The following is a 71,349-nucleotide window of genomic DNA, read 5'->3' on the forward strand; positions in this document are numbered from 1 at the left end:
TACTGTTTGTCTTATCGCTAGCTTTGTTGTGTTAAACCAGGCATGTCCAAAGTCCGGCCCGTGGGCCAATTGCGGCCCGTGTTCCGGTTTAATATGGCCCCACAGGTAATTTGGCAATATCTATCTTTTATGGCCCCCAACGAATACATATGTATTGAGATGAATACATTGTAAAATCTCAATTAATGTCAGTTGGTCTAAATCAGTTATAAATATATTTGGACACAACATGTATACTTGGTGTTATGTTCCTGTTCATATTTTTTGAACTTAAAAGTTGACAGACAACAACCTTTATTACCAATAATATGTAATGTACTTTACAATGTTCCTGACATATATTTCAGCTTCCTGCATTTTTTTCATCTGGCCTTCAGATATGAAAGGCACAGTGATTTAACACTTGTTTAGATTTGTCATCCGTGTGACGAAATGAAAAGTATGCCATTTGCAATAAACTTTGCATAAAATAGTTAATTTGCATTTAATTTTAATGGTTCAAAGAATGTCAGGCAAAATGGTCGGCCCTCACGCATGTTCACTTCATCAAATCTGGCCCTCTTTGAAAAAAGTTTGGACACCCCTGTGTTAAACCATACTGCATTAAGCAGTAAAGAGATAATAGGAGGTGTGGATTGTACGTACCATATGAGCTACCAGTTGTCACCCTGGGTATGTCTAGATTACAGGGTTTTATAGACAAAAGTGGGCTTTTGCCGACAAAACTATACTTGCATCTAAATTACTGCCGCATTCTGTCGACAGGAAGTTGACAGAACACGGCAGTTTTGTCGACGGCGGTAAACCTCATTCTACAAGGAATAACGCCTTTTGTCGATATTGCATCCACACTGTGCTTTTTCAAAAGGGAGCGTCTACACTCAGTCAAAAGCGGTTTGCTTTGTCGACATAACTGGTTGGAGTCTAGATGCTCTTTGTCAACAGAGGCTGTCGACAAAGCCTCTGTTGACAAAAGCCTGTAGTCTAGACGTAGCCCCTATGAGTGGGACCGGCATGTAAAATCAAGTACCACACTGACAATAATTGTGGGATATTGTCCAGTAACCAGTGGTGGCCTCGCCGGATGGTTCCTGGTTAGCTCTACCAAGACTGGGACCAGAGACTGTTCCAAAGAACAGTCAAAATAAAGAAACCCTAAATTGTTTGACCCAGAGTAAGCCAGCAAAAGTCCTGTTCAATCCATTACTGGTGGAAATGAAAACTGGTAATTGAAAAATAAGCAAAGCTCTTGATCCCACTTGCAAGACGGTCTCATTCGCAAGCAAACGGACACCGATACGGACTTGGCTCAAGTGGGTTTGGGAAACCTAAAAGCAACATGGAACATGTGGCAGTGGTTAAACACCACCACCTGGCCGTTGTATAATTAGGAAACACAACTGCCTTAGCTTTAGGATGCACAGAAATGTCAATCCTTAGCTTGGCATGACTCGAACTTGAAATGTACTGGGTAATATCTGAAAATCTCAGTGTTAACACATCTTTTAAAATAATGGGAAAAGTCATTGTCTAATGGTTATAGTATGAGTGGATCTAATATGTCTCTAGCATGGTTAGGCCTGATTTGTTGTTAGATGAAATCATTTGTTAACATTGCTCACCAACAGTCTGTGGGGACAGAATTATGGAAAGTGAGCCCGCTCCCAAAATTGACCTTGGGATCTTTTTGGCTACCAAGGATTATAGGTAAGTGGGCTGGGAAAGAGCAGAAATTATTGGACACTGGAGGGTGCACAGAATGGAGTCCTCAGAAATGGGTCTTTCTTATCCCTACCTGTCCCCACAGAACCCTGTAGCAGGGATACATCGTTTGGCACACGTGTTTGGGATGAGTGGGAAAACATGACCCACTTTTTTTAATAGTCAATGTGTGTCACACCTGGGGAAAATCCATTTTGGAAAGATGGAACTATTAGCCAGCCACCAATGAATGAAGATGCATTGCTAGCATGTTATATACCAGCAATCACATCTACTATGTACCAACAATAGAGTACAAAGTGCTGTGACTGCCACCTTGGTAAATTTCTCTTGTTCTGGATTGGCACCTACTGACCAACTCGGGTGACTCAGTTTTTTGCAGCAGAGCCAGAAGGATACAGGAAAACCTGTCCTTGAAATACTACACGCAAAGGGAGATACATTAAGAATTGCTAAATCTGAAAAAATGACCTACCACTGGCGTGATGTCTCTGCAGGATGGTCTCTAAAGGCATATTATCTATTGTATTTCACCCACTATTAATTGTATTAATATTGTCCTGTATCTGCCTTGGGGGAATGTGCTGTTAGACAAAGAGAATGTCTGTTAAATGACAGCTACATGCTCCAATTGTTTCATTGCAACATACTGAGAACCAGTTGTATAAAGCGTGACCTGCCTAAGAATTGTTCTTGAGGGGTGAAAAGGGGGACAATTTAGTATAAAATTCCATTTTTAGCGAGGATAATGTTGTAATAGAGTAACATTAGGCAAATTGCTTGTCTTTGTAGCTCATGTTAAGGACCAGGACAGACCCTTATGATTAGTACTTGAACTCGGACCTGAGACAAATATTGTGAAGAAAGCTCAGTGTCTGTTAAAACTGTACCTGGATGTCCTTGCTCAAATGCTGATATTGTTTCTATGTCAATGAAAGCTCCCTGTGGTGTGACTGGAATGTGAGTGTTTAGGAGATAAGCAGGAAGGCCATGGCCAGATGTTCTAGGAAAGGACCAGGATGGACGATAAGGCACCAGGGGGACGATTGCAGAACCTCGTTGAGATGTGGGAAGGGGGCATACTGACGACCCTGAAGGAGGAAGGCAGGCAGTTGTCAACCAAGAGAAGCTAGAAGGACTGAAACCAGCCTGATGGGACAACAGATAAGAGAGAACAACTTGAGGAAACAAGCACTCACCAAGCAGCAGCTGATTACAGCATCGTGATGCAAAGCCTGCTGGTCCCAGTGTAAAGAAACTGCTATGAGAAGAAGCTGCTTTGCCACAGACTTTGGGTTCGTCTGCCACTTCCATGGGGATCTCAACCCGGACTGAAAGGAACCTGGTCCCGATCCTTCTACTTCACTGACTGTGTGTGTGTGTGTGTGTGTGTGTGTGTGTGTGTGTGTGTGTAAATGCTAATTTCCAGTCTGTTGCTCGCCTTCAGCAGTTGGCTAACTGCTTTCTACTATATTTTCAATAAATGCGGCATGTTGCCTTTTCCCCAGAGCAAGATCCCATGGCTTCTAAGTAGTATAACAGAGGGGGGGTCATGGAGGTGGGGCTGGTCCTCGGGCAGTTGCCTAGGGCGCCCGATGACATCACAGCCATGCAGGCAGGGGTGCCGACTGTGCCTTCTGCCTGGGGTGCCAGTTGCTGCAGCCAGCCTCAGGCTGCTCCTGCTGGTCCTGATTGTGGGGCTGCTCAATCGATTAGCTGCCTGGTGGGGCAGAGTCACCCCTTCCTTGGCCAACGGTGTCACTTCCTGTTGCTGACTCGGGTCCTGAGGTGCAGATCAATGATGGAGCAGCCGCTATTGCGGGAGGTAGACTGGTGGAACCTGCATCTCGTGAGTGAAGGGCCCATGGCAACAATTACTATGGAAAGCCATCCGTTGGTTGTGGGCAAACTCTGGATGTGCTTGCTCAGGGTTCCCAGGGTCCAAAGTCTTCAAAGGGAAAGGAGGGTGTTTTGGGGGGGGAGGATCAGGAAGTTGAAGTAGAGAAGCTGCTGCCCCCTCCCCCTTCACGGTGGCATCAGGCACGTGTTCAGGCTGGCTGCAGGAAAGATCTCAGTCCTGTTCTTATCGCCTTCTCTCAGGTTGGGATCATCAGCTACTGGGTCTCTGTGGCGGGAGCTCATCTTGCAGAAGCTCCCAGCTACCTGTCACTTAGCGAGAAGAAGGGAGCAAGGAACAGTCACTCCCTCCCTGCTTTGGGCAGGGGAGGGAAGCAGGGGTTACATCTTCCGACTAAATTGACCTAATTATCTCTGGCCTTCCTCTTGGTTGGTACTCCTTTTCGTGTGCCTGTATATTTATACCTGCCTCTAAAAGTTCCACTACATGCATCTGACAAAGTGGGTCTTTGCCTACAAAAGCTTATGCTCCAATAAATCTGTTAATTTCTAAGGTGCCACAAGACTTCTCATTGATTCAGATTCTCTTAAGTCTTTACCTCTCCCTCCCCCCCCATCAGTCTTTCTTTTCTCCATTCAAGCCCACATTCATTCATGTACTTCCATTTATTTATTTATACCACCATGCATTTATTCATGAGTTCATTTATTCATTCATACATTTACTTAGTTTATTCATTTGTGCATTTCTTTATCCATGCGTGCCTGGCCACAGGAGTAGCGTTTATCCCCTTTAGCATCCCAAGAGACAGGGAGGGAGGAAGGGCAGGGTGTATTTCATTGGAGGATAGATAGGTGCAGGATCTGGGGCTGGAGAAGTTACAGGAGATGGGTTGTAAGATTGATTAGTTATACACATTGGCAGTGTCTAGACTGCCATGATTTTGCGGAAATACTTTTAACGGAAATTTTTCTGTTAAGTATTTCCACAAGGGCGTCTAGATTGGCACGGATGCTTTTGCGCAAAAAGTGCTTTTGCGTAAAAGCATCCGTGGCCAGTCTAGACGCGATTTTGCGCAAGAATGCCCCGATCGCCATTTTAGCTATTGGGGCTTTTTTGCGCAAAACAGTTCTTCCCTGGCCCTCTTGTGCAAGTATTCTTGCACAAGAGGGCTTTTTCCCGAGCGGGAGTGTGAAAATATTTGTGCAAGAAGCACTGATTTTGTACATTACAAAGTCAGTGCGTTTACGCCAATTCAAGCAGCCAGTGTAGACAGCTGGCAAGTTTTTGCGCAAAAGTGACTGCTTTTGCGCAAAATCTTGCCAGTCTAGATGCACCCATCGTGTAGTAGCCCGTGCTGTCTCAGATTGAGAGGGGCAGGTGTTTTAAGAGCTTTGTGCATATGGAGCTTTGGGGATTTGTTCCAAAACAGACTTTCTCCTGTTGGGGCACGGGTTAGGGGAAGAGTGCAGCCGGCAGCGCAATGTGATTCTAAGTCCCTGGCTATCAGCAGGGTAGTGGATATAGTTCTGAGGAGGAAGCCTGTGCTTTCCCCAACTCTGACTCTCGCCAATACTACTCTTGAACTTCACCTGAAGGCTGAGAAGTGGTAACCCCCAGCCACATCTCATTTCCACACAGCGACTGCCCTTCAGCTGGCCACCACCCCTCGCATTACCATGGGCTCCCAGAGGGAGCAACTCCCAGGCACTGGGGGTGCAGTGTGGGCAGGAGGGAAGTTTGGAGAAGGGCAGTTGAGCTGTGAGTAGGCAGCAGAGAGATGGCAGCTGAATTTGTGCTGAGAGCTGAGCTTATGCGGAGTACCGACTGGATACTGACCGTCCCTGTAGTGCTCCTCACCTGCTACCTGCTTGGGTACTTCTGCTCAGATGCTCACTAAACGCTCCTGTTTTATGCTGGGTGGCTACATCTACATTGGCAGCTTCTTGCACAAGAACTCTTTTTGTGGAAGAGTTCTTGTGCACAAGGGCTTCCACAAGAGTGCATCCACACTACTATGTGCTTTTGTGCAAGAGCATCCATGGCAGTGTGGACACTCTCTTGCACAAGAAAGTCCTGATGGCCATTTTAACCATAGGGGCTTCTTGTGCAAGAAATTCATGTTGCCTGTCCACGCTGGCCTCTTCTGCAAGAGTTCTTGTGCAAGAGGGCTTATTCCTTGTGGGAAGAGGAATAACTGTTCCGTAAGAAGTCCTGTTTTACAATGCTGTTCTGTAAACTTACTTGCGCAAGAATACACGTGCAGTGTAGACAGCAGGCAAGTTTTTGCGCAAGAACAGCCATTCTTGCGCAAGAAGCTGCCAGTGTAGACATAGCCGGTGAGAGTCAATCAGGGCTAGAGACCTGGGCTGCATTGTTGCCTCTAGGAATGGGAGACAGGCCCAGCCTTTGGGCAAGGTGAGGGAGGCAGTTGCCTAGGGCCTGGCTCTGCCCACCTGGCAGCTCACTTGCGACCCTGACTGGGAGCCGTATGGCTCGGCCAAACACAGGGTGCTACCTTGGGCCCTGCAAACTCTTTGGCGGGGCCTGATGGGAGGCCCCTGGAGTCCAGAGGGAGTGGACTCCCCAAGAGGACACACAGCAAGAGACAGGCAGGCGGGAGGCTCAGAGAGGTGCGGTCTCAGGAGTGAGAGGGGCAAAAGTGACAGCAAGTTGCATAGGCAGCAGCATATCCACCCGTGTTGAATGCTCCAATGGATTTTGGCTCCACTATGCCTGCCGCAGTGATTTTCAATCGTCCAATGGTATTACATTTTGCTCCTCGCAGCTGGAATTCCAGCCCAGAGGAAGGGAGGAGTTAAAATGCCCCCTTCCCTCTTAGCTGCTCATGAGAGGGGGTAGGTCTAAAGTCTCAAACTTCACTCTCTTTTCTTCCCCTGTGCCAGGATCCCTCAGGCAGAGTCCTGCCTAGCTCTGTGAGCATGGGTGTTGGTGCTGGGAGAAGGTTTTCTCTTCCCCAACCACCGGGCATGGCCATGCCCACACTCTGCCCCCAGAACATCACCTATAGGTACGCTGGGGGCCATGTGTTGCTGCCTCAGCACCCGCCCAGCTGGTGCTTGGAGAGGCTGAGCCAAGCCGCGCAGCCTCCTCCCTCCCCCTGGTGCTCCAGGGCTATGGAGGCCAGTCTTGGCCGCATGCTCTCTCCTCTTCCCCCGCGCTCTGGGGATGGAGGGGCCAGGCCGTGCATGTTAGCAGCAGTGGGCTCAAGGCCCCTATTCTCTAGAGACAGGGGTCTCCTCATTCCTTCTTCTCATGGGCAGAGCCAGGGGGCTAAGTGCCTCCTGTGGCCCCTCCCTCTGCATGCACTGAGAGTTTGCCTGAGACCTCAGGGACTCAGCATGAGGCACCATCCCAGGGGGCTCCCTGAAAGGAGCAAAAGGGGGAGTTGAGAGTGTCTCAGGGGTTGTGTAGTTGTGTTGCCCTGGGTAGGGGTATGGCCAAACCACAGGCCTGGCTGTGAGCAGAATTTAAATTCATGTAGGGCAACCCTATTGGATATCTACTCCAACACCTTAACCACTCAGCCAATCTCCCACTAAAACCTTCCTATAGAGCTGTCAGTAAGAGCTGCCAATTACTCCATGTACCCAGAGGCAGAAAGGTGGGTTGGGGTCTGTGATCCTGCCTTGACTATTCAGCATGGCCCTGCTGCTCCTTCCTTGAAGAGTGCTGGAGACAAGAGGGTCCAAATGCCTGGGCATCAGGTGAAGCAGCATGACACAATCTCAGCCCTCCTCAATCTCTAGCCAGGCTATTAAGTTCTAGGCCAGGGCTATTCAATTTTGGTAATCCCGGGGGCCACAATGATACTCCCAGCACATGCTAACCGCTGCAACTTAGGTGTGTTTATGAATAACTTTCTTCACACTGACAGGCATGAATACAAAAATTAAGGCAAGAACAACACGGGCTACGTCTAGACTACATCCCTTTTTCGTAAAAGGGATGTAAATTAGACGTATCGCAATTGCTAATGAAGCAGGGATTTAAATCTCCCCCACTTCATTAGCATAAAAATGGCTGCTGCTTTTCTTCAGCATGGAGCTTTGCCGGAGAAAAGCGCCAGTCTAGGTACGGATCTTTCGGAAAATAAAGCCTTTTCCGAAAGATCCCTTTTCCTTATTTCATAGACCCACCTCCCTCAGCCTCTCCTCATAGGTCATATGCTCCAGCCCCCTAATCATTTTGGTTGCCCTCCGCTGGACCCTCTCCAATGCATCCACATCCTTTTTGTAGTGGGAGGGGGGGCCCAGAACTGGCCACAATTCTCCAGGGCTACGTCTAGACTGGAATGATTTTCCACAAATGCTTTTAACAGAAAAGTTTTCCGTTAAAAGCATTTGAGGAAAAGAGCGTCTTGATTGGCACGGACGCTTTTCTGCAAAAGTACTTTTTGCGGAAAAGTGTCCATGCCAATCTAGACGCACTTTTGTGCAAAAAAAGCCCTGCTCGGCATTTTCACGATCGGGGCTTTTTTGAGCAAAACAAATCTGAGCTGTCTGCACTGGCCCTTTTGCGCAAAAGCTTTCCCCACTTTTGCCCAAATGGGAGCAGCATAGTATTTCCGCAAGAAGCACTGATTTCTTACAGTAGGAACCCAGAATGCTCCGGGTCAACTTGATTGACACGGCAGGCAGGTTAATGAGAGCCAGGAGTGGGGAAGAGTCCTATTGCACTTGAGCTGCAATTACCCAGGTCGGAGCAGGGACCCAAAGTGATCTGGGGAGCAGAGTGGGGACAGACAGAGAGAGGCAGAAGCAGCCCAGGAAGCTGGAGGCAGAGCAGCATCAGTGCGGCAGCAGCATGGAGCCAGGGCTGGAGCAGATCAGAGCTGGGTGGTGTGAGCAGCTGAAGAGAACGAGGGAGACCCTGGGCTGAGGGCATGGCCCAGGGAATCCCCACCAGTCCAGAGACCGGGCAGGTCACACTTGGGCTGTGTCTAGACTAGCAAGTTTTTCCACAAAATCAGATGATTTTGCGGAAAAACTTGCCACCTGTCTACACTGGCCCCTTGAATTTCCGGAAAAGCACTGACAATCTCATGTAAAATCATCAGTGCTTTTCCGGGAATACTATGCTGCTCCCGTTTGGGCGAAAGTCTTTTTCCGAAAGACTTTTGCACAAAAGGACCAGTGTAGACAGCATAGTACTGTTTTCCGCAAAAAAGCCCCAATCACAAAAATGGCAATCGGGGCTTTTTTGCAGAAAACCGCATCTAGATTGGCCACGGACACTTTTCCGCAAAAAGTGCTTTTGCGGAAAAGCATCCTGCCAATCTAGACGCGATTTTTCCAAAAATGCTTTTAACGGAAAACTTTTCCGTTAAAAGCATTTTCGGAAAATCATGCCAGCGTAGACGTAGCCTTGGGGTACATCTAGACTAGAAGCCTCTTTCAAAAAAGCCTCTTTTGAAAGAGAGCGTCTAGACTGCAACCTCTTCTTTCGAAAAAGTGAGCCGCTTTTTCGAAAAAGCCCTGTTTGCATTCAAAAACGCTTTTTGAAAGAGTATTCGAAAGAGAATCTTACATTAGATCATCAGTGTTCTTGCGCAAATTCTCAAGGCCAGTTTAGACAGCCGGCAAGATGTTGCCAGTCTCGATGCACCCAACGTGTCAAGGCTATTCCCCACTCTGGCACTCGGAAGGCAGAAGATGGTGGCCCGCAAGAGACCTTAAACATACCCTGCCTCGATAGGCTTCTGCTTAAGTGCTCCCAAGTCAGATTCCCAACCTTGCCCTCGCCAAGTGACAACCCCTTTCTTCTTGAACCCAGGAAGAAGCATTTGGAACTTCTTCCAGAGGGGTAGTACTCCAAGCTCTTTTACTACAAGTGAGCTTGAAAAAAAGAGAAAGCCTGTTATCTCTGATAGCTGACCTCTCAGTTTTAAGCATGCATACACAGAGCTCCTATTACCTTCCAGGACACTAGAAACAAATCATCGCCTTAAAAAAAGGTGATTTTATTAACAAAACAAAAAAAGATATTTTTGATAAAGCATACTTGGTTGCAAGGTGGATTAATGCAATTGAGAAAAGAACAAATTAAAAACTGATTGTTTAAGGTTACAATGTAGGGAGGAGTGGAACATGGATTTAACACAGAGGCTACGTCTACACTGCAGGCTTTTTGTGCAAGAAGGCTACGTCTACACTCGCAGCCTCTAGTGCGAGAAATATGCAAATGAGGCTAAGCATGGAATATTGCCAAGCCTCATTTGCATACCTAATGAGCCACCATTTTTGCAGAAGAGGCTCTTGTGCCATAAGGAGGTGCCTATACTGCCCCTTCTTGCGCAAGAAAAGACCTCTTGTGCAATGCCACTATGCTGATTATTTTCAGGAATAACAGCATTGTGCAAGAGGGTTTTTCTTGCACAAGAAGGGGCCAGAAGGAGTTGTCTACACTGCCCAAGAGCCTCTTCTGCAAAAAAAAGGTGGCTCATTAGGTACGTGTAACTGATTAGTCTCTCGTCCCCACCCAAGTCCAGGAGGAGGCAATACTGTTCCCTCGTATCTAGAGACCCCTGGCCAGGCCTTTTGTCGTAGCCGACGGGATCGGCCGCAAGGCGGGTCAGGGGGGACTGGGGAGGGGACTCAGGCCCTCCCTCTCTTCGAGTCCCGGCCCAGGGCCCTAAGGCAGGAAAGGCTCTCCCTGGCCAATGGAGGGGGTCAAGACCCCTTAACCCTCCATTCACGGGGTCCACGGCCCTGCCCTGGGCCTCTTCTCCCCAGTCTGAATTAGTTTACTCCCCACCGTGGGGAAAGACTCACCGCTCATTGCCTTCTTCGAGTGGCAGCAGGAGTCTTTGGCTTCTCTGTGTTCTTCCCCTCTGCTTTCCTCTCTCGGCCCTTTTCAAAGGGCCGCCATTCCACGTCCCCTGCTGGCTCCGCCCCCGCCCGCGTCATCTGGCTCCCCGGGAGTCCCGGGGTGACGTCATGGGGGACGTCATCCAAGAGCGCCGGCCCGGGTCGCAGCCTCACCACCATGGCCACACCCGCCAGGATCGATGCAGCTCCAGGTTCCCCCGCCGCTTCTGACAGTGCGGGGCAGCGTGGCGAGGCTGGCTGCCCCGTCACAATATGCAAATGAGGCTCAGCGATATTCCACTCAGCCTCATTTGCATATTTCTTGTGCAAGAAGCCGCAAGCGTAGACATAGCTGAACTGTTTTGTGCAAGAGTTCTTGTGCAAAAATTCTTGTGCAAGAGCACATCCACACTGCCATGTGCTTTTGCACAAGAGCATCCATGGCAGTGTGGATGCTTTCTTACACAAGAAAGCTCCGATGGCCATTTAAGCCATAGGGCTTTCTTGCACAATAAACTCCTGTTGCCTGTCTACACTACCTTTTTGCGGAAGTGCTCTTGTGCAAGAGGGCTTATTCCTCGTGGGGAGAGGAATAACTCTTGCGCAAGAAACCTTATTTTCTGACACTTTACTGTAAATTTGCTTGCCCAAGAACGCACGTGCAGTGTAGACGCTCTGCAAGTTTTTGCACAAAACGGCTGTTCTTGCGCAAAAACTTCAGGTATCTACACTGCACGCATGTTCTCACGCAAGTAAATTTACAGTACACCGTTGGAAAACAGGGTTTCTTGCACAAGAGTTATTCCTCTCCCCACGAGGAATAAGCCTCTTGTGCAAGAGCTCTTCTGCAAGGAGGCAGTGTAGCCAGGCACTAGGGGTTTTTTGTGCAAGAAAGCCCTATGGCTTAAATGACCATCGGAGTTTTCTTGTATAAGAGAGCATCCACACTGCTATGGATGCTCTTGCGCAAAAGCATATGGCAGTGCAGATGTGCTCTTTTGGAAGACCTTTTACACAAGAACTCTTGTGCAAAACAGTTCTTGTGCAAGAAGCCTGCAGTGTAGCATTGTGTCTATATAGACATTTCCTATCTACTCACATACCCATGCTTCAAGGTCCAGTCCATTTCCATGCCCCATATTCTTTGTAGGCATAGTAGTTCTATCTGGTTCAATTTGTCTTGTTCCCTCAGCTCCTGGTTTAAAACTTACACAAAGAAACACAGGAGACAGGTATCTCTTACAATTCAAATGTCAATTCATTCTTATTGGATCTGCTGGCTTCTTGCCAACACTTTCTAGCTACATAGGTTTAACTGAATACTGGGATGTTCAGAAAAGGCCAGCACTACTCCTATCCATCACACACCTTTCAAATCACAGACAATACTGAACAATGGCTGTCATTCTTTTCTGGAGGTTTAGAAGAAAACATAATACTATACTTGCACACACTAAATTCACTACTAAATATACAAAAAACTAAACAAGATCCCCTGCATGCATGGAATACAATGACTTAGATACAGGGTGAGTTTTAACTGGCTTAATCTGAAAAACTTTCATTGGAGAGTGCATCAGCCACTTTGTTAGAAGTTCCTGAAATGTGTTGGATGTCACACTTCACAGTCTTGGAGAGCCAAAACTCCACCAAAGGAATTTCTTGTTAATCTCTTTGACTGTGTGAAGCCACTTCAGAGCAGAATGGTTGGTCTGCAGATGAAAATGTTGTCCCCAAATGTATGGCCATAGACTCTCTAGAGCATATACAATGATGTAGCATCCGTTCTTGGAGACAGACCAGTGGCTTTCCCTCTCAAAGATTTTTTTCCTGAGGAATGCAACAAGGCAGAATTCTTGATCTGGCCCTGTCTGCATCAAACCTACCCCCACACCACGCCCTGATGCAGCCCTAGTGACAAAGAAAGGTTTGTTGTAGTCTGGGGCCCTTAGAATAGCATCAGACATAAGAGCAGCCTTAAGCTGCTTGAAAGCTTCCTGACACTTCCCACTCCACTTAACTGCATTTAGTTGCTTTTTTTTTGTTCAGGTCCCTCAATGGATCCACTGCTGCTACTGTAGATGCTCGTCTGGGATCTGGTTCTGCCATTTTTGTCTGGGTCTCCAGCCTTGGGATGTCTGAGGATACAAACTGGGTCCCTGTAGATGGCTCAAGAATGGGGCTACGTGTGGAGGCATACTTAGCCCTGCTGCAGGTGACCATTCCCACCTTCTCAGCTTGTCTCAGTCCTCTCCCATCAGTACAGGAAAGGGATAATCATTTTAGATTGCAAAAGTCCAAATTCCTGACCAGCCCTTGTACATAGGAGACAACTTGGCTGTGGATAGGACAAAGGAATCTGCCTTGAAGGGTTGAACAGTTACTTGAGTCTCTGAGTTAGAGTTCAAGGTCCACTAGGGACTGATAGATTGCAGACACCTGTGCTCCAGTCTCTTTCCAGGCAATAACCTTCTTCCCACCCATATTCAGTTTCCCTTTTCTCTGGGGGTATCTGAGAAGCATCTGGGCCTGAGGACTCTTGGTTTGACCAAGAGTGTAATGAATTGCACTCTGCTGGTGCTCCTGGGGCAGTCGGTTTTCATGTGCCCCAGCTCATTACATGCAAAACATCACCCAGCTGGCTTGTCACTGGAGCAAGGTGGATTGCTAGATAATGGGGTTGTGTGATGAGAGGGGCTCTGTGGCTTCCCTTGGGGCGGAAAGGGCTCCTCACTGTGCGGTAGGCCCTTGGATTGTCCCCAGTAGTGGTACTGCCTGGGCACCCCTTCTGGTACTCACTCGAATGCCTATCAGGTTTTTTTTTCATCTCATCTTTGGGTTCTCCAATGTGATAGAACATGTGAACACTTATTAAAGCTTTCCAGCTTGAACTACAGCTGTCACCTTTCACTGGTGACAGATGTTCAATGAGGTATCAGCTCAGATAGAACCTTTGCCCACAATCTGAGCAGTTATAGGGATTCTATCATATATGAACTGTCTGATGTGCAATAGGATCTGAGCTCTTCCTACAACTTTTTCCACAGTCAGAGCAACTAAAGGGTATCTCCCTTGTGTGGGTTCTCTCATGACTAAGAAGACTTGAGCGCCTACCAAGTTTTTCCCACCATCAGAGCAGCTGAAGGGTTCCTCTCTTGTGTGGATTCTCCTGTCTAACAAGGTCTGATCTCCCACAGAAGCTTCTCTCAATCACAGCAATTATACACACTGCTCCACCTATTTTTCTCACAAATGTGAACAAGTTTTGTTAGGGGCCCCAATATGGGGAGAAGTGTGACACATCCCCATATTGGTGCACAGAACAAAATACATGTGGTAGGAGTGGCACTCAGGGGCTTGGATTTTGCGAAGAAGGCTCAGAGCTGGGGCAAAGAGTTGGAGAGCAGGGAGGGCTGGCTCTGGGGTGAAGTCGGGGATGAGGGGCTCAGGGCTGAGACAGAGGTTTGAGCTGTGGAGGAATGATATGTAGGGTGGGCCAAGGATGGAGAGGTTTGAGGGGCAGGCCACCAAAGGGCTACATTTGGGGAGAAAAGACTTCCACCAGCTTTCTCTCCCTCAGCTCATATGCTAGTGTGGGACCGAGGGAGGAGGCACCTCTCCTTGCCATAGCAGCTCTGGGGCTGTGGAATAGCCAACTGTCTGCCGGTCATCGCAGGTCTGGGCAGGGGTTGAGACCCATGAGTAGCAGAGGCATCAATCCCTACCATAGGCCTAAAATGCTTGCTAGGCATTTATTAGGCTGCAGTAAGGCTGTATGACCACACTGCTTACAGGGAACTTAGGTTATGTGGTTTCTTGCCTGTATGGAGTCTCCTATGCCTAACAAGTTCTGAGTGCTGAATGAACTTTTTCCTGCAGAATGAGAAGTTATAGGGTTGCATTAACAGGAACGTTGTGAGCAAGACATGAGAAGTAATTCTTCTATTCTACTCTGATTAGGTTTCAGTTGGACTACGTATCCAGTTCTGGGAACCAGATTTCAAGAAAATGTGGACAAATTAGTGAGGCTCCAGAGAAGAGCAACAAAAATGATTAAAGGTCTAGAAAATAGGACCTACGAGGGAATACTGAAAGAAATGGGTTTGTTTATTTTGGAAAAGAGAAGACTGGGAGAGGACGTGATAGCAACTTTCAGGTACCTAGAAGGATGTTACAAGGAGAAGGGGAAAAAATTGTTCTCCTTGGCCTCTGATGATAGGAGAAGGAGAAAGAGGCTTAAATTGCAGCAAGGGAGGTTTAGGATTCTCCTGTGTGTATTGCATGATGATTGTTAAGATTTGAGCATTGACTCGAGGTTTTCCCACACACAGAGAAATCAAAGGGTTTCTCCCCTGTGTGGGTTCTCCTATGTGTAACAAGACTTGAGCTCCTACTGAAGCTTTTCCCACAGTCAGAGCAGTTAAAGGGTTTCTCTCCTGTGTGGATTCTCTTATGATTAATAAGATGTGAGCTCCAACTGAAGCTTTTCCCACAGTCAGAACAGCAAAAAGGTTTCTCCCCTGTGTGGATTCTCCTATGTTTAACAAGGTGTGAGCGCCCATGAAAGCTTTTCCCACAGTCAGAGCAGCTGAAGGGTTTCTCTCCTGTGTGGATTCTCATATGTGTAACAAGATGTGAAGTACTACTGAAGCTTTTCCCACAGTCAGAGCAGCTAAAGGGTTTCTCCCCAGTGTGGATTATCCTATGTCTAACAAGTTGTAAACTCTCACTGAAGCTCTTCCCACAGTCAGAGCAACTGAAAGGTTTTTCTCTTGGGTGATTTCTCTTATGTCTAATGAGACTTGACTGCTGATTGAAGCTTTTTCCACAGTCAGAGCAGCTGAAGGGTTTCTCCCCTGTGTGTATTCTCCTATGCGTAACAAGATTTGAGCGCTGACTGAAGCTTTTCCCACAGTCTGAGCAGTAAAAGGGTTTCGCCCCTGTGTGGATTCTCCAACGTCTAACAAGGTCTGAGCTCTCACTGCAGCTTTTCCCACTGTCAGAGGAGATGAAACATGGCTCTCCATTGTGGGTTCTCTGATGTCTAAAAAGATTTGAGCTCCTACTGAAGCTTTTCCCACATTCAGAGCAGGAAAAGGGTCTCTCTCCTGTGTGGATTCTCCTATGCTTAACAAGATGTGAGCGCCCATGAAAGCTTTTCCCACAGTCAGAGCAGCTGAAGGGTTTCTCCCCTGTGTGGATTCTCATATGTGTAACAAGATCTGAGCTCCTACCGAAGCTTTTCCCACAGTCAGAGCAGATGAAGCGTTTCTCCCCAGTGTGGACTGTCCTATGTCTAACAAGTTGTGAACTCTCACTGAAGCTTTTCCCACAGTCAGAGCAATTGAAAAGTTTTTCCCTTGTGTGGTTTCTCTTATGTCTAATGAGACTTGAGTGCTGATTGAAGCTTTTCCCACAGTCAGAGCAGCTGAAGGGTTTCTCACCTGTGTGGATTCTCTTGTGTGTAACAAGATTTGAGCGCTGACTGAAGCTTTTCCCACAGTCTGAGCAGTAAAAAGGTTTCTCCCTTGTGTGGATTCTCTGATGTCTAACAAGGTCTGAGCTCTCACTGACGCTTTCCCCACTGTTAAAGGGATTGAAACATAGCTCTCCATTGTGGGTTCTCTGATGTCGAAAAAGATTTGAGCTCCTACTGAAGCTTTTCCCACACTCAGAGCAATAAAAGGGTTTCTCTCCTGTGTGGATTCTGCTATGTCTTTCAAGATCTGACCTCTTACTGAAGTTTTTCCCACAGTCAGAGCAGTTGAAGGATTTCTCTCCTGCGTGCGTTGCTGGATGTTCAATAAGAGTTGCATAGTCACTGTAAGTGTAGGGTGTTTGTTGATGGAGGATTTTCTGTTGAATGGTTTCTGTGTTTCTTCTCACACTGTGCTGTAGCAGGGACTGTATTGCTGCGTTGCTTTGTGTGCTGTGTGTGGTTCCTACTGTCCCAGGACCTGCAACACTGTCTGGAGGGGGATGACTCACTGCAGAAGAGTATTTGGCCCCTGACACCTGAGGGCCAGGCATAGGAGATAACTCCTGCCCAGTAAGGGAGACAAAGGGAGGTGGGGCTGCCAGGTGGGGGACTAGGGCCTGGGGGGATGAGTCACTCTCAGCTGTGTTAGGATGAGAGGAGGGGCTTACAATAGGAACAGGGGGGAGAAGGGCCCAGGACCCCTTCTCCCCGAGAGGAATGATACTGGCTGCTCTGTGTCCCTGTGTTAACATTGATCCTATGCTACACTGTGTCCCTGTGAAGCAATAAACCTCCTGATCTACCTGCTGGTTGAGAGTCATGTCTGGCTGCAAATGGGGGTACAGGTTTTGGGGACTTCCCAAAACTTCACGACACACACTTCTGCTTCTGGGACTGGATTCACCCTGTTCCTTCTCTGGATGGTTTCCCTTCTGCGTTTCTGGGCTATGCTGTCTCTCCAAGGTCTCTCCCTGCTCAGGACTCTGAAAAACATGCCCTTCAAATCTTCCCAATAACATCCCACGTGGAGCCACTTGCTCTGATGCTTCCTGCTGAAGACACTCCTCATTGTTGTCACTCTGCATCCCATCACCTGCTGGGACAGAGAGAGAATCCAGGAGTCATTCTCTCTGCATTGAGCTAAAAGGAAAACTCTGAAAGGGGAATAGAAAAGAGGGAACACACCCAAATAATGGCTGGAAAGGTTCAATAATCATGAGCTAAGTTCATCCTCCTACCCCACAACCCATTCCCAAAGGAGTGAACCCAGCCTTCCCCCACATCCTCGGATTGGAATTGAAAACAGGCTGAAGGGTCAGCTGGACTGATGAAAACGCACAAGTGACACCTACTATGAGGACACAGAAATTGGTTTCTGAGTCAGTTTAGCTGATTGCTCACCTGTGTGGGTGTGGCTGATGATCTCCCCTTCTTCATAGCCCTGGAGATCTGGGATCCATAGTTCCTCCCCTCGCTCCACCCACGAGATCACATGAGCTTTGGAGACTGGAAATCCTGCTCAGGGAGCAATCAGCCAAGTGTTGATCTTGTTCATTAAGGTCTGTGCCAGTACTGCTTCCAGAGCCAGAATCTGAGTCACCCACTCGGGGTACATCTACACTTGCTCCTTAGTTCGAGCTAGGGATGCAAACGTAGCCGTCTGAAATTGCTAGTGAAGCAGGGATTTAAATATCCTGCGCTTCATTAGCATAATCTCGCCTGCACAGTATTCCGTTCAACAGCTGATTCGAACCAGGAAGCACGCTCAGGGACGTGTTAGTTCGAATAAAGCCCCTTGCTTCGAACTAACATTACTCCTCAAAAAATGTTACTCCTCATTTTTTGAGGAATAACGTTAGTTCGAACCAAGGGGTCCGGAATGCGCTTCCTGGTTCAAATCATCTGTTGAGCGGAATAATGAGCGGGCAAGATTATGCTAATCAAGCGCAGGATATTTAAATCCCCGTTTCATTAGCAATTTCGGTCGGCTACATTAGCATCCCTAGCTCGAACTAGGGAGCAAGTGTAGATGTACCCTCAGAGAGGCTCCTTCCCCACCTTGCAGAGACTGGGCTCTGGATGGTACAAAATCCAGAACACAGCCCTCCTCCCCGTATTCCCTGGAAGAACTGAGCTCTCTGCTGCATCCTCAAGGGCAGTGGTTCTCAAAGTGTGGTCCAAGGACCACTAGTGGCCCACTACCATCTTGCAGATGGGCCACAGGCTTGGGACTTGCCTCCTAGCCTTCAGTGTGGAACCAGCGCTGGTGCTATGGCCCGAAACCCCCATTCCAAGGTTGAAGCGCCAGCACCAGCTTCCCATACAGGATGGGGGGTGGGGGAGAGCAAGCCTTGCAGGCTGGGTATGACTTGCTGGAGAAGGAAATGGCTCTGTGTGCACACACCTGAAGGCTTTCCCTGCTGCTCCCATTGGTCAGAATTATGGCCAATGGGAACAGCATGGGGCAGTGCCCGGGAGTGATGGGGGGAATGGAGCCAGGTAACCCCCTCTCCTCCCACTGAGACCCCACACCCCTGTCCCTCTCATGTACTCCCCTCCCAACAAAACCCTGCATGCCCAACCCGCTCCTGCACACATCCTTCTGGCAGAGCCCCTACCCTTCAGCCCATTCCTGCACCTTACACCTTACCCAGATCCCCCACTTGCTGCCCACTCCTACCCTCAACATCCCACCTAGACTGCTCCTGCATCCTAGCTCTCACCCAGACCACGTACCCCCCACGCCCGTCTACATACATTTTGTCATCAAGGTGGTTGGCTTGTGGTCCATGGAAAAGTCTGCATTATGGGCCAAAGAGGTTGAGAACCACTGCTCCAGAGTACAACTAAGTTTCCCTTATGACCCATTTCATCCCTCCACCCACCCCAGGGAAGGACAGGAACATGCTGCTCTGGTGAGGGCTTGCAATTCTGACACTGAGGCCCACAGGCAGGGCTCGGACTGCAGAGGGCACATGGGACACAAGGAGACCCGCCCTTGGGGAATGGGCCACTGGTGGTGTGCACCACTTCACGCTCCAAGGTGCGGGGTGTGCCCTGGTGGCTGCCGCCTGTCTGCGGTTTGACTTGGGTTAGAGGAGACTGTAGTGTCTTTCCCTCACTGCCTCAGCACCTGCGGCCCCCATGTGGCAACAGTGGCTGTGAGTGGCTGGTATGACTCCTCGGTACAAACCTCTTCCCTGGGGATCTCCACTGTGCCGGGTGCTTGGGTCTGTGCCGCTGAGAGGGGCGGGCCACTCTGGGCTGGCAGCCAGGACCATTCCCTGCCTGTGCTCAAGGAGAGAGGCTTTTCACCAGAGGGATTTCCTTTCCTTACGTTAGGCTGGGTGTACTTTGTTACGTCTGGCTGGAGGGCTCGCTGACTGCCAGCCGCCATCCCTAGGGAGTAATGTTCATCTAGGCTAGAAGATGAGTCTTGTTCTTGCCTCTGTACACTTTCACCTCTGAACTTGCTGGATGGGAAATTCTCTGATGGATGCTTACGTATAATATGCAGAATAAAATAATATAGTAACAGCATCATGTGTGTTTGTAGCATGCCAGGCTGTTGTGTTGTAACTCGAGTTGGAGAAAGGAGTTGCTGTGTGTGTGAAATATTTGAAAAGAAAGAGAATTAAGAAAGCGAGCTATTCAATTTTAGACCAACTTGCCAATGACTTTGAAAGTCCAGAAATTTAAACTTCATTAACCCCATTTCCAAAAAGCACAGAAGTAGTATCAAACATGATTTAACCTGAGATAACGAATCATTAGACAGAGAGTTGGCAGAAGACAAGATAATTCATCAAGCAGCCCCGCCGATGTGCTGTGACTGGAGCGGGGGCCACAGTGCTATTTTTAGTACTGCGGCCTCGCATGGCAGGCAGCTACCCTGTGTTCTGGGACTGGAGCCAGGCCACAGCGCAGCTACTTCTGGGGCAGGGGCAGAGTACTAAAAATAGCACCCCCACTCTGCCCTCCATGGTGCTCTGCCCTGGGAGGGTTGACGGGTGCAGATATCAGGAAAGCAGAAGGTGAGGGAAAGGGCAGGGGGAGAACCAAAGGGAAGGGGAGGTGAGGAGAGGAAGGGGCTTGTGCTGACAGGAGAGGAGGGAGCCAGGGCAGGAGAAGAAAGAAGAAGGCACCACGGGAAAGGGTGGAAGAACGACAAACGCCAGGGAGTCGAAGAAAAGACAATGAGGGGAAAGGGCAGATGTCAGTAAGAGTGAGAGATGGAAGGGGACAGGGTGATGCTGGGAGAGGAAAGTGGAGGGGGCAAGAGGGTAGAAGAGAGGTTGAAAAGAGGGGTGGGCATGAGGAAGGCAGGGGATGGAGTAAGTCATGTGCGAGGGCACAGAGGGGCATGAGAATTGGGGCAGAGGGTAGTGAGGGGGTGGGCACCAGGGAGAAAGAGGGCAAGGGCGGCAGGTGTTGGGAGGGCAGGAGCAATGAGGCACCGGGGCAGGGAGGGTAAGGGAAGGTGCAGGTGCCAGGAGAACTGTGGGGGTGAAGCAGAATGGCGGACACGGAAGGGGAGGGACAGGCACCAGAGGGCAGAGGAGAGAGGCAGGGCAGGTGGGTAGAGGGAGGCATTAGGAGAGGGGATGGGGAGGGAGGCTAGTGGATGGGCAGGTACGGGGGGAAAGGAAGGGCAGGTGCAGGGGTCAGAGAGGATGGGGAGGGGGACAGGTCCCAGGAAGGCTGAGGGGAGTGAAAAGGGCAGGAGCCAGGACAGCAGGAGGATGAGGGGCAGCAGCACGCACCCAGGGGGCAGATGGGGCAAGGGAAGGGTGGGAGACATAGCAGCAGAGGGGAAAAGGGAGAGGTTTATAACTTGAGTGCACCAATATTGAGGTCATGTGCACACATCCGAACAAGCGCACACGATCTCAATATCGGTGCACAAGACAAAGCTCACTTCTCTCATGGATGGAAAAATCTTAGAGGGAACAGTGGTGGAAAACACGCCGATCTGTGCACTACCTGCAAACACACACTCCGGAGAGGTGGCAGAGGAACACACTGACCCTTGCACAAATCAGGAGGAATAAGGGGATAATGGATTCGGATGTTTTGTTACAATGAGCAGGTACAAGGATAAGTGGGGGAGGCGGGGGAGTAGAAAGACACAGTGCAACGTGCACCATGTTTGTGTCAAGGTGTATGAAAGGGGAAGTCACAGGAGGAGCCTGTGGGTGCTGGCTGAGGGGCAGCGTTCTGGTTGCTGGCTGAGCTAGTACCATTGTCGGGGTGGGACACGTCTCACTGTACCTGTGCCTGGGGAGCTGGGACACTAGCACCCTGCTCCTTCGACAATAAACCTGGGCAAGCATCTTAGTCCCCAAACGGAGCCTGGGTCTTTCTTTAGCAAAAACCCTGAGCTGTGCTTCATGGGCAAGCTGGACGCTCTGCCAGTGCCGCTGGCATCAGAGCTCCAGAAAGAGCTGCCCTGAGCAGCCGTAACAAAGCTCTGTGGAGCTAGCAGCAATATATGAGGCACTGCAGCCACTATGGGAAGCAAAGATTATCAGTCACAACAGCACTTGGGATCTCCAGTGTCAATCAGGGGTGCTTATATGGAGCTGAGCATCTCTCCTATTTAATGTATGTATCCTTCCCCAGTCCTGTGAACCAGGGACATAATGATATTAACTATTGCAGATGTAGGGGGCTAGACAAAGACAATGTAAATGACTTGACCAAGGTGACAAAGGAAGTCTGTAGAGCAGGGAATTGAACACAGTTTTCCCAACACCAAGGCTACATCTACACTGGTGCGATCTTGCGCCAAAGCAGCCGTTCTTGCGCCAAAACTTGCTGCCTGTCTACACTGGCCGTGAGTTCCTGCGCAAGAACACTGACATTCTAATGTATGAAATCAGGGCTTCTTGCGCAAGAACTCTGACGCTCCCGCTCAGGAATAAGCCCTTTTGCGCAACTGTTCTTGCGCAAGAGGCCAGTGTAGACAGGCAACATGAATTTCTTGCACAAGAAAGCCCGATGGTTAAAACGGCCATCAGAGCTTTCTTGCGCAAGAGAGCGTCTACACTGGCAAGGATGCTCTTGCGCAAAAGCCAGTGTAGACGCTCTCTTGTGGAAGAGTTTTTGCACAAGAACTCTTCTGCAAAAGAGTTTTTGCGTGAGAACAAGCTAGTGTAGATGTAGCCCAAGTGCGGTGCCTGAAATGCAAGAAGGGTTCTCCATGGCTACATCTACACTGGCCCCTTTTCCGGAAGGGGCATGTAAATTTCATGAGTCGTAGTAGGGAAATGCGCGGGGGATTTAAATATCCCCCGCGGCATTTAAATAAAAATGTCCGCCGCTTTTTTCCGGCTTTTAAAAAAGCCGGAAAAGAGCGTCTACACTGGCCCCGATCCTCCGGAAAAAGCGCCCTTTTCCGGAGGCTCTTATTCCTACTTTTCTAAAAGCCGGAAAAAAGCAGCGGACATTTTTATTTAAATGCCGCGGGGGATATTTAAATCCCCCGCGGATTTCCCTATTACGACCTGTGAAATGCCCCTTTCGGAAAAGGGGCCAATGTAGACGTAGCCCCCATGACTCACTCACACTCCCGCAGCCCCACCACCCAGCCCCTCTCACGGGCAGGAACCAGCATGTCACAGAGATCAGCCACACGCAGGGAAGGACCCCAGGAACTGCACCCTCCTTCCAGGGGCTCAGCCCAGTGGCACAACGGTACCCTGTAGGCACTAACAGCAGCCAGACCCAGAACTCTGGTACCTGCTGCTCCTGCCTGGGTCTTTCCACTGACACCTCCAGCCAAGGCACATGGGCAGGATGGTGGGGAAGCACATTGAGATCTTGGCTGTGGGAAAAGCAGCACCATTGCTATGTCCCTCAACCTGTTTCCCCTGGGAGGGGGCATGGAGGGGCAGTCTCTGACACAGGAGCCAGGATTATTGAGGCTGATTCTCCTGACACTAGGGGGATCAGAGAGCAATGAGGGACCCTGAACAAAACCCAACACAGCTACTCCAGAGCCAGCCCAGCTTCTGATACCCGAGAAGACAGGAATCCTTACCCAGCCAGCTCACGGCCTCGTAATTCTCATGCATCACATCCCAGTAGAGGGCTCTCTGACCCGGGTCCAGCAGAGCCCATTCCTCCTCAGAGAAATACACAGCCACCTCCTCGAAGGTCACCGGCTCCGCCACAGCCATTTCCTTTCTCTGGATCTGTGGGCCATGGGCTGAGCTGTAGCAAGACATGGGTGTTCTGCAGCCTGTCAGGTGGAGAAGGACAAATGGAGACATATCAGAAGGGGCTTTAATCCTTTTCACACCCCCAGTTTCCCCAGAGTCTGTCCCTGGTGACACACATGCTAGATGCGGTCATTTTGGGCAAATGATGAGTCTCAATATTCCATAAACAGCACACAAAAGTAAGATCCCAAATCCACATTCACTTCTCTCAATACCTGGCTTGAGTTTCAATGTTCCTACGCCTGTAACAATGGAATTCAGTTCTGAGCATCAGGCGTTTCCGATAAACCACCCACATATTCACCTGTCTGAATATGGATGTAGGCTGCTGTATAGCTAAATTTAGGCTGCTGTATTTAAAACCCCTAGTTTTCCTCCATTTATTTGCAGCACAGACCTTGGTTCTCTCATCCAACAGAGACTTTATAAACTCTCTCCACAACAGAGATTAAGTGAAGTTTATACGACTATTCAGATATTTATTATTAAACCTGTGTGCTGCGTGTTTGCAAGATGAGATCCTAAAAATCATGGATTAATGGGATCAGAAGTAGCCTTAGTCACACAGTCTGACCCCCTCTGTGGTGCAAGCCATTACACTTAACCCAGTTACCCAGGCACAAAGCTCTATTTCCCCGAGGCATGTTTTCTAGAGAGTTGCCCGATGTTGATTTGAAGACATCAAGAGATGGAGAATCCACCGCTTCCTTTGGCTAATCCTCTTCCCCATCAAACACTTATGACTCCTGTCTAGCCTGAAATTGTCTGACTTCAGCTTTCAGTTCCTGATTTTCACTGAGCCATATACTTGACTGCAGAGCCCTTGGGGATGCAGCAGTTTCTCTCCATGAACAGCCGGATACGGTGGTACTCAGTTCTCAGCCTTTTCAGCCTATTTATTGTTTTAAACCAGTGCTTCTTAAACTATGTTCTGTGGAACACTGGTGTTCCGTGGACAATTCGCAGGTGTGCCGTGACCTTTTCTTTGTGTTTGTTACTTCTTTGTTTTTATTTTTTTTTGTTTGTTTGTTTGACAAGTTATTTTTTTAAAAAAAAAATTTCATACATGTTCTGCATAAAAAAATATTGTTTGGTGTTCCGTGGTCTCAAAAAGTTTAAGATACACTGTTTTAAATCAACCCCATATTGAAACTGAATTGACTGAGCAGTGAAATAGCCAAGATTGAAGGTACTATACATTGTGGCTACATCTACACTGGCCCCTTTTCCGAAAGGGGCATGCTAATTTTCAACTTCAGAATAGGGAAATCCACAGGGGATTTAAATATCCCCCGCGGGATTTAAATAAAGATGTCCGCCGCTTTTTTCCGGCTTGGGGAAAAGCCGGGAAAAAGCGTCTAGAGTGGCCCGATCCTCCGGAATAAAGCCCTATTCCGGAGGATCTCTTATTCCTACTTTAAATGCTTTTAATGGAAAAGTTTTCCGTTACAAGCATTTTCGGAAAAGAGCATCTAGATTGGCACTTTTTGCGGGAAAGCGTCTGTGGCCAATCTAAACGTGCTTTTGCGCAAAACAAATCTCAGATGTCTACACTGGCCCTTTTGCGCAAAAGTTTTACGCAAAAGGGACTTTTGCCCGAACGGAAGCAGCATAGTGTTTCCGCAAAAAGCACTGATTTCTTACAGTAGGAAGTCAGTGCTTTTGCGGAAATTCAAGTGGCCAGTGTAGACAGCTGGCAAGTTTTTCCAGAAAAGTGGCTGATTTTCCGGAAAAACTGGCCAGTCTAGACACAGCCTGTGTGCTTTAACTTCACACCTTTAGCATTGTACCCCATAGAGCAGTGTTTCTCAAAGTGGTCTGCAGGCCCACTCTGAGAAAGCTGCTAATGGGCTGCTCTGGTTTGTTTACTAACTGGCTCCAGACACATGAAGCCTCATGGCTCCCACTGGCTGTGGTTCACTGTTGGCAGCCAAGAGGACCCACGAGAAGTGGCGTGACCCAGGCTGCAGTTAAGTGAATGTGTGTTTTACAGACATAGGTGACCATGCATTAGCTTTCTCCTGCAGAGACACAGGGAGGAGATACCTCTGGGCCCTGAACTCTTGCAAAAAAAGAGAGAGAATTCATTTTAAAAACCCTGGATTTTGGCAACACAGAACAGTAGGAAGAGTGAAGAGCACCGTTGGAATGTATTGTAACAACAGATGTAGCACACAGAGAAACTGAAATATGTGAACCGAAGTACATGTACATGAGCAAAATTCCACATATTTATATATGCAATAAATAAGGGAATAGAAAATTAAAGCGCGTACTTCAGTGTTTGCAGAGTGGGGAATGACTTATAGAAATATGGATTTGTAATAAGTTTTCAAGTCCAAAATTATTTTCAAAAGTATCTTGGTGTTTTCACATTTAAAAATCTGGCCTGAAGTGAATGTTCAGAAAGCAAATATGGTCGGTGATGTAAAAAAAGCACATGGGCTAAGGTGACCATATTTCCTTATGTTGAATACTGGACACCTGGTAAAATTATTCATATTCAAGTGAGCTCCACAGCAATCAATCAGAACTGAGCAGCTCAAAGGTTCAAATTAACATCAGGTCCCTGTTAAACATAATTACTGTGTAGCTGGAGCCTTCTTATCTTTAAGGCTTTAGGGTTCACATGGCAGAGAGGGGACCGCTCCCCTGTACACCTCTCTCACTGATTGACCTGGCTTTCCCTGGCTGGCGCTCTCCTCCCTCCTGCCTGACTGGCCCCCAAGGACACACTCCCCTGTCCTGGAACCTGGGATCACATTTCTCTGAGGCAGCACAGGGCAGGGGGAGATGGAGATACAGGGGGGCTACAGAGCATGAAGGGGCAGAACAGGGAGGGGACAGCAAAAGGGGGAGGATGCAAAGGGCTGGTGGGGCAGGCAGCAGAGGGAACAAGTCACCAGCTGCCATCCGGTGCCTGCTCATACTGACCAGTCATTGCTGCTGGCAGCACAGTTAGTGCCAGACAGAAATGGGATGGGGGGGAGAAGGCTGACACACAGCAGAAACATGCTGATGGACCAGCTGGGGGAGCGGCTACCAGACCCTCACTCCCTGCTGGCAGGTGGGCAGTTGCCAAGCAGGGATCCGATAGCATCAGGACCCGCCAGCGCTGATGGGGGGGCGGGGGGGGAGACAGAAAATACAGGGCAATTTGCCTATTTTTAAGAAAAAGTCAGGACCCTGCAGCAGGGCTTAAATCCAGCCCTGTCCCTTTAAACCTGGGACGCTGCTCACCCTGACTAGGGTGCCAGGCAGGAGGCAAAACAGCAGCTCACACAGGCAGCCCCCAGCCTCTCAATCTCACCACCTTTCCCAGTATCCAGCCTCTCAGGCAGGTAGAAGGTGCCTTCTCCAGGCACTAGCCACCCACACAGCCCTGGCAAGTGGGCACTGCAACACTCCATCCTGGCAGTGGGAAAAACCCTCTCCTGTATTCTTACAAATACTGCAAATGCTTCCCCCCACTGGGTTATTTTTTCTGGAAGTGCCCAGATGCTGTTCTTAACCCCACTGCCTGATCCAATTTTGCCCTTTGGCCCTGCAGCCAGCTGTGTGATCTCCCTACCTATGCAGTCAGTTTGGCCCCTGAACAGATTTCCACGCCACCCTTATAATTCTATGCAGCAATTTCCCCTCCATAAACAAACTTTAAAACAGCAGTGAGGAACCTTTTTTTGGATCAGGGACCATTGACCCACAGGAAAATCAGTTGGGGGCTACACATAACTGAGAAGAAAAAAACAACACCCTCCTCACTGATGTGGTTCCTGACTGAGAAGAAGATACTCCCCATGCTAGAGCCTAGGGGGGGCCCAGCCTGGTAGATTTTGTGTTCCAGCCCCACTGGTAGTGGCAAGGGAGCTAGAAAGCCAATGAAGGCTTCCTAGTGCAGGGGGGAAGCGGGTCCCTGAGCCTTGGAGGCTGGATCCAGGCAAGCCAGGGGCTACATCCAGCCCTGAGGTTCCCTACCCTTGCTTTATAGTGTGAGCCAGGTAGCTTTATGCAGCCACAGAAGCAGATCAGGGATTCTTTTAGACCCTAAACCCAGGCCTGGCCACGGCAGCGTTTGCAAGGGGCTGTATCTAAACCATTCCCCTGCATCCAGCCCCTTTAGCAGGCGACTCCACCTGACCCGGCAGGGAAGAGCTGCCTTGGCCAGGCCCTGGGGGACACTGGGCCATTCAGATCCCAGCCCTGGGAAGGGCCCTGAGATGCCCCATCCGGAAACAGGAACCACCCACGTCTGCCCCACTGGCCGGTTCTGCAAACACGGCAGCTGGCTCCTTCCCTCCCCCCCCCACCCCACTTCCTTCCCCTCTGCCCCTCCCTAGCCCGGGTTCCCCGTGCACCCCCCCTCCCCGCACCCGTACGGCCAGGCTGGTCCCTGAACAACCCCCCAGCACCGGCCCCGGCCCCCGGGTCCCGCCCCGCACGCACCGGGCTGAAGCGACACGAGCAGCTGGTCCCAACGTTCTCTCCTTAGGCCGCGCTGCGCAGGCGTCCCCCCAACCGGAGCATGCGCAGTAGCCGCGGCTCAGGCTGCTGCCCTCACTGTCTGCGCAGGCGCAGGCGGGCAGGGGCTGGAATGTTGGGTGCAGCTGGCCCCGCACGCAGGTTGCCTGACCAGGGCTCGGTCCGGCTGCGGGGGCGGCAGCGTGGGACCGGGCAGCCCCGCCCCGGGAGAGTCTCCAGCCTCGCCGCGCCCCCCAGCAGCGCCCGGCGCGGGGAGTCGCTGGCTCCTGCCCCAGCCCCGCTCCCCAGGGGCTGCCCCTGCCCGGCCTGGGCGTGAGGCTCCCAGGAACTAAGGGGTTAACCGCCCCCCTCCCCCCGGCTTCATCTCCTGCTCCGGGATGGGGGCGGGACTGGGGTTGCTGCGCTGGGGGCACAGGGATGGGGGGCAAGCAGGGGGGTGAAGGAATGTGTGAGGGGAGGATGAGGGGGTAGGGGTTGCATTGCGGGGGGATGGGGTGCTGCAGGGGATTAGGCTGCGGTGGGAGGGGATCATGGGGCTGAGGGGGGGTGAGGCTAGAAGCCAGAGCCGGACTGCGGGAAGAGCCGCCCAGGGAGCCTGGGCTATGATGGGGAGACCCTGGTTTTCCACCTACTCTGGGCCGAGGCTTAGGGAGCCCATAGCAGCCCCCAGGGATGGCGGTGGGGGATCCCAACCACCAACCCTGAATTACAAACACTTGGGGCTACCCAGCTCACCTGCCAGGCCCTGCCGCAGGGTTTGAATCACATCTCTTCAGCTTCCCCCGCAGCCCCATCAGCTCTGCATATAACCCCGGGGCTGAGCCACGGGCTAGGCCAGGGAGTTTGTAGAGAGCTGCTCCCTTGTAAGACTGCAACCAGGAGCAGTTTCTGATTTTGTTCCTGCTAAGATTTTCCAACCATGATTGGAGTGAGTTTTGTGCACCAATATTGAGGTCATGTGCGCTGGTTTGAATGCGTGCTGCTGTGACACCCAACTTATTAACACGTGTTCCCAACCGCTGGAGCAGACACTCCTCCCTCCTGGGCATGTGGCAGGTCTGGTTCCCAGCCACAGCCACCCCTGCCACGTGGCAGCTCCCACCACTGAAACAGGCCTTCCCTCTCCTCCATGCTGCGGCCGCAGTAGGTCCCAGGAACCTGGAGTGCTGGGCAAGGGCTGGGGTAACCTTGTACCTGTTCCACTCCTCTCCTGCTCTGCCTTTGCCCTGCCCCATCCCCCCTCACATGGGCAGCAGCAGAGGAAGTACAGCAAGGCAGCCCCAGCTCTCTAGGCTCCCCTGGCCCATGCATTTTGGGGGATTGTGACTGCTCATGCCCCTCCCCCTGTCTCACCCCATCTCAAGCCATTATCTAAAGCAGTGATGAAGATTTTGAACAAAAATGCACCTAGAACTGAACCCTGCAGGACACCATTCATTATGCCCTTCCAGCCTGACTGTAAACTACTGATAACCAAACCTTGGGCACTATTTTCCAAACAGTTTGGCACCCACTTTATTGTAGTGCCATCTAGGTTACGTTGGTATAAAAAACTTTACTACAGTCGAGTGCCGCCCAAAGGGAACAGCCAGCATTTCAGCGTTACAGAGTCACAGACATTGGGCTACTATATCTATGATGCTGTACCCTTTGCCTGCAATCTTTTTCTGTCTTTGGGCTGATTCCTCTTTGGGAAGGACATAAGTGCTTCTACTACATCATAAATAAATAAAATTACAGTGGTGTATTGTAATAATAACAGACAATGCTTTTTTTGTGATGGAACAGCCCGGTACGGCATACTGTCACTTATTTTAACAGCACATAGTAAACGAATGGCATTTCCCCCCAGGCGTACTGGCACCTGTTTTCCTGGTGCCTCTTGTCTCCTGACTTAAGCCTGCTTGGGATGCGAGGCTTTTTTTTGGCTCCCAGCACAGCGTTTTGTCTCTTAAAGGGGCCGCAACCAAATTTCCTCTCCCCCGCCCCCTTTTTTCTTGCTCAACAACTTTTACAGGGTTTGTTTGTTCCTCAGCAAGTATGAGCCTGGAGTACCGGCACCTTTTATCTTCCAAAAAAAGCACTGATTAACAGATAATGGTATGCTAATGTATGTCAGATATTACTTGGTAGTATTATTTAATTCACCCCTTTCCACTAGTAGAAAACAAGAGGACATTTAATGAAAATGAGAGGCCACCACTTCAGATCAGATCAAAATATTGTTCCAAACAGTGCAAAATTTGTCACCAGAACTCTCTGTCACAAGGTATTATTAAAGCCCAGCATTTAGGAGTATTTGGAGTTTATGTGGAGAAAGAGAACATTCCAATTTTCAATAATAAGGATTAAAAAGACACAGAGGTTTGGCAAGGCTCTAAAAGCTTCTGTTTTGGAGCATGGGCCGTTCTCTAACAGATGCGGGTTAGGACAGAAACTTCTCCTGTGGCCAGGTGATTCCATCATTGTTAGCTAGCAGTTTTTTTCTCATGTTTCTCTGAAATGACTGGAACGCTCTAGTGTTAGAAACAAGACCCTGGGCTAGATGGAATTCTGGTTTGACTCAGTCTGGGGATATTTATATTCACAGACTAAAAAACCAAAAGGGGCCACCATTATCATATTGTCCGACCTTCTGCATAACACAGGCCACTGGACTTCCCTGAATTAATTCTTGTTTGACGTAGACAAGATCTTTTAGAAAAAAAAATCCAATCTTGATTTAAAAATTGTCTGTGAGGGAGAATCCACCACAGGCCTTGGTGAATTGTTCCAACTACCCTCACTATTGTACATCTCCACCTGCACATCTATACTAGCGCACATCTCCACATCTATATCCTTTTGGAAAATTGCAAGAACTGAAGAGCCACAGCACTGACTGGAAAGTGAACTCAGATCAACTGCCTGTCAGGCACCCTGTTAATTACTACACTGCCATTGTTCCTGGTTTTATATTGAAATATCCTTTGTTTAGCAATAAAAATAGCCTAAAACCATTTTCAGCAGTACATCTTGGAAACCAAATACATGCAACAAATGCACAGTAATGAAATACTGTAGCAATAATTAAAAGTAATTAAGGTGCACAGAAATGAGATACAGTATCGATAATTAAGAGCAGCCGATGCACCCAATATATGGTAATTCATAATTTCAGACGACAGAGGGAGCTATTGTGCTTGATTTACAAGTTTAAAAGCAGTAGCAACAATTTAAGACTATGAACATAGCTCCCATCTGATGAAGTGGGAAAGCTTACCCAGAAAGCTTGTGATCCAATATATTTCTTTGTGTCCAAAGTGCCACAGGACTACTGGTCATTTTCATAGCTAGCCAGGTTTGAGGAGGTAGGTCCAGCCTGGGGCTCACAGCTAGTCTCTAGGAAGCCAGCACAGCTGGGTTGGGGGGAGGGGAGAGTGTAGGGCAGAGAGAATGGAGGGAAAGGGACTGTAGCCCTAGAGCATCTTTCTATAGGTAAGGGAGAGGGGATGAAAAGCAGCCATGGGCTTGAGTTGCAATGGGGAAGGTCTCGGTTCGATATTAGAAAAATGATTTCACTAGGAGGGTGGTGAGGCCCTGGAATGGGTTCCCTAGGGAGGTGGGGAAATCTTAGAGGATTTTAAGGCCAAGCTTGTCAAAGCCTTGGCTGGGATGATTGAGTTGGGGTTGGTCCTGCATTGAGCAGGGGGTAGGACTAGACGACTCCTGAGGTCTCTTCCAGCCCTGGCATTCTCTGACTGTGAACAGGGACAGAGTGGGGTCTCAGGTGAGATCCCCTGGAGCACAAGACGTAGAGCAGGGGTCGGCAACCCCGGTGCACATGCCGCCAGCAGCATGCGAGCTGATTTTTACTGGCAGTCAGGGCGGGAGCTCAGCCCCACCCCTCCCCTCTGCACAGCAGGGAGCCAGGGCTGCAGCTCCTGCCTCAGAAGCGCAGCTGAAGTACCAGCTCTGGCTTCCTGCTGGGAGGGGGCGTGGGAGAGACGCACTTGCGCGTGTGCACCCCCGCTGCCTCCTCTGCCATGCTGCTCTCCGTGGGCTGTGGGGGGGGGGGGGGGAGTCCCTTCTCCGGCATGCTGCTGCACCCAGATAGGCTGGAGCCAGTCCCAAAGCTGCAGGCAAAGGGCTGGACCAGGCAGGGAAGAGATTCCGCTTCCCCTCTCCCTCCCCCCCCCACCTCTCCTTGTCCCAGTGCTGCTGCCCTGCCAGTGAGTGTGCTGGGGGCACAGGGATGTGGGAGAGGATGGGAGGGGGCGGGGGTTGCACTGAGGGGCATGGGGTGATGCAGAGGATCAGGCTGGGTAAGCTCAAGAGGCTGAGGGGAGTGAGGCTGGAGCGGAGGGAAGACGTGGGGGGATACAATTTTACTTTGCAGAAGCTGCATTTGCCTTTACTCCCCGCTTCTTTGACTCCCTTCCCAACTAGCTACTTGGCTGCCTTCTCATCTTCTCACCTTGTCTGTATTACTCCCCCCACCTCCTCTCGCCCCCAAACTCCCTCTCATACCTCACCCCACATCCTCTCCTCTGCTAAACTCTCTTCCAGTCCCTGCCTTCCTCACTCCGTCCTGCCTCCCTGTCCCACTCGCTGGCAGCCCTTTCCCACACATTGAACCCCTCATTTTTGTTCCCACCCCAGAGCCTAAGGGGGTCCACAAAATCTGGAACCCCAAGAGAGTAAATCTGGCCGATGGGAAATGCTGAACCTCATTCCTCCCTGTCCCTTCCCCTCACCCCATGGGGGCTGGAGCACCTAAAGAGTCAGGTGTCTCAGTTGGCACCACATCAGAGAGCATTGGCAGTGTGGGAAGAAGTTTTTTTGCGTCTCACTTGTGTGGTCCCCAACTGATTTTTCTGTGGATCAGTGACCCCTGACCCCAAAAACGTTTCCCTGCGCCTGCCATAAATATTGAAAACATTGAAACCTTTTGTGCTGGATATAATATTTTACTTTATTTAAAATGAAGTTTGATAAACTAACATGAGAAAGTTAAAATGCTTAATCTGTTTAATAATTTAAATTAAACCATTATCTCCAGCTGCAGCACTAGCAAAATGACTCGAACGTCATTATGTAATTAACGGTGAGCTTCTGTTAGCAACCGGCAGGCTGCAGAAAAGTTTGCACTGACCCAGGTGGTCCACAGGACATGTGGTGAAGAGAGCTCCCACATGTGTCCCGAGGCAGCAGCATGGACATGGGCAGGAGGCTTAAATCTTGGCAAGCCATTTCAGACAGGTTGCTGACTCTAAAAGAGGGATTTGAGGGGTGCACTGGGACACTGTCACTAGGATGTGCTATCTCGGGGCCGGAGGCGGGGGGGTCAGACTTGCACACACTGAGCTTAACTACAACATTTCCATAACAATAATAATAATGACTAGTGAATCCAGCAACAAACCTTTCCGGCTCCTGGAGGGGATGCTCAGAGGAAGGAACCAGGAATCACATCTGCTTGTCCAGCTGCCACCTTAACAAAGGGCAGGCTTCAGGATTTCCTACACAATGATGTGAACTCCGTTAACTCTCCATCTATGCACACACACCCCATTAACTGTTCCAGCACATCTGTCTCGTATCCATCTCAACCTCAGTCAAAGGCTATGTCTACACTGGGCCACTTATTCCGGAAAATCAGCCGCTTTTCCGGAATAAGCTGCGAGCTGTCTACACTGGCCCTTGAATTTCCGGAAAAGCAATGACGTTGAACTGTACAAAATCAGCCACTTTTCCGGAAAAGCTACGCTGCTCCCACTCGGGCAAAATTCCTTTTTCCGGAACACTGTTCCGGAAAAGGGCCAGTGTAGACAGCCCAGTAGTCTTTTCCGGAAAAAAGCCCCGATCGCTAAAATGACGATCGGGGCTTTTTTCCGGAAAAGCGCGTCTACATTGGCCACAGACGCTTTTCCGGAAAAAGGGCTTTTCCAGAAAAGCAGCCTGCCAGTGTAGACGCTTTTTTTCTGGAAATGCTTATAAAGGAAAACTGTTACGTTTTAAGCATTTCCGGAAATTCATGCCACTGTAGACGTAGCCAAAGTGTGTACATGTTTAATATAAGGCAACACCGCCTCTCGTTCCCCTGCCTGTCCTTCTTGAGTTAGCTGTACCCTTCTATACCAATATTCCACTCATGTATATTTTCTCACCAAACCTCTGTGATACCAACTGTGTCATAGTTGTGTTTCTATATTAGCACTTCAAGTTCTTCCTACTTATTACCCATACTTCTTGCATTTGTACATAGGCATCTAAGATACTGATTTGATATTACCCCCTAGTTCTGCCTTGTCCCTCCTTTTTCTCTGCAATTACAGCCCATGTTCCCTCCCATTTCTGATCCATCTCCTAGGTCTCCATGTTTTTTATTTACCTGTGGGACGTGGTCACCTGCCTCTATCGAATCTAGTTTAAAGTCCTCCTCACTAGGTTGACAAATGACAGACATTCAGGCTGCGTCTAAACTGGCATGATTTTGTGCAAATAATGTTAACAGAAAAGTTTTTCCGATAAAAGTATTTGTGCAAGAGAGTGTCTACACTGGCATGGATGCTTTTGCGCAAAAGCACATCTCTTGCACAAAAGCATCCGTGCCAGTGTAGACGCTCTCTTGTGCAAGAAAGCTCCGATGGCCATTTTAGCCCATGGGCTTTCTTGCGCAAGAAATTAACGTTCCTGTCTACACTGGCCCTCTTGCGCAAGAATACTTGCACAAGAGGGCTTATGCCTGAGCGGGAGCGTCATAGTATCTGCACAAGAAGCACTGATTTTGCACAGTACAAAGTCAGTGTTCTTGCGCAAATACTCGCAGTCAGTGTAGACAGGTGGCAAGATTTTACGCAAAAGCAAATGCTTTTGCACAAAATCTTGCCAGTCTAGACGCAGCGGCTGCATCTACAGTAGCACAATTTTGTGCGAAAATAGCCACTCTTGCAAAAAAACATGCCACCTGTCTACACTGGCTGCGCGTTCTTGCGTAAGTGAACTGACGGGCTGTGTCTACATTGGCATGAATTTCCGGAAAAGCTTAAAACGGAACAGTTTTCCTTTATAAGCATTTCCGGAAAAAAAGCGTCTATACTGGCAGGCTGCTTTTCTGGAAAAGCCCTTTTTCCGGAAAAGCGTCTGTGGCTAATGTAGATGCGCTTTTCCAGAAAAAAGCCCCGATCGTCATTTTAGCAATCGGGGCTTTTTTCCGGAAAAGACTACTGGGCTGTCTACACTGGCCCTTTTCTGGAACAGTGTTCCGGAAAAGGGACTTTTGCCCAAGTGGGAGCAGCGTAGCTTTTCCGGAAAAGCGGCTGATTTTGTACAGTTCAACGTCATTGCTTTTCCGGAAATTCAAGGGCCAGTGTAGACAGCTCGCAGCTTATTCCGGAAAAGCGGCTGATTTTCCGGAATAAGTGGCCCAGTGTAGACACAGCCACGTTGTATTGTAGAAAATCAGGGCTTCTTGTGCGAGAACTCTGATGCTCCCTCTCAAGAAGAAGCCGACATTAATGTGGCATTAATACAGTCCACTTTTTCCATGAAGCCACAGTGGCACCCAGAACAGCAGGTTGTGTCCACAGTGGATTACTCAGGCCAGCAGGTTTTTTAAGGTTCCAGTCAACCCAGATTTGTGCTTCAAACAGATGCACAAACCCAAAGCAAAATTCTAAAGCATGCTCTGCTGCAGGAGCTGCAAAGTGACCATCCTATTGGCCCACCAGAGACAACAGGATGTCAAACTGATTCTTCCTTGAGGACAAAGTTAGGACTTGAGCTAATTCCTTTGTCTGGGAGCAGCTCTCCTGACCCACTCATCTCGTTCTTGAGTCCACAGCATCCCTGCAGCTGCCCTTGGTTCCTTTCTGAAAGGGTCACTTGTGAAGCTGTTGTGGCAGGCTGATTAGCTCAGTTGTTTAGAGTGGGACATTGATAATGCCACAGCAATGGGTTCAAGCTCCAGGTGTGTCACTTGACATTCTCACCAGAGTAGCCTGTCTCTCTTTTGCTGGCTGCTATGGGAAAAGGAAACACGCTGTGAGTGGCTTGCATGGAGCAGGAAAGAGTCCTGCTGGGAGGAGGGATGTGCAGGACCGGCCTGCTGGGAGGTGGCTTTCGTCCCCTCATTTCCTCCCCATTCTCAGCTCCTTCCTCTTTTTGGCAGGCTAAAAGGGACTTGGGCCCTGAGCCAAGTCTTCCTCAGTGGTGCTTTCGCATTACCTTTGATTTTCTTCAGAGTCTCCTTCAGAACAGGGGTTTGTTGGCACCAGTAACCAAGTCTGATTTGCAGGTCAGAAGACGTGTCCTCCAGCTGCTGGAAGTTCCCTTTTTCCCATCGAATTAGTTTCCCCCATAATCAATATTTATTTTATTGGCGTATTTTAGTCTAAATGTCTTGCCTGTGACAATGCTGAAGGGAGGAGCGTGGCTGGGAGGCCACCCACTTGTGTGGTGTAGATAAATCTATGAATTAAGTATATTATTTCATATGACTTGGCATTGTGCCTCTCCATATAACCTTGTAACTTTGTATTAGAACCCTATATAGAAAACTTGTAGAAAACTGAGTATATAAAGTGGTAAAAATGTCTTTTGCTAGGAGTAGAATAAGATCTCCCCCCCCATTTCTCCCCCCCCCCCCACCCTCCGACTCTGTAATCAATTGCCCTGTTGAATGAATGAGGTGTGAATGAGTAAGACTTGGAAGCCAAGCACCTCCAGATAGCTACCCCAGTTGAAGCGGGGGTGGAAGCCAGACCCAAGGACATACAAGAAAACTTGTCAAGTGGGCTCAAGGAAGTAGAGCAGACATATTGAGGGCCTTGGGGGTTAGAAGCAAGCACCTTCTTTGGAAAACACCCTCTCTGAACAGCCTCAGGACAACACCCAGAGAGAAGCAGCACAAAGGACCAACAGACACAGACCGAGATTTTGAATCTAGGACAGATTTGCATGAGAGGGAAGCTGCTATGAAAGTGAGGTGTCTTGCAGAGGACCCCGGGTTTTGTCTTGTCAGCATCGGACCATCGATCCAGATCGGCAGAAGCCCGGTTCCACCTCTCCCCCATCTAACTCACCTGGCCAGTGAAGTTAAGGGGAGCAACCAGTTGATAGCAGCAAGACGGAGTGTGCTTGTGTGTGTGTGTGTGTGTGTGTGAGTACATGAGTGACACACACACACACACACACACACACACATATATATAATATGCATATGATAAGAATTGATTATTCTATGTGGGTGCGTCTAGACTGGCAAGATTTTGCACAAAAGCAACCGCTTTTGCACAAAAACATGGGCTAACATGGACAAAGCAGCAAACCCTAGAAGCCCTTTGATATCTCAGCAGGCAGAGTGGAGGATCGCAGGGGGTACTCAGAAAATGATCCTTGGGTGGCTAGTTTCACTCCAGCTCAAAGGAGAGCTTCTTCCCCCAGGTCTCCCCCTCCCTCCAGCTGAGGAAGGGCTAGCACAGACAGGAAAGGCTTGCTGGCTCCTTGGTATAGCAGCAGGACAGAAAACACCCTTCCCAGATGCACAGCTGCACTCTCCAGAGAGGAGCCAAACAAAGATTCTGCCTCAGGGGCAAAATGCTCTGTCAAATCGCAGGAGTGAACCAGAGAGCTTTAGAGCTTCAGTCCAACACTCTCCCAACTGAGCTACTTTTGCAGTTGCTCCCCTGGTTCTGGGGCTGCCACTTCTCTATCGGGGTGTTTCTTTCAGCAGCAGGGCACAAGAGAGAAGCTATTGCAAATGGCCCTGTGAGGCAAGATGAGTTTCGCCTGCCTCCTTCAGCTTGACTCGTTCATTTGCCCCAGTCCTGCCTCCTTCCTGGGCTGAAAGGGACTGTGGCTGCCGATGGCAGGGAAGAAGATGGGCAATGAGACCCTGGCATCAAGAGGGTCCAGCTCTCTCTTTGCCACTTACCCCCCAACCCTGGCATGACATGCTGGCCACCAAGCATTTGGGGAGAATAAGCAAGTAGGCAGGGCCACTCTTGTGGGTTCTTGGAATATCCAGACACTTTGGCCAGGATTTTCCAAAGTTCTCCCCTACCCTGACACCATGTCCCATCAACAACCTCTTACCCTCCCCCGCAGCCAAGCCCCACACAACCCCAGTGGAGGGCCAGAGCTGCTGCACACGGTGGGCCCACTTTTCCTCGACTGCCAGGAAGCTGGGCTACCGCAGCGCAGCCCCACCCCTCCCAAGCAGCTGGGCAGTGGAGGTAGTTTTGGGAAGGCAACACCTTTCATTGCCTACATTACCCACTGCCCATGGTGGTTTTCATGCCTAGAATCGAGTGGATTGGACTGATCAAGCTCCAAGCCTTTCTGAGGCACCTACCTTCTAAACATGATACACAGAATTGGTGGTAGGGTGTGAGGGACCGGGCCGGTCTGGGCACAGCTGAGGGCGTCCGCTCAGGGCGAATTGCTCAACCTCGGGGCTCCTTACAGTCCCCAGACTGGCGACCTCTCCAACCAGGCCACAAACCAGTCCCACAGAGCGCTTCAGCTGCCTGCCTGAAGCCTCACGAGCAAAACCCCTCCGACGCCCCAGCAATAGCCGTGCCCCAGGTGGCCCCGGGACTCATACACAGGTGGGGGGTCTTAGCACCCAATCCCACCTACCCCGAACAAGTTCTGTCCGGTTCCAAGAAACCAGCCACAGATCCCTGCTCATTTTTAGGGCCAACACCCCCTCCCCCCATGGGTGCAGCAGCGATCTGGCTGCTCCCCTCCAAATCCAGTAACGTGACACCCCCAACGCAAAATTGATGCAGGAAGTGATGCCGGTAACATCACTGAGGGCATCACAGGCCTCCCCATGCTTTGGCTCTGCGTCAGCACATGTTCTAACCCAATGGCAGAAACAACAGTACAGAGCTGAATGAGAGTATGAGAACCCAGTTTGCCTAAAATAGGCTTCATTATTTATTGCAAGGTCTGCCCTATTGACAACCATGTCCTTGCACTGTCTCACCAACCCAAGGTAGAACTTGGTAAAAACCACAGCTACTTGGATCTGCTTCTGCGGCATGATCCATAAGTGTGTCAGGTGATTTTGCCCCGAGCTGAAGAAAATCGTGAATTTATCCAGGCCAGCTCCGGCAACTCTCCGAACAACAATTAACATCGCGTGAATGTAGGTATTCTCACCCCAAATCGTGTAGGCGTTTTTGCACTTAGCCACGAAAACAAAATGGTGGCGTGCCTCAGTTTCCCTTTTCACACAGGACCTTTTGGCTGGAACCCTTTTTGTCCTGGAAGAAGTTCCAAGATCAGTTACAAGCATTAACCGTGAACTAGCGACATCACAATGTCCCCTTATACACCCTCTGTCGTTTGGTACATCTCCGGACAGCTTACATGGTATTTCCATAAGATCCTGCCCATTGTATACCTTTACATTTCTCTGCAACAATACTACATTGGTTACAAGAATTAACATCAGTAACCAAAACAATCCCATACCAGTTGTATATTGACATCCGTCATCAGGCCCCTTCTCTGGCCCCACACCATTGCACTTTTGGCCCTTCGGGTTCAAACTGCAAATCTTCTTGGCCAAAGCAAGTCCTGCCCCTCCCCCTTGTCTTCTGGGCTCCAGGCCTGAAACCTCTGGCCTGACCAAGACAAAGGGCTGGCTGGGCGTGACTCCCTGGCTCACAATGGCCCTGGAATTCTCCCCCTTCCCCCACTCAGTGGGGTAACAGCAGTAAGCTGTAGACTCCCAAGTCTCTCCTCTGTCCACCTCCAACCTCTGTTTCCACATGGAACCAGATATCAACTTCCCTGATCGATTAGGGGTGTCCACCGTGTCCAGAGATGGGAGCCTAACTGCCATCTCCTGCATCCTAGACAGAGTAACCACACAGCTCTTCTGCTCTGCATACTTAGCTCCACAGTCCTTCTCCTGAATCTGAGACACTAGCTTCCCACTCTCCTCATCCACCTGGGAACAATCCTGTCCCACACACACTGACTTCCCAGCAAGCTGGTCACACACAGTCCCTTGGTTATCAGACTGCTCCAATACTCTGGCTGTTCCTGCCTCATCTGGAACAACCCTCAGTCCCTCTGAGACCTCTCCAACACCATCCACACTGGGCTTCTCTCAACCCAAGTCAGTGGAGTCACTGTTAACAGACACATTCTGTCCAGCAGGCACCGAAACAAGTGCCTCACACAACCAGCCACTGCCCTTTACAGGCAGAGCCTTCCCTTGAATGCCTTTTCCAAGCAAGGCCCTGTCACCTCCCTCAGTTACGGCAAACTGCTTGCTATAAGCACTGCCAGGGACTCTCCTCCCTATGAGCTTCCTTAAGCAGCAGCTCACCCTGCTCTGGCTCTGCAGCAGCCTTGCCCTGCTGAGCCACAACCAACTCCTCCTGCAATTCCCTTACTCCCTGAGTTCTCTCTGGCCCCTCAGGCGGATTCACAGACAATCCCCTCTCAGGCACACAGACAGACTCACAAGAGACAGGGTCAGAGGCACCTTCTCTCCCTTTGCATCTCTCTACATGGCTGTAAACTTCCTCGCCATCATTAGGCTCCAGAGTTATCATGCCCTCACTCTCTCCTTGTGCCCGGGCTAAGGGGTCACCCTGCTCCCACACAGTCGCTCCCCCCTCCTCCAGCAACACGGCAGCATCAGGCACAACATCAGTGTCACCACTGTCTGGTCTCTGGGGTTCTGGAAAGACACTGCCTGGATCTACCCAAGTCACAGCATCCTCCTCCCCAGCAGACACAAACTTAGAGCCACCTCCTTTCTGGGCCTTCTTTCTCTCCAGACCCAACTCTGGGACAACAGCACTGCTCTCAGCCAACACTGGCTGTGGGGCACCTTCCTCAGACCAAGGAAGAAACTCTTCCCCACACCCAGACAGACAACCAGAGACAGTTTCTCCCTTGTCCCAACACCCCTGGCTAATTTCAAGCATACAGCTAGACACTGAGACAGCTTCCTTTACTGACCCACTGCTACTTCCACCAGCCAAATCGCCAGCTTGCGCGCACTGTGCTTCTTCACACAACTCAATTTCAGCTTGTGCAGGTTCAATTTCACAAACCTCACCAGCCAACAGCTCCTCAACTAAAACTTCACTCTGGCCAGCCACTCCAGACTGGCCCAGAGAAACATTTCCCTGACTTCTGGGCCCTTCCTGCCCTGGTTCTGATTCCAGCTTCTCCTCTGAGGGATCAGACGGGCCCTTGGATCCCTCGCTCACAGGCTCATTGCCCCCCTGCACAGACACGCAGCCATCTGCCACAGGCACACATTTCGAGACACTTTCCCCTTGGTTACAGTGAGACTGACCAGCGCCAGAAAACTTTCTTTGATTTCTGGGCTTTTTCCGCCCTCGTGCTCATTTCAGCCTCGCCTTTGAGGCACTAGACAGGCCCTTAGGAGCCTCACTCGCAGATTCACGGCTACCAGCCACAGGCAAACATTTAGAGACACTTTTCTTTCGGTTACAATAAGGCTGACTAGCCCCAGGAAACTTCCCAGAGTTGCCTGTACCCCCCTCACAAACCTCATACGTGCTTTGGGGCTGTGTTACAGCATTGCCCAACATGCTCACACGGTCATACACCGAACTTTCAGGAGGACACGGTTCCTTTTGTGCTTCAATTCTTTTGGGTTGAAATTCAAATCTGGCAGCTTTTTCCCGGCCTTGATTCATTTGTCTGTCCCACTCTGCCATTCTCTCTGCATGTTCTCGGTCTAGCCTCTGGATTCTCTGTTGTGATAGCAGACGAAACTCCTCCACTTCTCGTTTACATCTAAGTTGCATTCTCCTTACTGGATCCTGCACTCTTCTTCCTTCTGCAGCATTTCTGTCCATTAACAAAAATGCCAGCTCCGGATTAGAAACTTCCTCATTAAAGGCAATGACTCCTTCCAAGCACAATTGTTCCACAGCCTCTCTGTCCAGATCTTCATACTGTAGCTGACTCGTTGCAGATGCTCTTTAACCAACCAAACTCTCAGTAGCTAAAATCAAATGTAGACAGCGTGGGGTCCTGATCCCAAAGCTCAATCGATCAAGATCTGTGGATCCTGCCAACTACGCCACTGTGAGAGACCAGAGGCCACCCACTTGTGTGGTGTAGATAAATCTATGAATTAAGTATATTATTTCATATGACTTGGCTTTGTGCCTCTCCATATAACCTTGTAACTTTGTATTAGAACCCTATATAGAAAACTTGTAGAAAACTGAGTATATAGTTAAAGTGGTAAAAATGTCTTTTGCTAGGAGTAGAATAAGATCTTCCCCCCTACTCACCCCCCCCCTCTGTAATCAATTGCCCTGTTGAATGAATGAGGTGTGAATGAGTAAAACTTGGAAGCCAAGCACCTCCAGATAGCTACCCCAGTTGAAGTGGGGGTGGAAGCCAGACCCAAGGACATACAAGAAAACTTGTCAAGTGGGCTCAAGGAAGTAGAGCAGACATATTGAGGGCCTTGGGGGTTAGAAGCAAGCACCTTCTTTGGAAAACACCCTCTCTGAACAGCCTCAGGACAACACCCAGAGAGAAGCAGCACAACAGACGCAGACCGAGATTTTGAATCTAGGACAGATTTGCATAAGAGGGAAGCTGCTATGAAAGTGAGGTGTCTTGCAGAGGACCCCGGGTTTCGTCTTGTCAGCATCGGAGCATCGATCCGGATCGGCAGAAGCCCGGATCCACCTCTCCCCCATCTAACTCACCTGGCCAGTGAAGTTAAGGGGAGCAACTAGTTGATAGCAGCAAGACGGAGTGTGCTTGTGTGTGTGTGTGTGAGTACATGAGTGACACACACACACACACACACACACACACATAATATGCATGTGATAAGAATTGATTATTCTATGTGGGTGCGTCTAGACTGCACAAAAGCAACCGCTTTTGCACAAAAACATGGGCTAACATGGACAAAGCAGCAAACCCTAGAAGCCCTTTGATATCTCAGCAGGCAGAGTGGAGGATCGCAGGGGGTACTCAGAAAATGATCCTTGGGTGGCTAGTTTCACTCCAGCTCAAAGGAGAGCTTCTTCCCCCAGGTCTCCCCCTTCCTCCAGCTGAGGAAGGGCTAGCACAGACAGGAAAGGCTTGCTGGCTCCTTGGTATAGCAGCAGGACAGAAAACACCCTTCCCAGATGCACAGCTGCACTCTCCAGAGAGGAGCCAAACAAAGATTCTGCCTCAGGGGCAAAATGCTCTGTCAAATCGCAGGAGTGAACCAGAGATCTTTAGAGCTTCAGTCCAACACTCTCCCGACTGAGCTACTTTTGCAGTTGCTCCCCTGGTTCTGGGGCTGCCACTTCTCTATCAGGGTGTTTCTTTCAGCAGCAGGGCACAAGAGAGAAGCTATTGCAAATGGCCCTGTGAGGCAAGATGAGTTTCGCCTGCCTCCTTCAGCTTGACTCGTTCATTTGCCCCAGTCCTGCCTCCTTCCTGGGCTGAAAGGGACTGTGGCTGCCGATGGCAGGGAAGAAGATGGGCAATGAGACCCTGGCATCAAGAGGGTCCAGCTCTCTCTTTGCCACTTACCCCCCAGTCCTGGCATGACATGCTGGCCACCAAGCATTTGGGGAGAATAAGCAAGTAGGCAGGGCCACTCTTGTGGGTTCTTGGAATATCCAGACACTTTGGCCAGGATTTTCCAAAGTTGCCCCCTACCCTGACACCATGTCCCATCAACAACCTCTTACCCTCCCCCACAGCCAAGCCCCACACAACCCCAGTGGAGGGCCAGAGCTGCTGCACACCGTGGGCCCACTTTTCCTCGACTGCCAGGAAGCTGGGCTACCGCAGCGCAGCCCCACCCCTCCCAAGCAGCTGGGCAGTGGAGGTAGTTTTGGGAAGGCAACACCTTTCATTGCCTACATTACCCACTGCCCATGGTGGTTTTCATGCCTAGAATCGAGTGGATTGGACTGATCAAGCTCCAAGCCTTTCTGAGGCACCTACCTTCTAAACATGATACACAGACTTGGTGGTAGGGTGTGAGGGACCGGGCCGGTCTGGGCACAGCTGAGGGCGTCCGCTCAGGGCGAATTGCTCAACCTCGGGGCTCCTTACAGTCCCCAGACTGGCGACCTCTCCAACCAGGCCACAAACCAGTCCCACAGAGCGCTTCAGCTGCCTGCCTGAAGCCTCACGAGCAAAACCCCTCCGACGCCCCAGCAATAGCCGTGCCCCAGGTGGCCCCGGGACTCATACACAGGTGGGGGGTCTTAGCACCCAATCCCACCTACCCCGAACAAGTTCTGTCCGGTTCCAAGAAACCAGCCACAGATCCCTGCTCATTTTTAGGGCCAACACCCCCTCCCCCCATGGGTGCAGCAGCGATCTGGCTGCTCCCCTCCAAATCCAGTAACGTGACACCCCCAACGCAAAATTGATGCAGGAAGTGATGCCGGTAACATCACTGAGGGCATCACAGGCCTCCCCATGCTTTGGCTCTGCGTCAGCACATGTTCTAACCCAATGGCAGAAACAACAGTACAGAGCTGAAGGAGAGTATGAGAACCCAGTTTGCCTAAAATAGGCTTCATTATTTATTGCAAGGTCTGCCCTATTGACAACCATGTCCTTGCGCTGTCTCACCAACCCAAGGTAGAACTTGGTAAAAACCACAGCTACTTGGATCTGCTTCTGCGGCATGATCCATAAGTGTGTCAGGTGATTTTGCCCCGAGCTGAAGAAAATCGTGAATTTATCCAGGCCAGCTCCGGCAACTCTCCGAACAACAATTAACATCGTGTGAATGTAGGTATTCTCACCCCAAATCGTGTAGGCGTTTTTGCACTTAGCCACGAAAACAAAATGGTGGCGTGCCTCAGTTTCCCTTTTCACACAGGACCTTTTGGCTGGAACCCTTTTTGTCCTGGAAGAAGTTCCAAGATCAGTTACAAGCATTAACCGTGAACTAGCGACATCACAATGTCCCCTTATACACCCTCTGTCGTTTGGTACATCTCCGGACAGCTTACATGGTATTTCCATAAGATCCTGCCCATTGTATACCTTTACATTTCTCTGCAACAATACTACATTGGTTACAAGAATTAACATCAGTAACCAAAACAATCCCATACCAGTTGTATATTGACATCCGTCATCAGGCCCCTTCTCTGGCCCCACACCATTGCAGTTTTGGCCCTTCGGGTTCAAACTGCAAATCTTCTTGGCCAAAGCAAGTCCTGCCCCTCCCCCTTGTCTTCTGGGCTCCAGGCCTGAAACTTCTGGCCTGACCAAGACAAAGGGCTGGCTGGGCGTGACTCCCTGGCTCACAATGGCCCTGGAATTCTCCCCCTTCCCCCACTCAGTGGGGTAACAGCAGTAAGCTGTAGACTCCCAAGTCTCCAACCTCTGTTTCCACATGGAACCAGATATCAACTTCCCTGATCGATTAGGGGTGTCCACCGTGTCCAGAGATGGGAGCCTAACTGCCATCTCCTGCATCCTAGACAGAGTAACCACACAGCTCTTCTGCTCTGCATACTTAGCTCCACAGTCCTTCTCCTGAATCTGAGACACTAGCTTCCCACTCTCCTCATCCACCTGGGAACAATCCTGTCCCACACACACTGACTTCCCAGCAAGCTGGTCACACACAGTCCCTTGGTTATCAGACTGCTCCAATACTCTGGCTGTTCCTGCCTCATCTGGAACAACCCTCAGTCCCTCTGAGACCTCTCCAACACCATCCACACTGGGCTTCTCTCAACCCAAGTCAGTGGAGTCACTGTTAACAGACACATTCTGTCCAGCAGGCACCGAAACAAGTGCCTCACACAACCAGCCACTGCCCTTTACAGGCAGAGCCTTCCCTTGAATGCCTTTTCCAAGCAAGGCCCTGTCACCTCCCTCAGTTACGGCAAACTGCTTGCTATAAGCACTGCCAGGGACTCTCCTCCCTATGAGCTTCCTTAAGCAGCAGCTCACCCTGCTCTGGCTCTGCAGCAGCCTTGCCCTGCTGAGCCACAACCAACTCCTCCTGCAATTCCCTTACTCCCTGAGTTCTCTCTGGCCCCTCAGGCGGATTCACAGACAATCCCCTCTCAGGCACACAGACAGACTCACAAGAGACAGGGTCAGAGGCACCTTCTCTCCCTTTGCATCTCTCTACATGGCTGTAAACTTCCTCACCATCATTAGGCTCCGGAGTTATCATGCCCTCACTCTCTCCTTGTGCCCGGGCTAAGGGGTCACCCTGCTCCCACACAGTCGCTCCCCCCTCCTCCAGCAACACGGCAGCATCAGGCACAACATCAGTGTCACCACTGTCTGGTCTCTGGGGTTCTGGAAAGACACTGCCTGGATCTACCCAAGTCACAGCATCCTCCTCCCCAGCAGACACAAACTTAGAGCCACCTCCTTTCTGGGCCTTCTTTCTCTCCAGACCCAACTCTGGGAAAACAGCACTGCTCTCAGCCAACACTGGCTGTGGGGCACCTTCCTCAGACCAAGGAAGAAACTCTTCCCCACACCCAGACAGACAACCAGAGACAGTTTCTCCCTTGTCCCAACACCCCTGGCTAATTTCAAGCATGCAGCTAGACACTGAGACAGCTTCCTTTATTGACCCACTGCTACTTCCACCAGCCAAATCGCCAGCTTGCGCGCACTGTGCTTCTTCGCACAACTCAATTTCAGCTTGTGCAGGTTCAATTTCACAAACCTCACCAGCCAACAGCTCCTCAACTAAAACTTCACTCTGGCCAGCCACTCCAGACTGGCCCCAGAGAAACATTTCCCTGACTTCTGGGCCCTTCCTGCCCTGGTTCTGATTCCAGCTTCTCCTCTGAGGCATCAGACGGGCCCTTGGATCCCTCACTGACAGGCTCATTGCCCCCCTGCACAGACACGCAGCCATCTGCCACAGGCACACATTTCGAGACACTTTCCCCTTGGTTACAGTGAGACTGACCAGCGCCAGAAAACTTTCTTTGATTTCTGGGCTTTTTCCGCCCTGGTGCTCATTTCAGCCTCGCCTTTGAGGCACTAGACAGGCCCTTAGGAGCCTCACTCGCAGATTCACGGCTACCAGCCACAGGCAAACATGTAGAGACACTTTTCTTTCGGTTACAATAAGGCTGACTAGCCCCAGGAAACTTCCCAGAGTTGCCTGTACCCCCCTCACAAACCTCATACATGCTTCGGGGCTGTGTTACAGCATTGCCCAACATGCTCACACGGTCATACACCGAACTTTCAGGAGGACACGGTTCCTTTTGTGCTTCAATTCTTTTGGGTTGAAGTTCAAATCTGGCAGCTTTTTCCCGGCCTTGATTCATTTGTCTGTCCCACTCTGCCATTCTCTCTGCATGTTCTCGGTCTAGCCTCTGGATTCTCTGTTGTGATAGCAGACGAAACTCCTCCACTTCTCGTTTACATCTAAGTTGCATTCTCCTTACTGGATCCTGCACTCTTCTTCCTTCTGCAGCATTTCTGTCCATTAACAAAAATGCCAGCTCCGGATTAGAAACTTCCTCATTAAAGGCAATGCCTCCTTCCAAGCACAATTGTTCCACAGCCTCTCTGTCCAGATCTTCATACTGTAGCTGACTCGTTGCAGATGCTCTTTAACCAACCAAACTCTCAGTAGCTAAAATCAAATGTAGACAGCGTGGGGTCCTGATCCCAAAGCTCAATCGATCAAGATCTGTGGATCCTGCCAACTACGCCACTGTGAGAGACCGGAGGCCACCCACTTGTGTGGTGTAGATAAATCTATGAATTAAGTATATTATTTCATATGGCTTGGCTTTGTGCCTCTCCATATAACCTTGTAACTTTGTATTAGAACCCTATATAGAAAACTTGTAGAAAACTGAGTATATAGTTAAAGTGGTAAAAATGTCTTTTGCTAGGAGTAGAATAAGATCTTACCCCCCACTCCCCCCCCCACTCTGTAATCAATTGCCCTTTTGAATGAATGAGGTGCGAATGAGTAAAACTTGGAAGCCAAGCACCTCCAGATAGCTACCCCAGTTGAAGTGGGGGTGGAAGCCAGACCCAAGGACATACAAGAAAACTTGTCAAGTGGGCTCAAGGAAGTAGAGCAGACATATTGAGGGCCTTGGGGGTTAGAAGCAAGCACCTTCTTTGGAAAACACCCTCTCTGAACAGCCTCAGGACAACACCCAGAGAGAAGCAGCACAAAGGACCAACAGACACAGACCGAGATTTTGAATCTAGGACAGATTTGCATGAGAGGGAAGCTGCTATGAAAGTGAGGTGTCTTGCAGAGGACCCCGGGTTTTGTCTTGTCAGCATCGGAGCATCGCTCCGGATCGGCAGAAGCCCGGTTCCACCTCTCCCCCATCTAACTCACCTGGCCAGTGAAGTTAAGGGGAGCAACTAGTTGATAGCAGCAAGACGGAGTGTGCTTGTGTGTGTGTGTGTGAGTACATGAGTGACACACACACACACACACACACACACACACATATAATATGCATGTGATAAGAATTGATTATTCTATGTGGGTGCGTCTAGACTGCACAAAAGCAACCGCTTTTGCACAAAAACATGGGCTAACATGGACAAAGCAGCAAACCCTAGAAGCCCTTTGATATCTCAGCTGGCAGAGTGGAGGATCGCAGGGGGTACTCAGAAAATGATCCTTGGGTGGCTACTTTCACTCCAGCTCAAAGGAGAGCTTCTTCCCCCAGGTCTCCCCCTCCCTCCAGCTGAGGAAGGGCTAGAACAGACAGGAAAGGCTTGCTGGCTCCTTGGTATAGCAGCAGGACAGAAAACACCCTTCCCAGATGCACAGCTGCACTCTCCAGAGAGGAGCCAAACAAAGATTCTGCCTCAGGGGCAAAATGCTCTGTCAAATCGCAGGAGTGAACCAGAGATCTTTAGAGCTTCAGTCCAACACTCTCCCAACTGAGCTACTTTTGCAGTTGCTCCCCTGGTTCTGGGGCTGCCACTTCTCTATCAGGGTGTTTCTTTCAGCAGCAGGGCACAAGAGAGAAGCTATTGCAAATGGCCCTGTGAGGCAAGATGAGTTTCGCCTGCCTCCTTCAGCTTGACTCGTTCATTTGCCCCAGTCCTGCCTCCTTCCTGGGCTGAAAGGGACTGTGGCTGCCGATGGCAGGGAAGAAGATGGGCAATGAGACCCTGGCATCAAGAGGGTCCAGCTCTCTCTTTGCCACTTACCCCCCAATCCTGGCATGACATGCTGGCCACCAAGCATTTGGGGAGAATAAGCAAGTAGGCAGGGCCACTCTTGTGGGTTCTTGGAATATCCAGACACTTTGGCCAGGATTTTCCAAAGTTGCCCCCTACCCTGACACCATGTCCCATCAACAACCTCTTACCCTCCCCCGCAGCCAAGCCCCACACAACCCCAGTGGAGGGCCAGAGCTGCTGCACACGGTGGGCCCACTTTTCCTCGACTGCCAGGAAGCTGGGCTACCGCAGCGCAGCCCCACCCCTCCCAAGCAGCTGGGCAGTGGAGGTAGTTTTGGGAAGGCAACACCTTTCATTGCCTACATTACCCACTGCCCATGGTGGTTTTCATGCCTAGAATCGAGTGGATTGGACTGATCAAGCTCCAAGCCTTTCTGAGGCACCTACCTTCTAAACATGATACACAGAATTGGTGGTAGGGTGTGAGGGACCGGGCCGGTCTGGGCACAGCTGAGGGCGTCCGCTCAGGGCGAATTGCTCAACCTCGGGGCTCCTTACAGTCCCCAGACTGGCGACCTCTCCAACCAGGCCACAAACCAGTCCCACAGAGCGCTTCAGCTGCCTGCCTGAAGCCTCACGAGCAAAACCCCTCCGACGCCCCAGCAATAGCCGTGCCCCAGGTGGCCCCGGGACTCATACACAGGTGGGGGGTCTTAGCACCCAATCCCACCTACCCCGAACAAGTTCTGTCCGGTTCCAAGAAACCAGCCACAGATCCCTGCTCATTTTTAGGGCCAACACCCCCTCCCCCCATGGGTGCAGCAGCGATCTGGCTGCTCCCCTCCAAATCCAGTAACGTGACACCCCCAACGCAAAATTGATGCAGGAAGTGATGCCGGTAACATCACTGAGGGCATCACAGGCCTCCCCATGCTTTGGCTCTGCGTCAGCACATGTTCTAACCCAATGGCAGAAACAACAGTACACAGCTGAATGAGAGTATGAGAACCCAGTTTGCCTAAAATAGGCTTCATTATTTATTGCAAGGTCTGCCCTATTGACAACCATGTCCTTGCACTGTCTCACCAACCCAAGGTAGAACTTGGTAAAAACCACAGCTACTTGGATCTGCTTCTGCGGCATGATCCATAAGTGTGTCAGGTGATTTTGCCCCGAGCTGAAGAAAATCGTGAATTTATCCAGGCCAGCTCCGGCAACTCTCCGAACAACAATTAACATCGTGTGAATGTAGGTATTCTCACCCCAAATCGTGTAGGCGTTTTTGCACTTAGCCACGAAAACAAAATGGTGGCGTGCCTCAGTTTCCCTTTTCACACAGGACCTTTTGGCTGGAACCCTTTTTGTCCTGGAAGAAGTTCCAAGATCAGTTACAAGCATTAACTTCAGTGAACTAGCGACATCACAATGTCCCCTTATACACCCTCTATCGTTTGGTACATCTCCGGACAGCTTACATGGTATTTCCATAAGATCCTGCCCATTGTATACCTTTACATTTCTCTGCAACAATACTACATTGGTTACAAGAATTAACATCAGTAACCAAAACAATCCCATACCAGTTGTATATTGACATCCGTCATCAGGCCCCTTCTCTGGCCCCACACCATTGCAGTTTTGGCCCTTCGGGTTCAAACTGCAAATCTTCTTGGCCAAAGCAAGTCCTGCCCCTCCCCCTTGTCCTCTGGGCTCCAGGCCTGAAACTTCTGGCCTGACCAAGACAAAGGGCTGGCTGGGCGTGACTCCCTGGCTCACAATGGCCCTGGAATTCTCCCCCTTCCCCCACTCAGTGGGGTAACAGCAGTAAGCTGTAGACTCCCAAGTCTCTCCTCTGTCCACCTCCAACCTCTGTTTCCACATGGAACCAGATATCAACTTCCCTGATCGATTAGGGGTATCCACCGTGTCCAGAGATGGGAGCCTAACTGCCATCTCCTGCATCCTAGACAGAGTAACCACACAGCTCTTCTGCTCTGCATACTTAGCTCCACAGTCCTTCTCCTGAATCTGAGACACTAGCTTCCCACTCTCCTCATCCACCTGGGAACAATCCTGTCCCACACACACTGACTTCCCAGCAAGCTGGTCACACACAGTCCCTTGGTTATCAGACTGCTCCAATACTCTGGCTGTTCCTGCCTCATCTGGAACAACCCTCAGTCCCTCTGAGACCTCTCCAACACCATCCACACTGGGCTTCTCTCAACCCAAGTCAGTGGAGTCACTGTTAACAGACACATTCTGTCCAGCAGGCACCGAAACAAGTGCCTCACACAACCAGCCACTGCCCTTTACAGGCAGAGCCTTCCCTTGAATGCCTTTTCCAAGCAAGGCCCTGTCACCTCCCTCAGTTACGGCAAACTGCTTGCTATAAGCACTGCCAGGGACTCTCCTCCCTATGAGCTTCCTTAAGCAGCAGCTCACCCTGCTCTGGCTCTGCAGCAGCCTTGCCCTGCTGAGCCACAACCAACTCCTCCTGCAATTCCCTTACTCCCTGAGTTCTCTCTGGCCCCTCAGGCGGATTCACAGACAATCCCCTCTCAGGCACACAGACAGACTCACAAGAGACAGGGTCAGAGGCACCTTCTCTCCCTTTGCATCTCTCTACATGGCTGTAAACTTCCTCACCATCATTAGGCTCCGGAGTTATCATGCCCTCACTCTCTCCTTGTGCCCGGGCTAAGGGGTCACCCTGCTCCCACACAGTCGCTCCCCCCTCCTCCAGCAACACGGCAGCATCAGGCACAACATCAGTGTCACCACTGTCTGGTCTCTGGGGTTCTGGAAAGACACTGCCTGGATCTACCCAAGTCACAGCATCCTCCTCCCCAGCAGACACAAACTTAGAGCCACCTCCTTTCTGGGCCTTCTTTCTCTCCAGACCCAACTCTGGGAAAACAGCACTGCTCTCAGCCAACACTGGCTGTGGGGCACCTTCCTCAGACCAAGGAAGAAACTCTTCCCCACACCCAGACAGACAACCAGAGACAGTTTCTCCCTTGTCCCAACACCCCTGGCTAATTTCAAGCATGCAGCTAGACACTGAGACAGCTTCCTTTATTGACCCACTGCTACTTCCACCAGCCAAATCGCCAGCTTGCGCGCACTGTGCTTCTTCGCACAACTCAATTTCAGCTTGTGCAGGTTCAATTTCACAAACCTCACCAGCCAACAGCTCCTCAACTAAAACTTCACTCTGGCCAGCCACTCCAGACTGGCCCCAGAGAAACATTTCCCTGACTTCTGGGCCCTTCCTGCCCTGGTTCTGATTCCAGCTTCTCCTCTGAGGCATCAGACGGGCCCTTGGATCCCTCACTGACAGGCTCATTGCCCCCCTGCACAGACACGCAGCCATCTGCCACAGGCACACATTTCGAGACACTTTCCCCTTGGTTACAGTGAGACTGACCAGCGCCAGAAAACTTTCTTTGATTTCTGGGCTTTTTCCGCCCTGGTGCTCATTTCAGCCTCGCCTTTGAGGCACTAGACAGGCCCTTAGGAGCCTCACTCGCAGATTCACGGCTACCAGCCACAGGCAAACATGTAGAGACACTTTTCTTTCGGTTACAATAAGGCTGACTAGCCCCAGGAAACTTCCCAGAGTTGCCTGTACCCCCCTCACAAACCTCATACATGCTTCGGGGCTGTGTTACAGCATTGCCCAACATGCTCACACGGTCATACACCGAACTTTCAGGAGGACACGGTTCCTTTTGTGCTTCAATTCTTTTGGGTTGAAGTTCAAATCTGGCAGCTTTTTCCCGGCCTTGATTCATTTGTCTGTCCCACTCTGCCATTCTCTCTGCATGTTCTCGGTCTAGCCTCTGGATTCTCTGTTGTGATAGCAGACGAAACTCCTCCACTTCTCGTTTACATCTAAGTTGCATTCTCCTTACTGGATCCTGCACTCTTCTTCCTTCTGCAGCATTTCTGTCCATTAACAAAAATGCCAGCTCCGGATTAGAAACTTCCTCATTAAAGGCAATGCCTCCTTCCAAGCACAATTGTTCCACAGCCTCTCTGTCCAGATCTTCATACTGTAGCTGACTCGTTGCAGATGCTCTTTAACCAACCAAACTCTCAGTAGCTAAAATCAAATGTAGACAGCGTGGGGTCCTGATCCCAAAGCTCAATCGATCAAGATCTGTGGATCCTGCCAACTACGCCACTGTGAGAGACCGGAGGCCACCCACTTGTGTGGTGTAGATAAATCTATGAATTAAGTATATTATTTCATATGGCTTGGCTTTGTGCCTCTCCATATAACCTTGTAACTTTGTATTAGAACCCTATATAGAAAACTTGTAGAAAACTGAGTATATAGTTAAAGTGGTAAAAATGTCTTTTGCTAGGAGTAGAATAAGATCTTACCCCCCACTCCCCCCCCCACTCTGTAATCAATTGCCCTTTTGAATGAATGAGGTGCGAATGAGTAAAACTTGGAAGCCAAGCACCTCCAGATAGCTACCCCAGTTGAAGTGGGGGTGGAAGCCAGACCCAAGGACATACAAGAAAACTTGTCAAGTGGGCTCAAGGAAGTAGAGCAGACATATTGAGGGCCTTGGGGGTTAGAAGCAAGCACCTTCTTTGGAAAACACCCTCTCTGAACAGCCTCAGGACAACACCCAGAGAGAAGCAGCACAAAGGACCAACAGACACAGACCGAGATTTTGAATCTAGGACAGATTTGCATGAGAGGGAAGCTGCTATGAAAGTGAGGTGTCTTGCAGAGGACCCCGGGTTTTGTCTTGTCAGCATCGGAGCATCGCTCCGGATCGGCAGAAGCCCGGTTCCACCTCTCCCCCATCTAACTCACCTGGCCAGTGAAGTTAAGGGGAGCAACTAGTTGATAGCAGCAAGACGGAGTGTGCTTGTGTGTGTGTGTGTGAGTACATGAGTGACACACACACACACACACACACACACACACATATAATATGCATGTGATAAGAATTGATTATTCTATGTGGGTGCGTCTAGACTGCACAAAAGCAACCGCTTTTGCACAAAAACATGGGCTAACATGGACAAAGCAGCAAACCCTAGAAGCCCTTTGATATCTCAGCTGGCAGAGTGGAGGATCGCAGGGGGTACTCAGAAAATGATCCTTGGGTGGCTACTTTCACTCCAGCTCAAAGGAGAGCTTCTTCCCCCAGGTCTCCCCCTCCCTCCAGCTGAGGAAGGGCTAGAACAGACAGGAAAGGCTTGCTGGCTCCTTGGTATAGCAGCAGGACAGAAAACACCCTTCCCAGATGCACAGCTGCACTCTCCAGAGAGGAGCCAAACAAAGATTCTGCCTCAGGGGCAAAATGCTCTGTCAAATCGCAGGAGTGAACCAGAGATCTTTAGAGCTTCAGTCCAACACTCTCCCAACTGAGCTACTTTTGCAGTTGCTCCCCTGGTTCTGGGGCTGCCACTTCTCTATCAGGGTGTTTCTTTCAGCAGCAGGGCACAAGAGAGAAGCTATTGCAAATGGCCCTGTGAGGCAAGATGAGTTTCGCCTGCCTCCTTCAGCTTGACTCGTTCATTTGCCCCAGTCCTGCCTCCTTCCTGGGCTGAAAGGGACTGTGGCTGCCGATGGCAGGGAAGAAGATGGGCAATGAGACCCTGGCATCAAGAGGGTCCAGCTCTCTCTTTGCCACTTACCCCCCAATCCTGGCATGACATGCTGGCCACCAAGCATTTGGGGAGAATAAGCAAGTAGGCAGGGCCACTCTTGTGGGTTCTTGGAATATCCAGACACTTTGGCCAGGATTTTCCAAAGTTGCCCCCTACCCTGACACCATGTCCCATCAACAACCTCTTACCCTCCCCCGCAGCCAAGCCCCACACAACCCCAGTGGAGGGCCAGAGCTGCTGCACACGGTGGGCCCACTTTTCCTCGACTGCCAGGAAGCTGGGCTACCGCAGCGCAGCCCCACCCCTCCCAAGCAGCTGGGCAGTGGAGGTAGTTTTGGGAAGGCAACACCTTTCATTGCCTACATTACCCACTGCCCATGGTGGTTTTCATGCCTAGAATCGAGTGGATTGGACTGATCAAGCTCCAAGCCTTTCTGAGGCACCTACCTTCTAAACATGATACACAGAATTGGTGGTAGGGTGTGAGGGACCGGGCCGGTCTGGGCACAGCTGAGGGCGTCCGCTCAGGGCGAATTGCTCAACCTCGGGGCTCCTTACAGTCCCCAGACTGGCGACCTCTCCAACCAGGCCACAAACCAGTCCCACAGAGCGCTTCAGCTGCCTGCCTGAAGCCTCACGAGCAAAACCCCTCCGACGCCCCAGCAATAGCCGTGCCCCAGGTGGCCCCGGGACTCATACACAGGTGGGGGGTCTTAGCACCCAATCCCACCTACCCCGAACAAGTTCTGTCCGGTTCCAAGAAACCAGCCACAGATCCCTGCTCATTTTTAGGGCCAACACCCCCTCCCCCCATGGGTGCAGCAGCGATCAGGCTGCTCCCCTCCAAATCCAGTAACGTGACACCCCCAACGCAAAATTGATGCAGGAAGTGATGCCGGTAACATCACTGAGGGCATCACAGGCCTCCCCATGCTTTGGCTCTGCGTCAGCACATGTTCTAACCCAATGGCAGAAACAACAGTACACAGCTGAATGAGAGTATGAGAACCCAGTTTGCCTAAAATAGGCTTCATTATTTATTGCAAGGTCTGCCCTATTGACAACCATGTCCTTGCACTGTCTCACCAACCCAAGGTAGAACTTGGTAAAAACCACAGCTACTTGGATCTGCTTCTGCGGCATGATCCATAAGTGTGTCAGGTGATTTTGCCCCGAGCTGAAGAAAATCGTGAATTTATCCAGGCCAGCTCCGGCAACTCTCCGAACAACAATTAACATCGTGTGAATGTAGGTATTCTCACCCCAAATCGTGTAGGCGTTTTTGCACTTAGCCACGAAAACAAAATGGTGGCGTGCCTCAGTTTCCCTTTTCACACAGGACCTTTTGGCTGGAACCCTTTTTGTCCTGGAAGAAGTTCCAAGATCAGTTACAAGCATTAACTTCAGTGAACTAGCGACATCACAATGTCCCCTTATACACCCTCTATCGTTTGGTACATCTCCGGACAGCTTACATGGTATTTCCATAAGATCCTGCCCATTGTATACCTTTACATTTCTCTGCAACAATACTACATTGGTTACAAGAATTAACATCAGTAACCAAAACAATCCCATACCAGTTGTATATTGACATCCGTCATCAGGCCCCTTCTCTGGCCCCACACCATTGCAGTTTTGGCCCTTCGGGTTCAAACTGCAAATCTTCTTGGCCAAAGCAAGTCCTGCCCCTCCCCCTTGTCCTCTGGGCTCCAGGCCTGAAACTTCTGGCCTGACCAAGACAAAGGGCTGGCTGGGCGTGACTCCCTGGCTCACAATGGCCCTGGAATTCTCCCCCTTCCCCCACTCAGTGGGGTAACAGCAGTAAGCTGTAGACTCCCAAGTCTCTCCTCTGTCCACCTCCAACCTCTGTTTCCACATGGAACCAGATATCAACTTCCCTGATCGATTAGGGGTGTCCACCGTGTCCAGAGATGGGAGCCTAACTGCCATCTCCTGCATCCTAGACAGAGTAACCACACAGCTCTTCTGCTCTGCATACTTAGCTACACAGCCCTTCTCCTGAATCTGAGACACTAGCTTCCCACTCTCCTCATCCACCTGGGAACAATCCTGTCCCCCACACACTGACTTCCCAGCAAGCTGGTCACACACAGTCCCTTGGTTATCAGACTGCTCCAATACTCTGGCTGTTCCTGCCTCATCTGGAACAACCCTCAGTCCCTCTGAGACCTCTCCAACACCATCCACACTGGGCTTCTCTCAACCCAAGTCAGTGGAGTCACTGTTAACAGACACATTCTGTCCAGCAGGCACCAAAACAAGTGCCTCACACAACCAGCCACTGCCCTTTACAGGCAGAGCCTTCCCTTGAATGCCTTTTCCAAGCAAGGCCCTGTCACCTCCCTCAGTTACGGCAAACTGCTTGCTATAAGCACTGCCAGGGACTCTCCTCCCTATGAGCTTCCTTAAGCAGCAGCTCACCCTGCTCTGGCTCTGCAGCAGCCTTGCCCTGCTGAGCCACAACCAACTCCTCCTGCAATTCCCTTACTCCCTGAGTTCTCTCTGGCCCCTCAGGCGGATTCACAGACAATCCCCTCTCAGGCACACAGACAGACTCACAAGAGACAGGGTCAGAGGCACCTTCTCTCCCTTTGCATCTCTCTACATGGCTGTAAACTGCCTCGCCATCATTAGGCTCCAGAGTTATCATGCCCTCACTCTCTCCTTGTGCCCGGGCTAAGGGGTCACCCTGCTCCCACACAGTCGCTCCCCCCTCCTCCAGCAACACGGCAGCATCAGGCACAACATCAGTGTCACCACTGTCTGGTCTCTGGGGTTCTGGAAAGACACTGCCTGGATCTACCCAAGTCACAGCATCCTCCTCCCCAGCAGACACAAACTTAGAGCCACCTCCTTTCTGGGCCTTCTTTCTGTCCAGACCCAACTCTGGGACAACAGCACTGCTCTCAGCCAACACTGGCTGTGGGGCACCTTCCTCAGACCAAGGAAGAAACTCTTCCCCACACCCAGACAGACAACCAGAGACAGTTTCTCCCTTGTCCCAACACCCCTGGCTAATTTCAAGCATGCAGCTAGACACTGAGACAGCTTCATTTACTGACCCACTGCTACTTCCACCAGCCAAATCGCCAGCTTGCGCGCACTGTGCTTCTTCACACAACTCAATTTCAGCTTGTGCAGGTTCAATTTCACAAACCTCACCAGCCAACAGCTCCTCAACTAAAACTTCACTCTGGCCAGCCACTCCAGACTGGCCCAGAGAAACATTTCCCTGACTTCTGGGCCCTTCCTGCCCTGGTTCTGATTCCAGCTTCTCCTCTGAGGGATCAGACGGGCCCTTGGATCCCTCGCTCACAGGCTCATTGCCCCCCTGCACAGACACGCAGCCATCTGCCACAGGCACACATTTCGAGACACTTTCCCCTTGGTTACAGTGAGACTGACCAGCACCAGAAAACTTTCTTTGATTTCTGGGCTTTTTCCGCCCTGGTGCTCATTTCAGCCTCGCCTTTGAGGCACTAGAGAGGCCCTTAGGAGCCTCACTCGCAGATTCACGGCTACCAGCCACAGGCAAACATTTAGAGACACTTTTCTTTCGGTTACAATAAGGCTGACTAGCCCCAGGAAACTTCCCAGAGTTGCCTGTACCCCCCTCACAAACCTCATACGTGCTTCGGGGCTGTGTTACAGCATTGCCCAACATGCTCACACGGTCATACACCGAACTTTCAGGAGGACACGGTTCCTTTTGTGCTTCAATTCTTTTGGGTTGAAATTCAAATCTGGCAGCTTTTTCCCGGCCTTGATTCATTTGTCTGTCCCACTCTGCCATTCTCTCTGCATGTTCTCGGTCTAGCCTCTGGATTCTCTGTTGTGATAGCAGACGAAACTCCTCCACTTCTCGTTTACATCTAAGTTGCATTCTCCTTACTGGATCCTGCACTCTTCTTCCTTCTGCAGCATTTCTGTCCATTAACAAAAATGCCAGCTCCGGATTAGAAACTTCCTCATTAAAGGCAATGCCTCCTTCCAAGCACAATTGTTCCACAGCCTCTCTGTCCAGATCTTCATACTGTAGCTGACTCGTTGCAGATGCTCTTTAACCAACCAAACTCTCAGTAGCTAAAATCAAATGTAGACAGCGTGGGGTCCTGATCCCAAAGCTCAATCAATCAAGATCTGTGGATCCTGCCAACTACGCCACTGTGAGAGACCAGAGGCCACCCACTTGTGTGGTGTAGATAAATCTATGAATTAAGTATATTATTTCATATGGCTTGGCTTTGTGCCTCTCCATATAACCTTGTAACTTTGTATTAGAACCCTATATAGAAAACTTGTAGAAAACTGAGTATATAGTTAAAGTGGTAAAAATGTCTTTTGCTAGGAGTAGAATAAGATCTTCCCCCCTACTCCCTCCCCCCACTCTGTAATCAATTGCCCTGTTGAATGAATGAGGTGTGAATGAGTAAAACTTGGAAGCCAAGCACCTCCAGATAGCTACCCCAGTTGAAGTGGGGGTGGAAGCCAGACCCAAGGACATACAAGAAAACTTGTCAAGTGGGCTGAAGGAAGTAGAGCAGACATATTGAGGGCCTTGGGGGTTAGAAACAAGCACCTTCTTTGGAAAACACCCTCTCTGAACAGCCTCAGGACAACACCCAGAGAGAAGCAGAACAAAGGACCAACAGACACAGACCGAGATTTTGAATCTAGGACAGATTTGCATAAGAGGGAAGCTGCTATGAAAGTGAGGTGTCTTGCAGAGGACCCCGGGTTTTGTCTTGTCAGCATCGGAGCATCGATCCGGATCGGCAGAAGCCCGGTTCCACCTCTCCCCCATCTAACTCACCTGGCCAGTGAAGTTAAGGGGAGCAACTAGTTGATAGCAGCAAGACGGAGTGTGCTTGTGTGTGTGTGTGTGTGTGTGAGTACATGAGTCACACACACACACACACACACACACACATATATATAATATGCATATGATAAGAATTGATTATTCTATGTGGGTGCGTCTAGACTGGCAAGATTTTGCACAAAAGCAACCGCTTTTGCACAAAAACATGGGCTAACATGGACAAAGCAGCAAACCCTAGAAGCCCTTTGATATCTCAGCAGGCAGAGTGGAGGATCGCAGGGGGTACTCAGAAAATGATCCTTGGGTGGCTAGTTTCACTCCAGCTCAAAGGAGAGCTTCTTCCCCCAGGTCTCCCTCTCCCTCCAGCTGAGGAAGGGCTAGAACAGACAGGAAAGGCTTGCTGGCTCCTTGGTATAGCAGCAGGACAGAAAACACCCTTCCCAGATGCACAGCTGCACTCTCCAGAGAGGAGCCAAACAAAGATTCTGCCTCAGGGGCAAAATGCTCTGTCAAATCGCAGGAGTGAACCAGAGATCTTTAGAGCTTCAGTCCAACACTCTCCCAACTGAGCTACTTTTGCAGTTGCTCCCCTAGTTCTGGGGCTGCCACTTCTCTATCAGGGTGTTTCTTTCAGCAGCAGGGCACAAGAGAGAAGCTATTGCAAATGGCCCTGTGAGGCAAGATGAGTTTCGCCTGCCTCCTTCAGCTTGACTCGTTCATTTGCCCCAGTCCTGCCTCCTTCCTGGGCTGAAAGGGACTGTGGCTGCCGATGGCAGGGAAGAAGATGGGCAATGAGACCCTGGCATCAAGAGGGTCCAGCTCTCTCTTTGCCACTTACCCCCCAATCCTGGCATGACATGCTGGCCACCAAGCATTTGGGGAGAATAAGCAAGTAGGCAGGGCCACTCTTGTGGGTTCTTGGAATATCCAGACACTTTGGCCAGGATTTTCCAAAGTTGCCCCCTACCCTGACACCATGTCCCATCAACAACCTCTTACCCTCCCCCGCAGCCAAGCCCCACACAACCCCAGTGGAGGGCCAGAGCTGCTGCACACGGTGGGCCCACTTTTCCTCGACTGCCAGGAAGCTGGGCTACCGCAGCGCAGCCCCACCCCTCCCAAGCAGCTGTGCAGTGGAAGTAGTTTTGGGAAGGCAACACCTTTCATTGCCTACATTACCCACTGCCCATGGTGGTTTTCATGCCTAGAATCGAGTGGATTGGACTGATCAAGCTCCAAGCCTTTCTGAGGCACCTACCTTCTAAACATGATACACAGAATTGGTGGTAGGGTGTGAGGGACCGGGCCGGTCTGGGCACAGCTGAGGGCGTCCGCTCAGGGCGAATTGCTCAACCTCAGGGCTCCTTACAGTCCCCAGACTGGCGACCTCTCCAACCAGGCCACAAACCAGTCCCACAGAGCGCTTCAGCTGCCTGCCTGAAGCCTCACGAGCAAAACCCCTCCGACGCCCCAGCAATAGCCGTGCCCCAGGTGGCCCCGGGACTCATACACAGGTGGGGGGTCTTAGCACCCAATCCCACCTACCCCGAACAAGTTCTGTCCGGTTCCAAGAAACCAGCCACAGATCCCTGGTCATTTTTAGGGCCAACACCCCCTCCCCCCATGGGTGCAGCAGCGATCTGGCTGCTCCCCTCCAAATCCAGTAACGTCACACCCCCAACGCAAAATTGATGCAGGAAGTGATGCCGGTAACATCACTGAGGGCATCACAGGCCTCCCCATGCTTTGGCTCTGCGTCAGCACATGTTCTAACCCAATGGCAGAAACAACAGTACAGAGCTGAATGAGAGTATGAGAACCCAGTTTGCCTAACATAGGCTTCATTATTTATTGCAAGGTCTGCCCTATTGACAACCATGTCCTTGCACTGTCTCACCAACCCAAGGTAGAACTTGGTAAAAACCACAGCTACTTGGATCTGCTTCTGCGGCATGATCCATAAGTGTGTCAGGTGATTTTGCCCCGAGCTGAAGAAAATCGTGAATTTATCCAGGCCAGCTCCGGCAACTCTCCGAACAACAATTAACATCGTGTGAATGTAGGTATTCTCACCCCAAATCGTGTAGGCATTTTTGCACTTAGCCACGAAAACAAAATGGTGGCGTGCCTCAGTTTCCCTTTTCACACAGGACCTTTTGGCTGGAACCCTTTTTGTCCTGGAAGAAGTTCCAAGATCAGCTACAAGCATTAACCGTGAACTAGCGACATCACAATGTCCCCTTATACACTCTCTGTCGTTTGGTACATCTCCGGACAGCTTACATGGTATTTCCATAAGATCCTGCCCATTGTATACCTTTACATTTCTCTGCAACAATACTACATTGGTTACAAGAATTAACATCAGTAACCAAAACAATCCCATACCAGTTGTATATTGACATCCGTCATCAGGCCCCTTCTCTGGCCCCACACCATTGCAGTTTTGGCCCTTCGGGTTCAAACTGCAAATCTTCTTGGCCAAAGCAAGTCCTGCCCCTCCCCCTTGTCTTCTGGGCTGCAGGCCTGAAACTTCTGGCCTGACCAAGACAAAGGGCTGGCTGGGCGTGACTCCCTGGCTCACAATGGCCCTGGAATTCTCCCCCTTCCCCCACTCAGTGGGGTAACAGCAGTAAGCTGTAGACTCCCAAGTCTCTCCTCTGTCCACCTCCAACCTCTGTTTCCACATGGAACCAGATATCAACTTCCCTGATAGATTAGGGGTGTCCACCGTGTCCAGAGATGGGAGCCTAACTGCCATCTCCTGCATCCTAGACAGAGTAACCACACAGCTCTTCTGCTCTGCATACTTAGCTCCACAGTCCTTCTCCTGAATCTGAGACACTAGCTTCCCACTCTCCTCATCCACCTGGGAACAATCCTGTCCCCCACACACTGACTTCCCAGCAAGCTGGTCACACACAGTCCCTTGGTTATCAGACTGCTCCAATACTCTGGCTGTTCCTGCCTCATCTGGAACAACCCTCAGTCCCTCTGAGACCTCTCCAACACCATCCACACTGGGCTTCTCTCAACCCAAGTCAGTGGAGTCACTGTTAACAGACACATTCTGTCCAGCAGGCACCGAAACAAGTGCCTCACACAACCAGCCACTGCCCTTTACAGGCAGAGCCTTCCCTTGAATGCCTTTTCCAAGCAAGGCCCTGTCACCTCCCTCAGTTACGGCAAACTGCTTGCTATAAGCACTGCCAGGGACTCTCCTCCCTATGAGCTTCCTTAAGCAGCAGCTCACCCTGCTCTGGCTCTGCAGCAGCCTTGCCCTGCTGAGCCACAACCAACTCCTCCTGCAATTCCCTTACTCCCTGAGTTCTCTCTGGCCCCTCAGGCGGATTCACAGACAATCCCCTCTCAGGCACACAGACAGACTCACAAGAGACAGGGTCAGAGGCACCTTCTCTCCCTTTGCATCTCTCTACATGGCTGTAAACTGCCTCGCCATCATTAGGCTCCAGAGTTATCATGCCCTCACTCTCTCCTTGTGCCCGGGCTAAGGGGTCACCCTGCTCCCACACAGTCGCTCCCCCCTCCTCCAGCAACACGGCAGCATCAGGCACAACATCAGTGTCACCACTGTCTGGTCTCTGGGGTTCTGGAAAGACACTGCCTGGATCTACCCAAGTCACAGCATCCTCCTCCCCAGCAGACACAAACTTAGAGCCACCTCCTTTCTGGGCCTTCTTTCTGTCCAGACCCAACTCTGGGACAACAGCACTGCTCTCAGCCAACACTGGCTGTGGGGCACCTTCCTCAGACCAAGGAAGAAACTCTTCCCCACACCCAGACAGACAACCAGAGACAGTTTCTCCCTTGTCCCAACACCCCTGGCTAATTTCAAGCATGCAGCTAGACACTGAGACAGCTTCATTTACTGACCCACTGCTACTTCCACCAGCCAAATCGCCAGCTTGCGCGCACTGTGCTTCTTCACACAACTCAATTTCAGCTTGTGCAGGTTCAATTTCACAAACCTCACCAGCCAACAGCTCCTCAACTAAAACTTCACTCTGGCCAGCCACTCCAGACTGGCCCAGAGAAACATTTCCCTGACTTCTGGGCCCTTCCTGCCCTGGTTCTGATTCCAGCTTCTCCTCTGAGGGATCAGACGGGCCCTTGGATCCCTCGCTCACAGGCTCATTGCCCCCCTGCACAGACACGCAGCCATCTGCCACAGGCACACATTTCGAGACACTTTCCCCTTGGTTACAGTGAGACTGACCAGCACCAGAAAACTTTCTTTGATTTCTGGGCTTTTTCCGCCCTGGTGCTCATTTCAGCCTCGCCTTTGAGGCACTAGACAGGCCCTTAGGAGCCTCACTCGCAGATTCACGGCTACCAGCCACAGGCAAACATTTAGAGACACTTTTCTTTCGGTTACAATAAGGCTGACTAGCCCCAGGAAACTTCCCAGAGTTGCCTGTACCCCCCTCACAAACCTCATACGTGCTTCGGGGCTGTGTTACAGCATTGCCCAACATGCTCACACGGTCATACACCGAACTTTCAGGAGGACACGGTTCCTTTTGTGCTTCAATTCTTTTGGGTTGAAATTCAAATCTGGCAGCTTTTTCCCGGCCTTGATTCATTTGTCTGTCCCACTCTGCCATTCTCTCTGCATGTTCTCGGTCTAGCCTCTGGATTCTCTGTTGTGATAGCAGACGAAACTCCTCCACTTCTCGTTTACATCTAAGTTGCATTCTCCTTACTGGATCCTGCACTCTTCTTCCTTCTGCAGCATTTCTGTCCATTAACAAAAATGCCAGCTCCGGATTAGAAACTTCCTCATTAAAGGCAATGCCTCCTTCCAAGCACAATTGTTTCACAGCCTCTCTGTCCAGATCTTCATACTGTAGCTGACTCGTTGCAGATGCTCTTTAACCAACCAAACTCTCAGTAGCTAAAATCAAATGTAGACAGCGTGGGGTCCTGATCCCAAAGCTCAATCAATCAAGATCTGTGGATCCTGCCAACTACGCCACTGTGAGAGACCAGAGGCCACCCACTTGTGTGGTGTAGATAAATCTATGAATTAAGTATATTATTTCATATGGCTTGGCTTTGTGCCTCTCCATATAACCTTGTAACTTTGTATTAGAACCCTATATAGAAAACTTGTAGAAAACTGAGTATATAGTTAAAGTGGTAAAAATGTCTTTTGCTAGGAGTAGAATAAGATCTTCCCCCCTACTCCCCCCCCCCCCCCCACTCTGTAATCAATTGCCCTGTTGAATGAATGAGGTGTGAATGAGTAAAACTTGGAAGCCAAGCACCTCCAGATAGCTACCCCAGTTGAAGTGGGGGTGGAAGCCAGACCCAAGGACATACAAGAAAACTTGTCAAGTGGGCTGAAGGAAGTAGAGCAGACATATTGAGGGCCTTGGGGGTTAGAAACAAGCACCTTCTTTGGAAAACACCCTCTCTGAACAGCCTCAGGACAACACCCAGAGAGAAGCAGAACAAAGGACCAACAGACACAGACCCAGATTTTGAATCTAGGACAGATTTGCATAAGAGGGAAGCTGCTATGAAAGTGAGGTGTCTTGCAGAGGACCCCGGGTTTTGTCTTGTCAGCATCGGAGCATCGATCCGGATCGGCAGAAGCCCGGTTCCACCTCTCCCCCATCTAACTCACCTGGCCAGTGAAGTTAAGGGGAGCAACTAGTTGATAGCAGCAAGACGGAGTGTGCTTGTGTGTGTGTGTGTGTGTGTGAGTACATGAGTCACACACACACACACACACACACATATATATAATATGCATATGATAAGAATTGATTATTCTATGTGGGTGCGTCTAGACTGGCAAGATTTTGCACAAAAGCAACCGCTTTTGCACAAAAACATGGGCTAACATGGACAAAGCAGCAAACCCTAGAAGCCCTTTGATATCTCAGCAGGCAGAGTGGAGGATCGCAGGGGGTACTCAGAAAATGATCCTTGGGTGGCTAGTTTCACTCCAGCTCAAAGGAGAGCTTCTTCCCCCAGGTCTCCCCCTCCCTCCAGCTGAGGAAGGGCTAGAACAGACAGGAAAGGCTTGCTGGCTCCTTGGTATAGCAGCAGGACAGAAAACACCCTTCCCAGATGCACAGCTGCACTCTCCAGAGAGGAGCCAAACAAAGATTCTGCCTCAGGGGCAAAATGCTCTGTCAAATCGCAGGAGTGAACCAGAGATCTTTAGAGCTTCAGTCCAACACTCTCCCAACTGAGCTACTTTTGCAGTTGCTCCCCTAGTTCTGGGGCTGCCACTTCTCTATCAGGGTGTTTCTTTCAGCAGCAGGGCACAAGAGAGAAGCTATTGCAAATGGCCCTGTGAGGCAAGATGAGTTTCGCCTGCCTCCTTCAGCTTGACTCGTTCATTTGCCCCAGTCCTGCCTCCTTCCTGGGCTGAAAGGGACTGTGGCTGCCGATGGCAGGGAAGAAGATGGGCAATGAGACCCTGGCATCAAGAGGGTCCAGCTCTCTCTTTGCCACTTACCCCCCAATCCTGGCATGACATGCTGGCCACCAAGCATTTGGGGAGAATAAGCAAGTAGGCAGGGCCACTCTTGTGGGTTCTTGGAATATCCAGACACTTTGGCCAGGATTTTCCAAAGTTGCCCCCTACCCTGACACCATGTCCCATCAACAACCTCTTACCCTCCCCCGCAGCCAAGCCCCACACAACCCCAGTGGAGGGCCAGAGCTGCTGCACACGGTGGGCCCACTTTTCCTCGACTGCCAGGAAGCTGGGCTACCGCAGCGCAGCCCCACCCCTCCCAAGCAGCTGGGCAGTGGAGGTAGTTTTGGGAAGGCAACACCTTTCATTGCCTACATTACCCACTGCCCATGGTGGTTTTCATGCCTAGAATCGAGTGGATTGGACTGATCAAGCTCCAAGCCTTTCTCAGGCACCTACCTTCTAAACATGATACACAGAATTGGTGGTAGGGTGTGAGGGACCGGGCCGGTCTGGGCACAGCTGAGGGCGTCCGCTCAGGGCGAATTGCTCAACCTCGGGGCTCCTTACAGTCCCCAGACTGGCGACCTCTCCAACCAGGCCACAAACCAGTCCCACAGAGCGCTTCAGCTGCCTGCCTGAAGCCTCACGAGCAAAACCCCTCCGACGCCCCAGCAATAGCCGTGCCCCAGGTGGCCCCGGGACTCATACACAGGTGGGGGGTCTTAGCACCCAATCCCACCTACCCCGAACAAGTTCTGTCCGGTTCCAAGAAACCAGCCACAGATCCCTGGTCATTTTTAGGGCCAACACCCCCTCCCCTCCATGGGTGCAGCAGCGATCTGGCTGCTCCCCTCCAAATCCAGTAACGTCACACCCCCAACGCAAAATTGATGCAGGAAGTGATGCCGGTAACATCACTGAGGGCATCACAGGCCTCCCCATGCTTTGGCTCTGCGTCAGCACATGTTCTAACCCAATGGCAGAAACAACAGTACAGAGCTGAATGAGAGTATGAGAACCCAGTTTGCCTAACATAGGCTTCATTATTTATTGCAAGGTCTGCCCTATTGACAACCATGTCCTTGCACTGTCTCACCAACCCAAGGTAGAACTTGGTAAAAACCACAGCTACTTGGATCTGCTTCTGCGGCATGATCCATAAGTGTGTCAGGTGATTTTGCCCCGAGCTGAAGAAAATCGTGAATTTATCCAGGCCAGCTCCGGCAACTCTCCGAACAACAATTAACATCGTGTGAATGTAGGTATTCTCACCCCAAATCGTGTAGGCATTTTTGCACTTAGCCACGAAAACAAAATGGTGGCGTGCCTCAGTTTCCCTTTTCACACAGGACCTTTTGGCTGGAACCCTTTTTGTCCTGGAAGAAGTTCCAAGATCAGCTACAAGCATTAACCGTGAACTAGCGACATCACAATGTCCCCTTATACACTCTCTGTCGTTTGGTACATCTCCGGACAGCTTACATGGTATTTCCATAAGATCCTGCCCATTGTATACCTTTACATTTCTCTGCAACAATACTACATTGGTTACAAGAATTAACATCAGTAACCAAAACAATCCCATACCAGTTGTATATTGACATCCGTCATCAGGCCCCTTCTCTGGCCCCACACCATTGCAGTTTTGGCCCTTCGGGTTCAAACTGCAAATCTTCTTGGCCAAAGCAAGTCCTGCCCCTCCCCCTTGTCTTCTGGGCTGCAGGCCTGAAACTTCTGGCCTGACCAAGACAAAGGGCTGGCTGGGCGTGACTCCCTGGCTCACAATGGCCCTGGAATTCTCCCCCTTCCCCCACTCAGTGGGGTAACAGCAGTAAGCTGTAGACTCCCAAGTCTCTCCTCTGTCCACCTCCAACCTCTGTTTCCACATGGAACCAGATATCAACTTCCCTGATAGATTAGGGGTGTCCACCGTGTCCAGAGATGGGAGCCTAACTGCCATCTCCTGCATCCTAGACAGAGTAACCACACAGCTCTTCTGCTCTGCATACTTAGCTCCACAGTCCTTCTCCTGAATCTGAGACACTAGCTTCCCACTCTCCTCATCCACCTGGGAACAATCCTGTCCCACACACACTGACTTCCCAGCAAGCTGGTCACACACAGTCCCTTGGTTATCAGACTGCTCCAATACTCTGGCTGTTCCTGCCTCATCTGGAACAACCCTCAGTCCCTCTGAGACCTCTCCAACACCATCCACACTGGGCTTCTCTCAACCCAAGTCAGTGGAGTCACTGTTAACAGACACATTCTGTCCAGCAGGCACCGAAACAAGTGCCTCACACAACCAGCCACTGCCCTTTACAGGCAGAGCCTTCCCTTGAATGCCTTTTCCAAGCAAGGCCCTGTCACCTCCCTCAGTTACGGCAAACTGCTTGCTATAAGCACTGCCAGGGACTCTCCTCCCTATGAGCTTCCTTAAGCAGCAGCTCACCCTGCTCTGGCTCTGCAGCAGCCTTGCCCTGCTGAGCCACAACCAACTCCTCCTGCAATTCCCTTACTCCCTGAGTTCTCTCTGGCCCCTCAGGCGGATTCACAGACAATCCCCTCTCAGGCACACAGACAGACTCACAAGAGACAGGGTCAGAGGCACCTTCTCTCCCTTTGCATCTCTCTACATGGCTGTAAACTGCCTCACCATCATTAGGCTCCAGAGTTATCATGCCCTCACTCTCTCCTTGTGCCCGGGCTAAGGGGTCACCCTGCTCCCACACAGTCGCTCCCCCCTCCTCCAGCAACACGGCAGCATCAGGCACAACATCAGTGTCACCACTGTCTGGTCTCTGGGGTTCTGGAAAGACACTGCCTGGATCTACCCAAGTCACAGCATCCTCCTCCCCAGCAGACACAAACTTAGAGCCACCTCCTTTCTGGGCCTTCTTTCTGTCCAGACCCAACTCTGGGACAACAGCACTGCTCTCAGCCAACACTGGCTGTGGGGCACCTTCCTCAGACCAAGGAAGAAACTCTTCCCCACACCCAGACAGACAACCAGAGACAGTTTCTCCCTTGTCCCAACACCCCTGGCTAATTTCAAGCATGCAGCTAGACACTGAGACAGCTTCATTTACTGACCCACTGCTACTTCCACCAGCCAAATCGCCAGCTTGCGCGCACTGTGCTTCTTCACACAACTCAATTTCAGCTTGTGCAGGTTCAATTTCACAAACCTCACCAGCCAACAGCTCCTCAACTAAAACTTCACTCTGGCCAGCCACTCCAGACTGGCCCAGAGAAACATTTCCCTGACTTCTGGGCCCTTCCTGCCCTGGTTCTGATTCCAGCTTCTCCTCTGAGGCATCAGACGGGCCCTTGGATCCCTCGCTCACAGGCTCATTGCCCCCCTGCACAGACACGCAGCCATCTGCCACAGGCACACATTTCGAGACACTTTCCCCTTGGTTACAGTGAGACTGACCAGCACCAGAAAACTTTCTTTGATTTCTGGGCTTTTTCCGCCCTGGTGCTCATTTCAGCCTCGCCTTTGAGGCACTAGACAGGCCCTTAGGAGCCTCACTCGCAGATTCACGGCTACCAGCCACAGGCAAACATTTAGAGACACTTTTCTTTCGGTTACAATAAGGCTGACTAGCCCCAGGAAACTTCCCAGAGTTGCCTGTACCCCCCTCACAAACCTCATACGTGCTTCGGGGCTGTGTTACAGCATTGCCCAACATGCTCACACGGTCATACACCGAACTTTCAGGAGGACACGGTTCCTTTTGTGCTTCAATTCTTTTGGGTTGAAATTCAAATCTGGCAGCTTTTTCCCGGCCTTGATTCATTTGTCTGTCCCACTCTGCCATTCTCTCTGCATGTTCTCGGTCTAGCCTCTGGATTCTCTGTTGTGATAGCAGACGAAACTCCTCCACTTCTCGTTTACATCTAAGTTGCATTCTCCTTACTGGATCCTGCACTCTTCTTCCTTCTGCAGCATTTCTGTCCATTAACAAAAATGCCAGCTCCGGATTAGAAACTTCCTCATTAAAGGCAATGCCTCCTTCCAAGCACAATTGTTCCACAGCCTCTCTGTCCAGATCTTCATACTGTAGCTGACTCGTTGCAGATGCTCTTTAACCAACCAAACTCTCAGTAGCTAAAATCAAATGTAGACAGCGTGGGGTCCTGATCCCAAAGCTCAATCAATCAAGATCTGTGGATCCTGCCAACTACGCCACTGTGAGAGACCAGAGGCCACCCACTTGTGTGGTGTAGATAAATCTATGAATTAAGTATATTATTTCATATGGCTTGGCTTTGTGCCTCTCCATATAACCTTGTAACTTTGTATTAGAACCCTATATAGAAAACTTGTAGAAAACTGAGTATATAGTTAAAGTGGTAAAAATGTCTTTTGCTAGGAGTAGAATAAGATCTTCCCCCCTACTCCCCCCCCCCCCCCACTCTGTAATCAATTGCCCTGTTGAATGAATGAGGTGTGAATGAGTAAAACTTGGAAGCCAAGCACCTCCAGATAGCTACCCCAGTTGAAGTGGGGGTGGAAGCCAGACCCAAGGACATACAAGAAAACTTGTCAAGTGGGCTGAAGGAAGTAGAGCAGACATATTGAGGGCCTTGGGGGTTAGAAACAAGCACCTTCTTTGGAAAACACCCTCTCTGAACAGCCTCAGGACAACACCCAGAGAGAAGCAGAACAAAGGACCAACAGACACAGACCCAGATTTTGAATCTAGGACAGATTTGCATAAGAGGGAAGCTGCTATGAAAGTGAGGTGTCTTGCAGAGGACCCCGGGTTTTGTCTTGTCAGCATCGGAGCATCGATCCGGATCGGCAGAAGCCCGGTTCCACCTCTCCCCCATCTAACTCACCTGGCCAGTGAAGTTAAGGGGAGCAACTAGTTGATAGCAGCAAGACGGAGTGTGCTTGTGTGTGTGTGTGTGTGTGTGAGTACATGAGTCACACACACACACACACACACACATATATATAATATGCATATGATAAGAATTGATTATTCTATGTGGGTGCGTCTAGACTGGCAAGATTTTGCACAAAAGCAACCGCTTTTGCACAAAAACATGGGCTAACATGGACAAAGCAGCAAACCCTAGAAGCCCTTTGATATCTCAGCAGGCAGAGTGGAGGATCGCAGGGGGTACTCAGAAAATGATCCTTGGGTGGCTAGTTTCACTCCAGCTCAAAGGAGAGCTTCTTCCCCCAGGTCTCCCCCTCCCTCCAGCTGAGGAAGGGCTAGAACAGACAGGAAAGGCTTGCTGGCTCCTTGGTATAGCAGCAGGACAGAAAACACCCTTCCCAGATGCACAGCTGCACTCTCCAGAGAGGAGCCAAACAAAGATTCTGCCTCAGGGGCAAAATGCTCTGTCAAATCGCAGGAGTGAACCAGAGATCTTTAGAGCTTCAGTCCAACACTCTCCCAACTGAGCTACTTTTGCAGTTGCTCCCCTAGTTCTGGGGCTGCCACTTCTCTATCAGGGTGTTTCTTTCAGCAGCAGGGCACAAGAGAGAAGCTATTGCAAATGGCCCTGTGAGGCAAGATGAGTTTCGCCTGCCTCCTTCAGCTTGACTCGTTCATTTGCCCCAGTCCTGCCTCCTTCCTGGGCTGAAAGGGACTGTGGCTGCCGATGGCAGGGAAGAAGATGGGCAATGAGACCCTGGCATCAAGAGGGTCCAGCTCTCTCT

General features: G+C 50.5%; 1 protein-coding gene across 4 annotated transcripts; it reads right to left on the reverse strand.

Annotated features, from left to right (window-relative positions):
* Positions 1–11,193: 11,193 nt before the first annotated feature.
* On the reverse strand, positions 11,194–27,644 carry LOC102453711 (uncharacterized). 4 transcript variants are annotated; one of them, XM_075918060.1, is made up of 4 exons: positions 27,556–27,644; positions 22,932–23,132; positions 17,291–17,404; positions 11,194–16,982 (listed from the first exon to the last, which is right to left on the reverse strand). In XM_075918060.1, exons 2-4 carry the CDS (start codon positions 23,116–23,118, stop codon positions 14,668–14,670), a joined length of 2,616 nt encoding a protein of 871 aa, XP_075774175.1. In that variant the 5' UTR covers positions 23,119–23,132; positions 27,556–27,644; the 3' UTR covers positions 11,194–14,667. The 4 variants fall into 4 exon arrangements, with proteins under 4 accessions (XP_075774175.1, XP_075774174.1, XP_075774177.1 ...); XM_075918059.1 differs by having other exon boundaries at positions 11,194–16,985; XM_075918062.1 differs by lacking the exon at positions 17,291–17,404 and having other exon boundaries at positions 11,195–16,982.
* Positions 27,645–71,349: the final 43,705 nt, after the last annotated feature.

This window comes from Pelodiscus sinensis, unplaced genomic scaffold (assembly GCF_049634645.1).
Source record: "Pelodiscus sinensis isolate JC-2024 unplaced genomic scaffold, ASM4963464v1 ctg138, whole genome shotgun sequence".
NCBI lineage: Eukaryota > Metazoa > Chordata > Testudines > Trionychidae > Pelodiscus > Pelodiscus sinensis.

What these genes read in the sequence shown, in the direction of transcription:
- LOC102453711 (XM_075918059.1), bottom strand. Translation starts at nt 23,118, where the DNA reads ATGTCTTGCTACAGCTCAGCCCATGGCCCACAGATCCAGAGAAAGGAA. An exon ending in CGAGGCCGTGAGCTGGCTGG is followed by an intron (nt 17,405 to 22,931) that starts GTAAGGATTCCT and finishes CTCCCTGAGCAG; the next exon opens with GATTTCCAGTCTCCAAAGCT. An exon ending in CATCAGCCACACCCACACAG is followed by an intron (nt 16,986 to 17,290) that starts GTGAGCAATCAG and finishes TCTCTGTCCCAG; the next exon opens with CAGGTGATGGGATGCAGAGT.